This window comes from Dromiciops gliroides, chromosome 1, assembly GCF_019393635.1.
Source record: "Dromiciops gliroides isolate mDroGli1 chromosome 1, mDroGli1.pri, whole genome shotgun sequence".
Classification (NCBI taxonomy): domain Eukaryota; kingdom Metazoa; phylum Chordata; class Mammalia; order Microbiotheria; family Microbiotheriidae; genus Dromiciops; species Dromiciops gliroides.
The window spans coordinates 236,358,268-236,430,356 of NC_057861.1; the positions used below are offsets into that span (position 1 = coordinate 236,358,268).

The 72,089-nt window shown below is 39.8% G+C and overlaps 1 protein-coding gene across 3 annotated transcripts; it reads left to right on the forward strand.

Moving 5' to 3' along the window:
- The first annotated feature begins 6,943 nt into the window (after positions 1 to 6,943).
- On the forward strand, positions 6,944 to 49,898 carry GATA6 (GATA binding protein 6). 3 transcript variants are annotated; one of them, XM_043979874.1, is made up of 7 exons: positions 6,944 to 7,061; positions 8,896 to 10,056; positions 15,685 to 15,851; positions 20,334 to 20,459; positions 21,297 to 21,384; positions 21,486 to 21,589; positions 48,330 to 49,898. In XM_043979874.1, exons 2-7 carry the CDS (start codon positions 8,934 to 8,936, stop codon positions 48,495 to 48,497), a joined length of 1,776 nt encoding a protein of 591 aa, XP_043835809.1. In that variant the 5' UTR covers positions 6,944 to 7,061; positions 8,896 to 8,933; the 3' UTR covers positions 48,498 to 49,898. The 3 variants fall into 3 exon arrangements, with proteins under 3 accessions (XP_043835809.1, XP_043835799.1, XP_043835816.1); XM_043979864.1 differs by having other exon boundaries at positions 7,030 to 7,066; XM_043979881.1 differs by lacking the exon at positions 6,944 to 7,061 and adding an exon at positions 8,269 to 8,514.
- The last annotated feature ends 22,191 nt before the right edge of the window (positions 49,899 to 72,089 follow it).

Consider the following 72,089-nt stretch of genomic DNA (forward strand, 5'->3'; position numbering starts at 1 on the left):
CCATACAATGAGTGATCAATAAATATTAGAATCATTGTATCTTGGTTTGTTGGAAAGTCTTGTACAATTTCTCATCACATAATGTACTTGAGAAATGTACAGAGAGGAAACTTTGGTTAAAGAGATCTTTACAATTCCAATTTATGTATCTTTGCCCAATAGCGGGGTGTTAAATGTGACATTTCCAGTAAGCAATGGAATTAGTTGGTGCTTCTTTGAAAGCAAACGCAAAAACCCCTTCTTAGATTTAGGGCATCTTCGAGTCTGTTTTAATTTAAGTGGGTTGATTAGGCATTATTTGCTATCACTTTCCATTCCTCCCTCCTTCCTTGAAAATAAATTGTAATTTGTGCTGAGATGGCCTTTGGGGAGCCAATATTCATCCCCCCACAAAAAGATGAGTATGCCAAGGAATACCTGAGACTGGTCAATGGTGGCAACAGTACTTTGTGGGCACAGGTTGCCTTTATTTGGGGTTGAAGGATTTGCCCCATTATTCTCAATCATTTGTCCCGTGTTGGGAACCGTTCTTCTTCCAAAGATACTTTAATTCTGTGGGGGATGGGGGGACAGGGAGTGGGGCGTGGGCAGGCGAGAGGGCTGTAATGTTGGGACTAGGTAGAATAGAGTTGTGAGGATTAAGATATGTCAGTGGGAATGAAGCTGTCTCAGCCTTTTTTTTTTTTTTTTTTTTTTGGTGGGATGGGAAGAGATTTCGATAATTTCTAGGGTACAGTAAAGCCCCATCAGCACATGATTGTAGGGAATGGGATCCTAGCTGTTGTAGGTAGAGAGGCAGTAAGGAGGGAGATTAAGGTTGCCAGCTGGGGTCAGAACAACATTGTGTTCACTGTTGCTGAGTCTTTTCCTATCTATTAAACCTTTGTTTAAAAGCAGTAAACTAAAGCACTTCTTTCTTGGTCTGGAGTCTAGGAGAGAGGGGTGGTGGCAGGAGAAAAGGAAATTAAATTCAGGGAGTCTTCTGTTTCTTTCCCTCCACTGTCCTCAGTTTCCTCTTGATTTTTCTTCCTACTCTCAATCTTCTTTTCATTCTCTTTTCTTTTTCTATCCCCTCTTTTCTAGGGGCAGAGCAGCATCCTCAGGAACCTCAAGAGCTCCCAAACATCTCATTCCCCAACATGGGGACAGGAAATAGGATGGGAAATGTATATTTCTTTTGACCCCACTTTGGATCAGTGGTAAGGTAAGGTACTGAATTAAGGTCCTTGTGGATTTTCATGCTGTCATTGAGTATTGTAGGAGATTTAGAGCTAGAAAGGACCTCAGAAACATCCTGTAGTAAGTAAAAATGGATGGTAATTAATTAGGAAAACAAGTAGTATTTATTACATTCATCTCAGTTGTTATGAGAGTTGGACCCTTCCCTGTCTTGATGACCTCAACATTAATTCCTTTATCTAGTCCCATCTAGAGGAGGCCTTATGATTCTGGGTCCTATTCACCACCATCTTAAATGGGGATCTGCCTTCCACATCTGGTGTGGATAGATCTTACACTTCAGGTGGAAGGAGCAAGGAGGGGAAACGGAAATGCTATTATATTTGTATGGTTTATTTTCACAAAATAATAGAGCATGATTTTGACTTAGTTCACCTCCAACTCCAACTACCCAGTAAGTGGAATGGTTAGATGTACCTCATCTTAGAAAAGGACTATTTAGCAAACAATTAGTGGGAAAGATTGAAAACTTTCTGCCCCACATGGGCTCCATTAATCTCTACCTAAAATCGTTCCACCTGAGCTTTGAAATATTTCTGAAAGCACAGGACTTTCAGGCCTTCATGAAATTTTCTTGGCTCGCCACATTCTTCTCTGGCCTCTAGGCCTGTGGTCTTCAAAACTAGGCTGGGTCCTCATAGTCTAACTGTGGCCAAGCAAACTGAAGATGATGGGAGATCAACCCGACTAAAACCAGCTCCATGTGTCTGGTGAAAGACTATGTTCCACGAGTTACTAGGGATCATGGTAGAGGGGGAAGAAGGAGAATCTATTTATTAGGAATGGGAATTTTGATTCCTTTCTTTGTTATTGTTAGGAAGGGAAGAGAAATTTTCTATAAAAGCCAACCTTTTGTCATCACTGATGTTCTGATCATATCCACTTAATGGCAAAATTAATTTGATTTAAAGTGGCTATGGTTGGGAGAGGCAGGAAGTGAAAAAAATTTAATTTTGTACTGGGTAGCTTGTATAACATGATTTAAGAAGGGAAAAAAGATGGAAGGAAGGCAAGAAAAAAAGAAGGGAGAGAAAGGAAGAAGGAAAAAAGATTGAAAGAAGGAAGGAAGGAAGGAAGGCAAAAAGGAAGAAAAATAATGAATGGATAAGGATTGAATTTTAGGTTCCTCCAGAAAGTTTTTCACTATTACCCTCCCCCACCCAAGCCTGCTTATCTCGACTGCCATAGCTTACCAGCCGGGTATGAAGTACATTTAGCTATATAAACACGGTGAGGAGAAGAATGCTACCAGTGACCTTTCGTACTGTATATCCCACCTCCCGGCAGCAGCAGCGGCCAGGCCCAACCCAGCCCCGCCCTCCAGGGGACTGTAGACTGCATCCCCAGCAGGATTCCAAGCCTAGGCACCTAAAGTCTCTCCACTCCAGGAGCCGTGGTGCCTCGTTTATTCCCGAAGGATTGTGTTTTTATATGTGCTGAAAAGATCAACATTCACAGTTTTTCTTACCTGGGGTAGGGGGATTGGGTTTGGGGAGGTGGATGGATGGGGTGAGGAGGACACCTGGGCAGAGTTAGCTTTCACCATTCGGTGACCTTTCCTTTAAATGAAAAACAAACAATTTTGGATTTTAAACCATTTGTATTGTTGTTTTTAAAGACAAAAATACACCGAGGGATCTTTGATGATCCACATTTTCTTAAAGCCAGAGATTTACCTTTGGTAGACTAGAATTTGGTAGGCTAGACTAGAATTACTGAGGCTCTGTCATTAGAGTTGAAATAAGGGTAGGAGTAAGATTGGAAGGGGGGGGGGGTAACATTTAGCTGGACCCAAGTCTTTAAGCAGGAGATCTTCAGGTGAGAAAAAAATATAGTGTATGAGGGGAGGTATCACAAATTTGGACTTAAAAAATACACCCTCAAATTGAAAAACTATTCTATTGAAGATTTGTTTTATTTCAAGTTGTTTTTTTTTCCCGAAAGAAAAATCATCATCTTTGTCAAATGACATTATAATAGGCTTGAATTTGTAGGGTTAAGGGTAAATTATGACGCTAATCCGCTTTTGAGCTAGGTCTCACAGCCTACAGAACTGAAGTAATGACGGAGGTAAGAACACAATCTTGCCAGTTTTGCAAACCGCGTCCCCCCCCCCCCCAATTAACTGTCGTATTATGGTTGAATTAAAACTAAGAATAATGCATACAACGCTGCCAAAATAAATCACACCTCTTGACAGAGGAGAAAACCCCAGAGAAGCCAAATTCACTCGGTTCACTACTTTAATGAAATCATCACCAGGGACCAGACTTTTTTCCTGACTCCCTGGTAATCAGATGGAGGACCCCTGTCTTTTTTATGTTTCAAATTTGACCCCGTGAAATGGTTTAAGATGAACAACTCTTTAAAAAGAGAGAGAAAGGGGAAAAAAACGAAAGAGGAAGAGCAGTTCCTAAGAAACGAGGGCTGTTTACTTTGGAAAAAAATTTTTTTAGCTCTCTCAAACTCTTGAATTGTTTCCCTCTTCTTTCAAAGAGATCTTCCTTTCCAGACCTCTTCGTCCCACTCTTATTTCGAAAAATGATTTTAGTGAGAGAAAGAAAGGAAGCCAGTCCAGAGGTGCTCCAAGCCAGGGAGTCGCTTAGTAGATGACCCAAGTTTGATTTGTTGTTGTTTTTTTAAATAGTATTGCTTTTTGCCATCGAAATAATCCCCTAAAAGCTGGAAAAGGGTAAGTTAAAAGGAGCAAATATGAGCGCTCCTTCGACCTAATGGAATTAAATCTTTGAATTAAAACTTTTTGCTGTTGTTATATCTCACTTTTTTTCTGACATTTATAACTAGGGCAGCCCTACAGTTCCCAATACCACCTCCGGTTGGAAACCAAAGCAGGAGGAAAAAAAAAAAGAAAGAAAGAAACGCGTTGCTCAGCAGGGACTTGTACAAATACGTTTTCTTCTCTTTTAGAAAAAAAATTGTTTTAAAAATAAAAAAGTTTGGGAGTCTGGAGCGTAAAACCAGGTCATCTCAGAGCCATAAGGAACTGAAATTTGTTGGGCCAGTGTCTCTCTCCCTCTCACTTCTAGCCTTGGCAGTTTGGTAGAGGTTTCTCTTAGACGGTGAAAGATACGGTAAAGAGCTGGTCAAAGACATTCAGTTACTTTGTAGAAAAAGTAGCCCGACCCTTCGAACCTCCCCCACCCCCTCCTCACCGCCCCACCTTCATAATTGCAAATTTCTAGATGGTATCCTTAGGCTAGGTAACAAACATAAGTAAAAGCCCTCAGGAACTTTGATGGATGTGTGCGTTCCGACTCCGAAGTCAATTAGTAGCTCGTAGGCAAACCTCGGTGAAATAGCTATTTCTTTTAAAAAATCACTAATTTTATGGGGTGGGGGCTGTTAGTATTTTTAATGGAAAAAATTAACAAAATAGTTTAATTCAACAGGAAAACACGTCCAAAGCAGCAACAGTTCTGACAATGAACCATCTTAAAAAAAAACAACAAACCTGATTTTAATTTAATTGCTACTTGCTAAAGAATTCTAAGGCAACGAAGGGCTCAAAACCCATTAATTTTAGCAACTGAACAAGACTTGCTTTCTCTTCACAATTATACTCGATCAAAAGTGTATTAATTTTAAAAGCTACTCAATCGTTTATATTTAGAGTCTTCTCCATTTAACTTCCTTTCCAAACGCGATTGTGGTGAAATTGGGATACATGGCTTTAACTGGGGAGGAAAGCAAGCAAAACTAGGGAAATTCACAGTAAGGATTTTAAAATCCCTAAGTGTTTAACAGAAATTTACAACGAAGAACTGGCGGAAGGGGGAAGGGGAAAGGGTAAATTCTCTCTAGCTCATTCCCTTCCTTTCCAATCACCCTCACTCCCCACCAGTGAACCACAGTGCTCACAATCCAGTTTTGTTAGAAAGGAAACAAATTTTCTGGTTAGATTTGACATTGATCATTTAGCCCCCAATACTATTTGAAAATTACCTGCCCCCGCTAAGTTCTCTCTACCAAGAAGCCTAAGGAGAAATCCCAGAGAAACCGACTAGCGCGTATTAGAAATGTTTTTACTTCGTTTTACCTGGGAGAAAAAAAATGGAAAGGGGGGGGGAGAACTACTCTTAAAACACAGTACTTCCTACCCCAGTTAAATTCTCTGTCCCCAGTCTTTGGGTCACGTCCATCGGAAGGAATGATGTTTGTTAGCTCGGGGAGCGAGACAGACTTCACACAGCTCCCGCCAGATGAGACTCTCTCTGTACAAACTGATGCGGACTGATATCCAGCTGATAACCCCTGGGGAACGAGTTATTTTAATTCCCAGTCACTTTTCCTGCTAAGAACCGTGTTGATTTGTGCCCAATTGTGATAACCATTTGGAGAGAGAAAAGAAAGGAGAAAATATGAATACTCAGTTCTCACCACAACCTGCTTGAAATGACTTACCTGAATTTTGAATGGGGCGGGGATGGGCGTGGAAAGGGATATTTAGAAGACCAAATTGAGTATATAAAACCTGATAAATTTTGTGGTTATTACAGACGTTTAAATATGGGAGCATTTTCGCCTACCTGATCTCCCACACTTACTTGTTCACCACTAGTCCGAATTGGAATAACAAGGGAGTGGCGGACGTGAACTTCACGGAACTAGATGAAAGATTGAGACAGACAGTCGGAGGAGAGAGACAGAGAGAGAGAGAGAGAGAGACAGAGACAGAGAGGGAGAGACAGAGACAAAGAGAGACAGAGAGGCAGAGACAAAGACAGACAGACCGACAGACAGACAAAGAGAAAGACTAAGATGAGACAGTGAGAAAGAAAGAGCAAGTTAACTCAGCGGTGGAATTATCCTTTAGCTGTTTTAGAAAATAAATTCCCCACTAGCAGCAAAACTAGCAATCTCGGGATCCCGGGAAAGCGGGTCCTAAAGGTCTAAGGTCGGAAACAAACAGACCAACCGCAGCCCCCACTCTGCAGTCCCCAAGACCACCCCCCCCCGTAGTATTTAATTTGTGGGGGTGGAAGGAGTTAATAGAGAGGGGAGCTGAGACCAATCGAATTTTCTTTTTTAGTTGAAATATCTTATTTGGGATAGTTCTCTCCCTCTTTCAATACGTGAGGTGTTTGTTTTTGCGCGATCGGGTTGGAAAGAACCCAAGGGGAACATTTTTTAGGGACCGTGTGAGTATGGGGTGTCTCTTATGGAGTACGGTTGGGATGGGTCTTGTGGGACACTTAGGACATAGAGACTTTAATAGTGGATCTCAGTCCTCCCACCTGTGCCCCTTAGGCGCTTGGGACCCACGCTCCTCCCCATCCAGCCCAGCTCCGAGTCCCTTGGACTCGGCCTAGTGGAACTAGCCTTAATTCTGGGACTGGGCTTCGCGGGTTGCTCTACTTACTCACCCCACGCTCTACAGACTCTGCCGGGCTCAGCCTCTTTCTCTGGAACACGCACAGCCTCCCCTGCCCCCATGTCCCCTCCCCCTCCTTCTCCTCCCTCCTTCCTCGTCCCCTCCCCTCCTCTTTGGTTCCCTCCCCTCCCTCTCTCCCTCCTCTTCACCTCCAGAGCCTAGCAGCTCAGAGTGAGCCGAGAGGGCCCGCTGACTGGCACCCTTCTGGCGAGCGCTGTTTGTTTAGGACTCAGTGAATCCAATCAGGAGCAGCAGGCTGCAATTTTCCGGCAGGGCTGTGAGAGGCGCCTCCTCTCTCCTTTTTATACTTGAGCAGCTCATCGCCGCACACCCGGGACTCTCGCCTTCGCTTGCTTTCCTCGGCTCCAGCTCCTTGCTCCTGGGATTAAACACCACTGCAACCAGCCTCGATGCAAATCGACCACACTAGGTTTGGTTCGTTTTTCTCCTCCCGTACCCCTTTCCCTCCCCTTTTCTGCCCTTTGCCATCTTCCCCATCCCCCCCCTCCCATCCCCTTTCCTTTTCAGTCCCTCGCTTCTGGCCTTTCCCGTTCTCTCATCCCCTTGGGGGGCAGGAAGGGGGGGGGGAAGAGAAGCAAACACACTCCGGACACCAGAAAGCTACGTCCAGGATTCCGGGTGGGTCCTCTCTTCCTTCTTCCTCGATGTCTGTATTTGCTGCCGGATTTTCTCGGGACAGAGCCTCTCTCCGGCAAACTTCGACTCTTTTTCTGAGCCTGAAAGACTTATCAGCTCAGAGCCTTATCTGCGAGTTATCTCAAAGGGAGAACTGGGGTGGGGGGAGACCTGGAAGGGGGAGCAGATGGGCGGGCAGGCAGACTCATTTTATACTATCCGAGCGGCGATTGTGGGTGCTGCTATTATTTTGACTGTGGTTATCTTCCACCGTCCGAAGAGATTTCGGAAAGCAGCCTCCGAGGAGGTGGGACTTGCTGGTTTCTTCCGTGGCGCGCTGTCACTTCTTCCTTCTCCCTTCTTTTGGGCGGACTTGATTCTGGGGCGAATTTCTCCCCGTCCCCCCTTTTCCTCCCTCTTTCTCTTCTCCCCTCTCTCCCCTCTGTCCCAGTTGTGCGATTTTTCTCTTGCGTGTGGGGATGGTGTTGGTGTGGAATAGATGGGGCAGGGTGCTAGGGCTACAAATCATGTATATGTCTCTGCTAGTGTTCGCGTTTGAGTGTGTATGTGTGTGCGCGCGTGTGAGTGCGGTCAGCCCCAGAGGGCTTGTTGATCGTGGAACCGTGCCATTTCTAAGGTGTGCAATGGCAGCTGCAGCGGCGACTGATGAACAAGGTTTGGGCTTGGGTCTCGATCCTTGTAACTCTTGGGTCCCGCAGCTGATGGCGTGGCCTGGCACAGCCTCTCACCAGAAGGTAGTTGGCTCCACTTCGGCTCCCCTTCGCCCCCGCCTCCCAGCCTCCTACGTCTTCTCACCACTGGTGCTCATCTCGGGATCTCTCTCTGTTCTTTCCCCCTCAACCCCTCCCTCTTCCCCACCCTCCTCCTTCCCTCCAAGGCAGCTAGGAAAACTCTAGGAGAGATCCAGTGGGGGAGAAAGTCGCGGTTTCGTTTTCAGGGACAGGTTGCTTTTCTAGGGCTCCTCCTAGTTTTTACCAGGGGAAACCTTAGAAACAGTCACCCAGGAGAAGATAGAGGGAAATAAAAGGGGATAGGGACCCCGAGTGTACGCACTCATAACTCATTCTCTTAAAAAAAAGGCCTTTTGTTTTCCTGGTCCCCTTCCCCAAGAGTAATTAACTCTCAGTCAGAAAAGTCGCCCAAACGAGACTTCACTAGATTATCTTGAGACAGTGCCAGGGACCCTCTAGGGCTGCTATTGGACCCAGCAAAGGATGCTGAAGAGGGTGAGGGAAAGAGGCTCTGTGGGGGCGTCTGGGGGTGCGGTGGGGAAGAGGAAATAGGTATCTCTGGGTGCGAGTGTTCAGTGGATTACTGCTGCTCCAGTCCAAGCTTCTCAGTTACTCCCCTGTCCTCCCCCTACACCCGCCCTCCCCAGGAGAGGAAAGGGGGCTTTTCAAATGACTGTTTAAGAAAGTGGAGAGTGAGGTTTGGAGCGCTCCCTCATTTTCTTATTTGGTAATATTTCTCTCGGTGTCTCTCTCTCTCTCTCTCTCTCTCTCTCTCTCTCTCTCTCTCTCTCTCTCTCTCTCTCTCTCTCTCTCTCTCTCTCTCTCTCTCTCTCTCTCTCTCTCCCTGGTTTCCATCCCGGCCCTCCCTTCCTCCAGGAGCTAGCGGAGCTGCTAGGTGCGGCGCGGGACCTTGGATGGCCTTGACTGACGGTAGTTGGTGCCTGTTGAAGCGGTGCGGGGCCGGGGCTTCGGACGCCAGCGACTCTTGTCCCTTCCCAGCGCGGGAACCTTCTTCCCCACCCTCCCCCCTCTCCTCTTCTTCCTCCTCTTGCTGCTCCCGGGGGGGCGAGCGGGGCTCCGGCGGCGCCGGCTCCTGCAGGACGCCCCAGCTAGACCCGGACGGGGCCGGGACTCCGGCTCGATCATTGTTGCTCAGCTCTTACGCGCCACACCACTTCGGCCCCCCCCACGGCCCCTCTGCAACCGGGGTCGGGGGCCAGGGGAGCGCCCTGTCGGGCTGGGAGGATCTACTGCTCTTCACTGATCTCGACCAGGCCGCGACCGCTAGCAAGCTGCTCTGGTCCAGTCGCGGCACCAAACTGAGCCCTTTCGCTGCTGCGGAGCAGCCGGAGGAGATGTACCAGACCCTCGCGGCCCTCTCCTCCCAGGGACCAGCAGCTTACGACGGCGCGGCCGGTGGCTTCGTGCACTCTGCGGCCGCGGCCGCAGCGGCAGCTGCAGCCGCCGCCAGCTCTCCAGTGTACGTCCCAACCACCCGCGTGAGCTCCATGCTTCCCGGCTTGCCTTACTTACAAGGCGCTGCTAGCGGGCCTCCTAATCACCCCGGCGGCGGGCACCCTGGCTGGCCCCAGCCTTCAGCCGATAGCCCCCCGTATGGCAGCGGAGGCGGCGGCAGCAGCGGCGGAGGCAACGCGAGCACCGGGGCTTCCCATACTTCTGCCCGCTTCCCTTATTCGCCTAGTCCTCCGATGCCCAACGGCGCGCCCCGGGAATCCAGCGGCTACGGGGCCAGTGGGAGCAGCGCAGGGAGCAGCAGCGGCGGTGGAAGTAGCAGCGGGAGCCTCGGGGCCATGGGCAGTCGGGAGCACCAGTACAGTCCGCTGACCGGGCCTCGGTCGCTGAATGGATCTTACCACCATCACCACCACCACCACCACCACCCTGGCCCCTACTCGCCTTACGTGGGAGCTCCGCTGACGCCCGCCTGGCCCACTGGCCACTTCGAGAACTCCGTTCTGCACAGCCTTCAGAGCCGGTCTGGGCCCCCGCTTACGGTGCCCCGGGGCCCGAGCGCAGGTAATGTCGACGATGTGCCCCAAAAGCGGGGGTGAGGGTAGGAAGGAAGCTAACAATGAAGAGAGAATAGGGAGAGAAGGGAGAGGAAGCCAGCATACGGAGACGAACGGGAGCAGTCGGTCAGGGTGGTAGAGATTTTCAGAAACTGGGAAGTCACAAGTTGGACTTGGTAACGTTAGGTTAGAGACTGGGTCTGTCTGTGTCTGCGTGTGCCCAGCTAAGTTACGTTAGTCTGGGGGCATTGATATATTGAATTGAAAAGGGCCGCTTTCATTTTGCTATGTATTCAAATGTGTAGGATTTTATACATATATGGGAAGGGGTGTTGTGTGTGACTTATGAAAAAGGGGGGGAGGGAGAGCATTAATTTATTTTGCTACTTCGAAGGAACAGGCCTTGCGGGACAAACCCTTTCCTTAGAATCCTCTTTCCTACCTTCAAAAAATTTTCTTACTCTCTTACCAACATTTAGGGGTTTGCTATGAAAATTGGAGTTCTACAGTGGGGATGAGATTTTTGATTGACTGGACCTTGAGGGATTTAGGAGAGCTTGGGAATTTTAGTTATCCTCTCCTCCTTCCAATTCCCACAAACACCTCAATTTTCTATCCTGCCTAAGGGGTTTTGTTTTATTTTATTTAAAAATTATATATTTTAAAGAATCACACAGCAGTAAGGGATTGAGTATAACTTGTCTTTTTCCTGAGTTTCGCCAGTCCTGTCTTGGCTTATGGGTGCCGTTTTCATTTGATAGATACTACTGAGTTGGTAACTTGCGTGATTATTCCCTGAAATTCTGTATAAATTAGTTACCATTTTTGAGGGAGACTGTCCTGCTGGCATAGGGGAGGACTCCTGGGCCTTGGTAGCTGAAATCTGCCAGGTCTGGTATGGTTTCCAATGTTCATACTCACCAACAGGACTGAGTTTGTGTGCCTGGAGTGTCATTTGGGCAAATCTATCCCACTTAAGCATAGGTAATGAAGGGCACCTCCTATTTCAGTCCAAACTGGACAAGTCCTTCCTAAACATGTAGGGCAATGGATCCAAACAGTAATTACCAGGATACCTAAACTGAACCTCTCATTTATTTTTCATCTCCATCTAGGCCTTTCTCAGCTCTCCCAGGAGCTCCACTCATCTTATTTCTGACCTAATGTTTGCTAATCTGACAAATCCAATGGAATATATTTTCACTTTTGGGGAAGGCACAGCAGTATTGATACCATAGAAGATACAAACTAGTGTCAGACTCTTGTTCGTCTATACAGCTTTTTAGTCTTCTCCACATACTTTCTTGGGCTCAGGTATTAAAAGTTGAAGTGTAAAAGCATAAGAGACAAATTCTGGCATTACTAAGCCTCCAGCCCTTTGGAGGCCACTGCAGTCATGGGTTGAGGTACTCAGTGGGTGGTGTGACTATGAAGTAAAAACATGAGTTCCACAAGCCACAGGCCAAAGTCAGTTTTCTTACTTTATTGGGAGCAGGTAAATATGGAGACAATTAACACTGCCTTGCTCCTTGCCACCTTTTCATGCTTTAATTTGCCCTTTTGCCCCTTTCCCCCCCAAGCTATCATTTGATGTTAATTTTTGAAAATCACCTGCATAAAAGTGTATGTGTGCATGCCATCAACTAGGTGCACAATTTTGCCATTACCCCCGGTCCCCCCCCCCCATACACTTAAGATGACATCTGTAAGGTAACAAATCCTATTTGCTTCCAGAAATTGAGGATGTGGGGCTTTAGAAAAAAGAAAAAAGATGGTGGGACCTATTGTTGGGGTATGCTTGTATTAGAGGAAGACCAGAAAACAGTGAATAGAATATGTTTGTAGATCAACATTTAGGAGCTAGGGCTATTTCTTAAAACAGAGTGCCCCTTTACCTCTCCTTCAAATTACTCTGATATTTGATAGGATAGTGTGAGAGAAGATGTTTTTCTAAAGAACACTAAAGAATAATCTTTGAATAAGCAAATTATTTTAAATCAAAGGATTCCTACAATATCTGTAGTAGAGGTATAGTGGCTTCTGATTTTAAATATTTTAAGTAATATATCTGTTTCAAACTTAGTCTTCTCACCTATCCACACTCTTATCTTTCTTCTCTTTAGGTCTTATTGTAATTAATTCAAATGTGACCAAATAACATGAGCGGGCAAAATAATTTTTTCTTTTTTTTTCAATTTTTTTTTCTTGTAAAAAATTGAGTGTTGAAAGAGTAGGATTATTAAGAATAGGGCTTGGGGAAGTTTTCCAAGATTCGGAGAAGGAAAGCAGAGAGAACTCCCTGGATAGAAGGAAGGAGAAACTAAATATCAATAGCATTCTTTGCTCCCCGAATTGCAGGTGTCTTGATGACAAATGTCTTTAAGGGACCAGTGCCAGGGAATGTCAGTGTTACACTGGTCTTAACCGTCTTTCCACATCTCTTCTTCTCACCATCCATCCCCTCCTTCCACCTTTTAAAGCACCGACGAAAATCTTTCTTTCAATCTGTCCAATTTAGAGTTTTCGGAATCTAACCCAGGTTCCTCATCCCTGGCTCACCGGTTCCCTGCGAAGTAATAAGTAGAGATCTCCGTGCACATCCCTCATTCTTTCAATTTGTCGACTTCGAGGCGGCGACTCAGTATAATCTCAGGTCCTTTTACATAGTGATTTTTCGTGTAGTGAACACTATGTAGTTAGTGATCACATCTTAATGAATACATCCTGAAAGAAACCGAAGGGACCCGTGGTTTCTGCAGCTTTGTCTTAAGTCATTATTGTGTGGACTATAAGCTTGGGGAAGAGGAAGGATGAGTGATAGAGACTGATTTATGCAAAGGTTGGGCTCCAAAACCAATGAACAGAAAAACTATCTATGCAACCAGGAGTCCTCCCTCCCATTTTCAATGAAAAGTAGGGTTCAGATTTGTAGATACATGTAAGCCAGATAATAAAAGGGAGTGGGGTGGGAGGGAGAAACGACAATCAACCAAACATGTAAAACGATGCTTGGTTTTCCTTTTGAATTAAAAAAAATGGTGAAATTCAAATTAATTTCACAACCAGATTTGGGGCATTAATGTTTATATTCACTTTAGGAGGCTGCATACTTTCTGAACTTTCAAAATGACATGTAATAGGAACGGTGCAAAAAAAAAATAGGGAGAGGAGAGAGAATTTTGAAGGCAAAGCGAAATACTCCCTCTAATAGGTACTCTGAAAGGTAACATTTTAAAGTCAACAACCAAGACAAATAACTGTTTAACTTCAGTGTCCTTGAAGTACTAAGCATTTTTACTGATTACCGAATTCAATGGTAGCTTTTAGCGGGAGAACAAAACCTCACGTGTATTGTGTTTGTTGGTTTGCCAGGAAAAACCTTAAACTGTATTCTCGATTCTACAGAATATTCAGTTAATTTCTGAAAGATGGAAAGGTTTGCTTTGTAGAGGAAATATTGCAATTGTTAGTCGAAAACCTTAAGCTCTTTTAAGTAATCTTACAATGAGCAGTCAGTAAGTCGACGTTTCCAGAAAGAGGGATAAATGTAGAAAATGTGTCACCTGTAATTTAAAGAATCTTCATGATAAAAATAGTTACAAATATTGGGTTACATCTTCTTGGTAAAGTCTTCCTCTAAGAAGAATCTGTTTATCCATTTACTCACATTCAGTTGTTTGTGTGTGGGGGAGAGTAATAAAATGTTACAACTATTTGCTCTTAATTAGTGATTTTTATTAGCAGGTTTATTTTAACTATGGGTCAACAAAATGGGCAAATCTGTAAATCAGGATTCCAAGCACATTTTTAATACAACAGAATTTTAGTCTGGATGAGGTTAGACTTACCTTACAAATTAAAATGAAAGAAAGGCACAGAATATGGGTTGGGGGGTGGTGGTGTTATTAAGGGGGGGGTAAAGTGTTAATGTTACAATGACAAAAGAGGTTAGAGGCAGCTGTACATACCTCCCACTCTGGCCACTCTTTAAAATATCATTGTTTTATAGGAAAAAGAAATGTTTTAAAATAAGGTGTTTTTTCTTAAGCAGATCTTTTAGACACTCTGCCCCATGAATGTTTATTTGACTGATACATTTTTCCTAAAGGAAATTGATCATTTTTCTGATTAATTGATACAGTTCCAAAAAGAATGACCACAGTTTAGAAAGAATTCCACTTGATAAAGAAAAAAAAAGCCAACCCTACAAATCAGTCTCATTTCAGCAGTCTTTTACTGAATTGGTGAAAGAGGAGGCGATAGTAGAAAAAAAAATTTTAAACATCGTGTTAGGCTTTAAAAATATTTAAGGGAAATTTAGGAAAAGGATAGAATACCACCATTCCTCTATTTAATTAATGCACTTTCCCCAGGTTTTGGGAGTGGAGGTGAACAGAACTGTGTTAATGTTTAATGACCTCTTCTGGCTTGGCAAATAATCTTATTGTAACTGTGCAGGCTTCATTCCTGAAAGTATTCAGTCTAAACTTGGGGAGAACTAGAGTGGGATTAGGAGGAGGGCGAATAGCAGAATCGATAATATAAGAACTATACACATAACAAGTTCTCCAACCAGAGAACCACATTTTCTTTGAAATTTCCTTTTCTCACCCCCCCCCCCTTTAAATTGAAAGCTATATAACAATATCAACCTCCCTTTGTACAGTTTCCAGTGGAACTGCTGGACAAAAAAATTCAAATAATTTAGGCAAATGTCAGAATGGTGTGACTCCACCAAACTTGTGGAATAAAATAGATTCCCGAGAATAGATAGCTTTGGGCAGTAGGGATGGGGACCAGACCTTAAATTTCACTTGTTTAGGGAAATCCCAGGTGAGGAAAGTCACTCTTTTAGTGAAGATTGATACCTTCTTTGGCATCTAATAGTCTCTGAGAGTTAACTAGAGCAGAGGAGTCAAACTCGAATAGAAGTGGGGCTGTGCCTAAGGATCCGTGCCTGGGGGGTAATATTAGATTGCACTTATTTATTTTGTTAAATATTTCCCAATTGCATTTTAGTCTTGGTTCAAGCCACACTGGGAGGTAGGCCAGGTGTTTTGAGGCCCCTGGCCTTAAATTCTGAGAGGTTATGACTACTTAGGTTCACAGTCAAAATTTGTCAGAATTGAGACTTAAACCTAGGTCTTCCTGGCTTTGAGGCTGCTCTCTGTCCCCCACTGGAGTGGGGGAGTACAAGAAAAATGGGATGATTCTAGAAGGTCTTTGGAGTAAACCCTGAATCATTGATAATCTGAGATACCACCTTGGGTTCTTAAGTGTGGGGAGGGGGGGGAGTGGAGTGAAAGACTGCAGTCGAATTTTGGAGGGAGCAAGGTAATTTCATTACAATTCCATTGGTTTAGTAGGGAGAGCCATTTCACTTCCAGATTATTTGGAGGAAAGCAGATAAGAGCAGGGTCTGGCACCCTAGGCCTTTAATAGCCCCCATTATAGGGTCAGGGATGTAGAGGTCCCTATTAGTTCATCCCCCTTCATTTACAGAAGAGCAATTTGAAGCCTAGGGAGGTGAAATTTTCACTCAAGTTCTTCATCAAGTCAGTGTCAGCTTCTCAGTCTCTAGATATTTGTATCAATCATTGTCTCCTTTCTTGTTCCCTTATGGGTCCCCCTCCAGAACTGCTGGAGGATCTGTCGGACAGTCGAGAATGTGTGAATTGCGGTTCTATCCAGACACCCCTGTGGAGAAGGGATGGGACAGGCCACTACCTATGCAATGCCTGCGGGCTCTACAGCAAAATGAACGGACTGAGTCGACCCCTCATCAAACCCCAGAAAAGAGTGGTAAGTGTGAGAATGCCCAGAGCAGCCTATGACTGAATCCATATGGGGCTGAATCAACCTTTTCCCTTTGGCTGTGGATGTCCCAGAATTCAGGGCCCCCTGGGTGGCATCATGAGATGAGATAGAGGGGAGTCCTGTGGCTGGGACATAGCCAGACAGTTCTCATAGACTTGTTAACAAGTGGGGGAGATAGGACAGACCCAGAAAGCTGTTTAATTCCACCTGGGGTTGTGTGGGGGTTTGGGGCTCCTGTGTAGTCCTGGGTTCAAGCAGGAAGGAAAGAAGTTTGAAGTGATTCTCCATGTAGATTCTTATTCACTCCTGGATTCTGTTGTGAGTTATTTCTGAGGCCAGCTTGTTTTTTGGGCCCAAGAGACAGATCTTTTCTAGGTTCCTAATTCCACTTAAAATTAAACATCTTCAGCTTTGATGGGTAGAATACTATGTATTCTTTAACTTTTTTTAGAAGGGGGAAGGTGTTGGTTTTTGGTAAATCTGGGTTAGTTTGCTACTGTTTTTGAATTGATATTATCTGAGGTCTTTGAAAGCTAGAAATTACAACAAGTCTTTTAAGTTTATGATGTTGGAAAGCTTCGATTTTTCTTGGGGGATCAATTTCACCTCCGTGTGTTTTTAGTCTCTCCCTGAGAGCCGGTTATTATTGCTGCATTTACTGCATAAAACACATTACAGACAGTCCTAGTAAAACTAAGGGACAACATTTATTTTAGAGAAATACCCTAGTCCCTAATGCATTTTAAAGTAAGACATTTTGCTGTAGGATGCTAGATTTCTTAAGTGTGTAGCTAATTTATTTGTTATATTCTAATTAGCAGGAGCAAATGCAACACTTTATTGTGCTAAATAGATTAGATTGAAATTGCATCACAATGGAAGTCTGTCACCTTATAGGAGGCAATTAGTTTTATGGGTTTGTTTCTAGTGTATTTAAAATAAAGTGGCTAGGGTGAATTTAATGAGTGTGAATGTATACAGTTAAACTTAATTATAACCTACAATTTATCAGCTTCCCCCAAAAGGCCCTGTTTTAAGAACTCAATAAATAAGTTCTAGGATATGGGATGGGAGGCATGGATGTTGCAGTAATTTATGTTATATATACCTACATATAAAATAAATTTATATCTCCCTGGAAAATGTCAGAAGGAAGTTTCAATGTTTCCAGGTTTTTAGTTAATGGATGAAAACAATGAAACCACATTTACGGTTCTTAAAAGCCACATTGAGTTAAGTACTTGCTGAAGGTAACATTTTCTCTAATTTAGGTGCCATACTTGACTGCCAAGTAAATTTGATCTATTTAAAAGGCAGATTCAGGTTTGAATAATACCATTTGTTTTACAAGTTTTGTGTACGTGTGCCTATAAGTAAAATTTCTTTCAGCTAAGTAAATATGATGAAGAAATGCAGGGGGCAAGAATTAAGAAAAAATAGAAACAAAAAAAAAATCCCAGAATTGACTTGTTCCCGTCAATGTAACAGGTGTCTTAGTGGAAACCAAGGTCAGCCAATATAGCTAGCAAATAGGCAATAAATGGAACCAATAAGAGGGTGTGTCATGAACAATTAGTAGTCAGTGTAGACTTCTTATTTATGGTCACAGTGGAGAGGATACTTCTCAGAAACTCAGTGTTATACTTAAGTTTGTTTAGCCTGCAGTACATAACCAATCACAGCAAATTTGACATTGCAAAATAACAGATTTATGGTGTAACTTGAATTCCTTGTCAGGGATGAATGTAACAGAGATCACTTGTTACAAGGGACTTTTATAACCCATTCACCTTCATTTCACATGTTTATGAGGATTGGCTTGACTTATGATATATGGTTGACAGCCATAAAGTTCTTTGTAATAGTGCAATTTCTGATACAGGATTGTTTCACATTGACTTCAAATTCCACTGAAAACTCATAAACGGCTTGTGTACAGAATGGACCTTGATGTCACTAATTTACTGACTTCATATATTCCTAAAGAGGAAGCAATTATCACTTTTAACCCCTTCTCCCTCATTTTTTGGAGGTAGGAGGAAGACAAAAAGTAGTGAGTTGCTCCCATCTTAGCTCCCTCAGTTTCTCTCACATGCTTATTTTTGTCATCATACTTGATTTGATGATTGCTCCAAAAATATATCAGATCAGACAGGCTCATAAATTTAAACCTGTGGAAGTTAAGCTAATTTTTTTAAAGATAATTCTTAATGTGGAATTTAATTTTCAGTTTAAGGCACTGCTTGAAAGGTGCACCAGTGGAATGATTTTATTTGGTTTTATTTAATTTTTCTTTTATATCAAGTCTTAAACTCTAGTAAAGGCAGAACACACACACACACACATATGATAATAAGCTTTGTTTTTTATTTTGGAGTCTTTCAAAAACTTACTCTAGTGACTGGTTCACAGAATTGTTCTGTTCTTGTTTGTGCCTGCATTCTCGGTGTACATAAAGAGATGAAATCCTTTGTTGCAGTCCCTCTGAATTAAATGTTTATGTCTAGTAACGATGATTATAATATCATTTATAGAGCTTCAACTGCGTTCATCACAATAACCATATGAGATTGATAGTCCCTCTTTTTTTTTTTTTTGGGTGCTGGGCAATGAGGATTAAGTGACTTGCCCAGGGTCACACAGCTAGTAAGTGTCATGTGTCTGAGGTTGAATTTGAACTCAGGTCCTCCTGAATCCAGAGCTGGTGCTTTATCCACTGCACCACCTACCTCCCCCCCCCCCCCAGTACCTCTATTATTTAACATTTCTCATTTTATAAATGAGCAAACTGAAGTTCAGAGAGGCAAGTGACCTGTCCAGGTTCACAGAGCTACTGGTATGCAGCAGAGATGGGATAGGGAACCAGATCTCCTAACTACAGGTTATTCTTCCCACCACCTCAGGCAGTCTCTGAAGAGTTAGGCTTTCATGTTCTGAGGACCTTTCAAGCAGTTTTTGCCATTTTGCAGGCAGATTTGTTGCATACTATGAAGTACTCTCCAGGTATTCACAATGACTTTTAGTTTGCATAGCTAAGTTTTCTAAATATATTTCCTTAATTGCACATAGTTTTTTTGGGATATTAAAATGCTTCTATCCTTTAGTTTCCAACCACCTTTTGGACAGCTAGATAGACTCCACTTGGAAGATAATTTGAAACCAAATTTCTAGTTTTAAGGATCGAATTATTTTAAAATAATTTTAAATTAAATTAACTCATAATATTAATTTTTAATATCTTTGAGGCTCATCCATTTTAATTTTATAATTAAACAACTGAGAACCTGCATAAAACAAGTTCCTTTTAATGATATCATGAACAGAGGGGAGGCTAGTTTTGAAGTCTTAGTGACACCCTATCTAGGTGAATCTATATAATATCTTTAATCGAAGTGCATTTATTGCTTTATCTCCACAGTAAATGTGAATACAAATCAGGATGAGTGATCTTCATTTCTATCAGTGTAAATAAGACAATGTTAGCCACTATTGTTAAAACAATGAAAAATTTATATTCTTTCTCTAATCATCAGATGGGTAATAATTAAGATAACAGTTAAGTATAAGGTATAAAGCATACTCTTTCTCATGTTTTGCTCTATATTGTAGAAATTTCCAAGGTCAATTAAGACATGTGTGTATGTGTGTGTGTGTGTGTGTGTGTGTGTGTGTGTGTGTGTGTACACATATAAAATATAGCTCTCTCCTCATCCCTTCCCTCCCTGCTCCCACATTCCTTTTGGCTATTATTAGTTTGCTCCTTTCTGAAAAATTGGATAATTACCTTGATTCTGCATGTGAGAAAATGGAGATAAAAAGTTCAAAGGGGCTTCAGCCTAAAGCAATCCAGCAAACAGTGACTTCTTGTAGACTGGGTTTCCCAACATCTCACCTAGATATAATGATTGACTATTGACTATAACAATAGGAAGGATGTTCACATTGTGCCTTAACTAGTTATAGCCAGTTCTAAGTTTTGAATATAAAATGTACTTTGTAATTTTTTAAACGGTAGTCCTGATTGTTACACTTGAATAAAAACAAAAAGCAAACCCCTCCAATATCAACATCTAGGAAGTGCTTCCAAGTTCTGATGAGAAGAAACTGTTTCAAACATGTTCTCAAGGTGATGGTGCTGCTAATAGCTCTGAGCCAGAACCGATTACCTCAATATTGCATGGATACTTGTCAAGGGCTATTTTTAAGACAGAGTAATACACCATAGCAAATCTGCTTATCAGCTTTGTGAGATAAATCATACTATATAAGCCTTTAGCATGTAGTCTTGATCCAGGAAGAATTATAACTGATTAATTTTATTTCTTGCTTTCACATTTCTTTTTCCAGGTATTTTAGTTCTCACAAAACTCAAATGATATGACTTGACAGTATCAGGGACACCAAACATTAAAGGACGCAAGCAGATGGATATTTCCCAAAGTTTGATTTATTTGTTCTTGTTTCTAGCCTTCAACACGGCGGCTCGGTTTATCCTGTGCCAACTGTCATACCACAACCACCACCCTGTGGCGTAGAAATGCAGAGGGTGAACCTGTTTGCAATGCATGTGGGCTCTACATGAAACTTCATGGGGTATGCCATTTAATGTGGTTTTACATCATTGATGCAATTGAATGTGGTTTTACATCATCAAACATGTGTGGTTCTGGTAGGATTAGTATATGCCTAGTGAAATGGTGTCAAAAAAAGAAAAGAAAAGAAAAATATGGGAAGCATTCAGGATTTTATGTTCAACAAAACAATCAGATCTCTCACAAATGTAAAGAAAAGCAGGAATAAGTAAGCAAGGAAGCAAACAAACAAAAAAGCGCTAACAAAAATCACAGACTGAGTTATTATGAATGTGAGAAAATCAGTATAGTTTTTAATCTTTGTGTGTGTGCTAAACAGGTACAAGGTATCTGTTTTTGTTAACAATTCCAGATATTTTCATTTCAAAATATGGCGTAAAATACCATCAATATGTAGAACTTCTTTATTTTAAAGGGGGAAAAAGGTGTGGGATATAGTAATAAATAAAAGTATGTAAATGTTTTTAAAATTGTAAATTGGCTTTACAATTTTTTGCTAGAATGAAAAATTTAATCTGTTTTTCTCTACAATAAGTGGGCTGATTGAAAAAATATACATACATACATACATATATGTGATGTAGTAGAGGTGTTCTGTTTAGCAGTTCATTACTTTTTTAATGAAAGGACTCTCTATAATATTGAGCTGGAAAGGGCAAGCAATGCTAGTTTTGCACACATGAAATTCTATTGCAAAACTGATAGGACTGAGCTATTATAGGTGTTCTTTTACCTGATAGACTTGTCTGTAAAAGTCAGTTGCAGCTACAGTTTGATTTCTGCTCAATGAAGTATTTACTAAACTTTATGGTCTGTGTGGCCAATTTTTTTTTTTCAGGTCCCCAGGCCACTTGCTATGAAGAAAGAGGGAATTCAAACCAGGAAGCGAAAACCAAAGAACATAAATAAGTCAAAGGCATGCTCTGGTAAATATAAGAAAATAGTGTATTTGGTTGCAAAGTCTTTGCCAAAGTTTAGAAAAGGAGCAATATATATATAGTTATGGTGTTAATTATGTTTGTTTCAGGTAACAGTAACAATGCAGTTCCTATGACTCCAACATCCACATCTTCTAACTCCGATGATTGCAGCAAAAACACTTCTCCTACCACACACACCACAGGCTCAGGGGTGAGTGATAAAAAGACTACAGTACCTTTCCTTCTAAAGTAGAGTTCTCTATAGTATGTTATCTCAGCTTTTATCTTATCTAGTAGTTACAATAATCTAAAGCAACAGTTTAGTTTAGTTAGCTGATACTCCAATAGGTTTTTTTTTTTGAGGAAATTACATTTAAATGTAAACATATGACAAACTTAAGTACTTTACAAACCTCTTAATTAAGATCCATATCATTTTTTTATGGTTAAATTAACCCATGTAAAACTAAGAAGTTTTGGTTTGAAGAGCCTTAAATTGTTTTATTTCCAAGTTTTTATCTTGAGTTTAGTCATATGCACCACAAATATAGATCAGAAAAAATACCAGGTCAACAGTGGATTGGAATCCTGGACTGCTGGTACTTAAAAAGTCAGTTACCTTGGCTTATCAACTCTTGCTTTTATTATCTATTCAAAGCAAAGCTTATTCTAATTTATTATGTGTTGTATATACAGAGCTCTATTTCTGCCTTTGCCCTAGACTTTTATCCTCAGCTGTATAATATCTTGCTTTCTTATACGACTTTTTTTAAACCATGTTAGGGATGTCACCTGACTTTAGCCTTAGAGAAAGATTATGAGGGTGGGTGGGTGGTAGTAGGTAGGCAGCTAGTCAGCTGGGGAAGCTGTGTCATTGTGGAAAAACCAAGCCACACAGGTTTAAGTGAGTAGAACCCAAGTTCTCTCTTAACTGTTCTTTCTTTTAGATGCCAACTTGTCTTTAAGATTCTATTTTATGTACTTAATATATAATTTATTGTTAGAATATTAGAAAAATCTCAAAGCTATGATAATGTAGCTTAAGCTTATCCTTTATTAGAAAACAAAACTCAAAACAAAAATTGTTGCTTAAAATGATTTTTTTTTTGGTATGTCTCAGTGTTCTCTAACCCAAATTCCTTCCAGCTGTTTCATTACTGAAATATGCAGTTTCACTGTAAAAGTTTCAAAAAAGGGAAAAAAGGGAACCCTTTTCATTTGCTTTTGTTGTTTATAGATGCATCTTAAAGAATGCCTTTTGACTTTAGAGAAGATAGACTTGAGGGTGTGAGATGATGATTTTACAGGGAAGACAACACATTAATTTTTGAGGATCTTGAGTGGAACACATTAAACATGGAAAAAGTAAATACTAAAAAAGACACTGAAAAATGTTTAGTCTTCTTACTCTAGGCTTATAGAGTTATGATTATCTTGACAAATTGAGTAATACAAACCCAGTTACCTTTAAACTTTATTGATAGTTGAACACACTTTTTTTTGCCTTGGCGTTCTTATATCAGTAGGCTATATTGCCCAAAGTCATTAGATAATTGCCAAGTTTATTTTGTGTTTTTATTTTGTAAACTTCCCTCCCCCATACCCAGTTTGTATCTCCCAGTATTATAATAACAGGCACATTTGCCCAACAATGGGTGTTGGGGAATAGAAACCATTCAGGTGGAGAGTGGTTTATTCCTTTGTGGTTCCTATTTTAAAATGTCAAAAATAGCTACCAGTGATTGAAATCTATTGGCCTCAAGGGGAAAAAAGCATACTCAGTAAACATATCTGAAGTGGAATGTTGACTCAAGTTGCTTCTGTTTGGTGCCCTTGAATTTGGATACGCAGGTCTGCCCCAAGGGTGGGGTTTGCTTGTTGCAGATCTGGTGAGTGGTTGTTGTTATTAATATTATTTTCAGTAAGTCATGTTGTTGGTATCAGCTCAGAGAGGGGAGAATGTGGCCCACCTGGTAGGGAGCAAACTTTGGAAGACTGCAGAGTATTTTGGCTACTTAGTCATCTTTTCTATCCAGAGCAAAGGTCAGTTCCCTGTTTAAGGGCCAGGAAAGGCAAAACAACGCATGGACTTTTTGGAGAATGACAGATAAGCTTGCTCTTCTGTTGCAAACCACATGTCCACCATGCTGGGCTGGGTTTTCACTCCACCATTAGGCCCATTAGAGCCTGTAGCCTTTAGCCTTAGGCTGGGTCCCATTACTGCATGACCTGCTTATGGAGCAAGCTTCAAGTATCTGTGAAGAGGAGCATGTCTAACCTCCCCTCACCACCCCCAAAAAGTTCTTTTTACCAGTATTTCACAAATAGAGGCACTGATATTCCCAGTTAGTGTAGTCTTGGTTATCATCTCATCTCTACCCACTGAGATTTGGAGAGATATTTGCTGAATTTCACATTATTTTGTATATATTTTTTTCTGTACGTATATATGAGATAACATATACTTGTTATCTCCCCTCTTAATGTGAAATTTCCTTGAAGGTAGGCTAATTTTTGTCTGTGCATCCCCAGGGCGTGGCATAATGCCTGGCATATAGTTGGAGCTTAAGTTCTTGTTGACTGATTGAAACACCTCTTCCTACTCCTTGCCTCCACTCCAAAAACACGTTCACAAATAAAGCTTTTGTGACTCATACGCTTCTGGAGTTCTCTTCCTCCCCCCTCCCCTCTGTCTTCAGTCAAACTTATCCCCCAACTATTACCCTTCTTGACATCACCTTTTCAGGAAGATTTTGGGCATTTTTCATCTTGGGGAACTTTGCTTACTCTTTGTGGGGTTTCCTTGAAGCTATTCTCTCCAACCTGAGTAGCAGCCACCACAGATGCAGAAGGAGACGAACCTTGAGGAATTCTTTAGGGTCTCAGTTACTGAGGGGAAGGAGGGAGGCTTGGTTCTCCTTGTGATTCATTGGCCATCATACCATTGTTACTGGTGCTCTAGTTGGAACTGCTGGAGATGAGTTGGCAATCAATAGCAGTACTCCTACATGTCGTTTTCCCAAGTGACCCTGGTAGGCAGCATTATAGGGTTGATTATAATTTCGTGGCTAGTTTATGGATTTTGAAATTGTCCCATCATTATTCAAGGAAGGGACCTTATACCTACTCATGTTGCAGATGAGGAAACTAAGACCAAGAAGGCTAAAGGCCTGAGGAAAGGCCACAGAAAGCTGAAATTCAAGGCCAGATCTCCTGATTTCTGGTACAATATCCTATTTTCACTGTGCCACAGAAAGCCAAGTTTCATTGGGGTAGTAGAAAGGATCACTGTATCAGAGGCAGTAGAATACTGGGTTAAATCCTGCCTCAGACCCTTACTTAGTTGTGTTACCTTGTGGAAATTATATAATTCCACAGCTGGAAGGGATTACAAGGGGCCATTTTGTCCCACTTGTCTATGAATAGGAATCCGCTCTTTAATATGCTCAAGAAATGGTCATCTGACTTAGCCTTGAGGATCTCTAGTGAGGGAAAACTCACTCCCTCTGAGCCCATTCTATTTTCAGATGGCTCTTATTGTTAGGCATTTTATTCTTATGTTCTGCTGAAATTTACCTCTTTGCAATTGCCAACCATTTCCCCATAGAATAAGTTGACTTCCTAGCTGTGTGACCCTGGGCAAGTCACTTAACCCTTATTGCTCCACCAAAAAAAATCCAAACCAATAATAAGTTGACTTCCTTTGCTATATGAAAACCTTTCAAACACTGGAGGGGAGAGACAAAGATAGAGACAGAGATAAACAATAAACAGAGAGACAGAGACACAGAACAAAGGTAGAGAGACTTGTCATCTGTGCTCCTCATCTTTTTCATCTTTTTTTTTTCCAGGTGATTTGTAATGTGTTCTAGTGACCACATTAGTCATTAGATGACAGTATTAGTCACAATAATAGACCATTAAAAAGGTCTAATGACCATATTATTTCTGATTCTGCCTCATATGATCTTCACCGAAATGTTCTCTAGCAATATTTCTTCACTTATTGTTTCTAGATTTCCTCACATGGTTTTACTTTCTAATATTCAGTGCCATTCCACTCCCCATCCCCAACATTTTTATTTAACCCATCCTCTTCCACCTGCATAAAGTGTATTCATGGTTTTCATTTCAGCAAGTCTGTAAGGTCAAATTTGCTTCTCTGCATTAGCATCTCTGGTTTACTCTGCTTGTTACCTGTAGTTTTTATATTAGTTCATACCTATCTTGAGTCATAGGTTTTATTATCTCTTCTGGAGAGACAGTTTGTACTGTTATTGTCCTTCCTAAATTATAGTTACTTTCCATGGCGCCCATCTATGTAAGATACATGTAGATGTTCTGTTTCCTTTTCAGTTTAAAGTGTTTTTAAAAAAGTAAGATTCGTGAGGGACCAGGCAAATTACCTTATCCCTTAAGGAGGAGCTTGTCATGGTTACCTTTTAATGCATTTCCCAGAATTTCAGATCCTTATCTTAGTATATACTATATTCCTTTTTTAATTATAAAAGTATTTTATTATTTCCTAGTTACATGTAGAGATAGTTTTCAGCATTTGTTTTTATAAGATTTCTAGTCTCAAAATTTTCTCCCTCCTTCCCCCCTCCCCAAGACAGCAAGTAATATGATGTAGGTTATATATATATATATATATATAATCACATTAAATATATTTCTGCATTAGTCATGCTGTCAAAGAAGAATCAGAGCAAAAAGGAAAAACCTCAAAAAAGAAAAACAACAGAACCAAAACCAAGAAATAGTATGGTTCAATCTGCATCCATATCCCACAGTTCTTTTTTTTCTTCTGGATTTGGAGAGAATTTTACATCATGAGTCCTTTGGAACTATTGCTGAGAAGAATCAAGTCTATCACAGTTGATCAACACATAATGTTGATACTGTGTACAATGTTCTCCTGGTTCTGCTCATCTCACTCATCATCAGTTCATGCAAGTCCTTCCAGGTTTCTCTGAAATCTGCTCATCGTTTCTTACAGCACAATAGTATTCCATTACATTCATAGTATATACTATATTCTTAACCAATTCCCTAAATCTGCTTTTCTCTTCCAAAGGCCTTGCCTACAGTAGACAGCAGTGAGGAAAAGCCTATGTATGCCCCTATAATTCTCAATTTCTTGCTCAAAACTTTATAATTCTCAGCAATGCTTTCTTTCTAAACCATTTAACCTCTCAGAGCCTCCGCTTTCCTAATCTGTAAAATAGAGATGGTTATGGGCATATTCCACAACTCATTGGGTTATTGTAAGGATCAGATGAAAAGCTCTTTGTAAGCTATAAATGTCAGTGATCTTCATAACTAACAGTAGTATTTTAATCTTAAGTTTAAGTGTCCTATGATAATTGGTCAATCTTGAGTTCATCTTATCGAGGTGAGGAAATAGAGAAGCATTGTTTTTGTTTTGAAGTGAGCAGCGATAGTTGCAAACCAAAAGAAATTCGTTAATTCTGATGGAACTAGTCTTCTTTTATTATTAATAATAATAACACCTGGGGCAGCTAGGTGGTGCAGTGGATAGAGCACTGGCCCTGGATTCAGGAGGACCTGAGTTCAAATCTTACCTCAGACACTTAACACTTACTAGCTGTGTGACCCTGGGCAAGTCACTTAACCCCAATTGCCTCACCAAAAAAACCCAACACCCCCCCCCCCAACATTTATACAGTGTTTTAAGGTTCCCAAATCACTTTAGACCTGTTGACACCTACATTTGGTCTTCACAACAACTCCGGGAGGTGGGTACTATTACTATTCCCACTTTACAGATGAGGAAACATACAGATAGAGGTTAGGTGGCTTGCTCAGAGTCACAAAACTAGTTGAGTGTCTGAGGCTGGGTTTGAACTCAGATCTTCCTCCATCCAGGCCCAGCACTATGTCCACTGTGCTACCTAGCTAAGTTATCAGCTACTCATAGAGCAACTGTTGGTGATGTTGTTGTTGTCTTTATGCATAAAAGACCTCAATCTCTAACAGGTAGAGAAATCAAATCTGACCCAAATGCAGGCACAGTTGTGTTCTAGTAGGAAAGACACTTGATTTGAAATCTAACAACCCAGATTCAGGTTTTGGCCTGGCTCTGTGCTCTTGGACAAATCACATCCTTTCTCTGGGATCCATTGTCTTTACCTGTAAAAGGAGGGAGTTAGACTAGGTTATCTATAAACTCCTTTGTATTCCTTAACATCCTATGATGCTATGAAACCTGTAATCAGAGGCTATATCTCTAGTGTATAGATAGAAATCTAGTTGGCATTCAAGTCACGTAGAGGCCAAGGACTGAAAATAGGTCATGGCATTAGCAAGGTATAGGTTTCACTTTCAGCTGGGAATCATAGGTTCATAGTTTACAGCTAGAAAGGATCTTGAGGGTTGTTAAGCTTAGCATAGCGCTTGGATCATGTTGTTCAGTAATTTTTCAGTTGTGTTTGACTTTTTGTGACCCCATTTGAGTTTTCTTGGCAAAGATCCTGGAGTAGTTTGCAATTTCCTTCTCCAGATCATTTTACAGATGAAGAAACTGAGGCAAAGAGGGTTGAGTGACTTGCCCAGGGTCACACAGCTAGTAAGTATCTGAGGCCATATTTGAATTCAGGAAGATGAGTCTTTCTGACTTAAGGACTGGCACTCTATGTACTGTGCTACCTAGCTGCCTCCTAAAAGGCTTACAGTTGAATAAAGAGATATATTAACCCTAATTAATATACTATATCCAGTTCTAGCCTCATTCCTTAGCTCGAGGTCCACATCAGTGACTGCCTACTGGGCATTTCTAACTGGATGTGCTATAGGTACCTCAAACTCAAACTCATTGTTTTTCCACCCCCTAAACTAACCTTTCTTCCTCACTTTTCTATTTCTATTGAAGGCAAAACCATCATTCCAATCACCTAGATCTGCAACATCAGAATCAGTCATCCTCAACTCTTCCCTCACTTTCACTCTACATCTCTAATCAATGGTTCAACTACATCTCATGAACCAGAATATGGCTGCCACCCTAGTTCAGATGTTCTTTACCCATAGCCCAGACTATTGTACTAGTTTCCTAATTGGTCTCCCTGACTCAAACATTTCCCTTCTCCAGCCTATTCTTCAGGGAGTCATCAAAGTCATATTCCTAAAACACAGGTCTGCTGTTTGCTGTTTAGTATGCAAAACCTATAAAATATGGCTCCAGACTACACTTAGAAACTTATTAGAATGTAAGCTTCTTGAGAGCAGGGAGTATCCTTTTTTGCTTGTATTTATATCCTCAACACTTAGCATAGTGTTTGACACATAGTAAGTGTTTAATAAATACCTTTTCTTTCATTTCATTTTCTTTTTTTTTTTTTTCAAAGTGAGGCAATTGGGGTTAAGTGACTTGCCCAGGGTCACACAGCTAGTAAGTGTTAAGTGTCTGAGGCTGGATTTGAACTCAGGTCCTCCTGACTCCAGGGCTGGTGCTCTATCCACTGCGCCATCTAGCTGCCCCTCTTTCATTTCATTTTCATTCATTCACTCATTCATTCATAGATCACTGACTTTCATAAACACTCTGTTTTGTTTTTGTTTTTGTTTTTTTTTTGCCAAACTGGCTTTTGTACCCAACCTTTTTTCTCTTGATTCAGAACTTTTGGCCCAGTCATTCATCTGGGATGAACTGTTAGCTTACCACTGCTTATTAGAATTTCCAGCCTTCTTGAAAGTCACATGCTATCTCTATATTTTTTTCCTTTCTTCCAGCTGTTAATGTGCACCACTGACATCACCTTATATTTGTTTTGTGCATATTTTGTTTTAATTAGTATTTGTATATATTATTTCCCCCATAGAACCTAAGCTACTTTGTTGGCGGGGACTGTTTTGTTTTTGTCTTTCTATCATGATTAATGGCTGCATAGCCAGCTTCAGAGCTAGGAACACCTGATTTCAAGTCCTGCCTTTTACATTTATCCTGGCTTTGTGACACTTGGCAAACCATTCCTCTCCTTAGTGCAACTCTTTAAGACTTTTGAGTGATAGGTTAGTTGCCAGTAAGTTGGCCATTTGCAGTTGGAGAGGGAGTTTTCCTAACTGGGAGTGATGTTGTTGTCATCATCACCATTACCACAATAATCCTTGTCATCATCACTAACTTTAAAGTTTCCAAAGTGCTCTTCATATACTATCTCATTTGGTTTTTACAATAACCTGGGGGGGGTGGGAGGGAGGTGCTGTTATTATCCCCAGTTTAAAGATGATGAAACTGAGTCATAGTGTTTGGCACATAATAAGTGCTTAATAAATATTTATTGATGCAGATGGAGGTTATGGCTGTCCTATACCAACTAAATCAAAAGGTTGGACATCTTCTCCCCAAACAAATTAAAAAACAAAAATAAGCCCAATGACAAAGCAAAATAAAAGCTTTTTTTTTTTTGGGAGGCAATTGGGGTTAAGTGACTTGCCCAGGGTCACACAGCTAGTAAGTGTTAAGTGTCTGAGTCCAGATTTGAACTCAGGTCCTCCTGAATCCAGGGCCTGTGCTCTATCCACTGTGCCATCTAGCTGCCCCTGGAAGTTTAGCTTTATCTCTCTATAGCTCTTGGAGGTGGGATGATCAGATCTATAACATGTATCTTGAGCAAAAGGACATGTACTTTATAGCTTTAAGCCTTAATAAAGCGGTTTCCTCACAAACATTGGGAGGTAGATCATGTGTTATTATTATCCCCATTTTACAAATGAGGAAACTGAGGCTCTTTGAGGTGAACTGACTTGCCCATAGTCACACTGCTAATAAGTTGTTTATTCAGCATTCAAATTCGGGTCTCTTTTTTAAAGTACAACCTGTAACAGTCATCCTATGAGGGGCAGCTAGGTGGCGCAGTGGATAAAGCATTGGCCCTGGATTCAGGAGTACCTGAGTTCAAATTCGGCCTCAGACACTTGACACTTACTAGCTGTGTGACCCTGGGCAAGTCACTTAACCCCGATTGCCCCGCAAAAAAACAAAAAACAAAAAACAGTCATCCTATGAAACACTTAGAGCATAGATCTTGATAAAAATGCATTACTTGTCATGTTTCCTTTCCTTGGCTTGCTTTTTTGAAAGTTTATCACAGCACTCTTTTAAAATTTTATTTTATTTTTTGCTTTTGATCTTTTCTTATTAACTTTTCTCAATTACATGTTAAGATATTTTTTGAGTTCCAAATTTTTCTCCCACCCTCCCTCCGCGTTTCCAAAGTCAGTAAACAATTTAATATAGGTTATATATTACAATCATGTTAAACATTTACATATTAATCAGAACAAAAGGAAAGAAAAATGCAAGAAAACAAACAATAACAAAAACAACAGCAAAAGTGAACATAGTATGTTTCAGTCTGCATTCAGACTCCATAGTTCTTTTACTGAATGTGGAGAGCATTTTCTACCATAAGTTTTTTGGCATTGTCTTGGATCATTGCATTGCTGAGAAGATTTAAGTCTATCACAGTTGATACTGTATCACAACACTTTTGATGTAAAATTGTATGCGGTTCATTGCAAAAATATATTTTTTTGGCAGAGGTATTGATATCAATACTCTAAATTTGGTTTAATTTCAGTAATTGATTTAAGTACTTTAAATCCAGATATGTTAAATTTAGTACCCTTAATGATAGTGTCTTCCCTCTGTTGATGATATGTAGAATTTATCCTGTATATATCTTGTTTGCATATGGTAGTAGTTTGCATGCTGTCTCCTTCACCAGACTGTGAGCTTCTCGAGAGCAGGGACTATCTTTTGCCTTTCTTTGTACACTCAGAGCTTAGCATGGTATCTGGAACACAGTAAGCACTCAAGAAAAGCTTGCTGATTGACTCTGTACTTAAAGATTTGGGGAGGGGGGGCAAGTTTCACCCAATATGGCTAACATTATCTTATCTGACCTCTACATGTAGGTATGTATCCAGTATAACGAATGACTGTTTACTTCAATAAAAGTTTTTTAAATTGTTGTTTGGGAGCACAAAAACGGAACAATAGTTTTTCTCATTTACAAAATTCCTAAATAGAATTGCCTTCATCATTGTAGAACTAATAATGCCATGGAATGATAGTGCTCTGGAAGGAACATTTGTGCTTATCTAGACCGCCCCATATTTTATTTATTTTCTTGGTTTTTTAAAAAAATACCATTTTATTCCTTTTGTTTTTATATCATTTAAATATTTGCCCCTTACCATCTCCTACTTATTGAGCCATTTAAAAAAATAATAGAGGGGCAGCTAGGTGGCGCAGTGGATAGAGCAACGGCCCTGGAGTCAGGAGTACCTGAGTTCAAATCCGGCCTCAGACACTTAACACTTACTAGCTGTGTGACCCTGGGCAAGTCACTTAACCCCAATTGCCTCACCAAAAAAAAAAAAATAGAACATAAAAAAGAAAGAGGAAAAATGTATTCAGAAAAATTAACCATGACACCAAGCATATTTGATGTTATATGACTTTATTTCAAATGCATAGCCCTCCATTTCTGTAAAGAAGGGAGGGAGGTACATTTTTTCCAATTTTTCAAAATCATCAAACTTAATTATAATTATGCCACTTTCTATTTTGCTTTTTGATTCTTCCTATTTACATTGTTATAGTCTTGGTATATATTGTTTTCCTGGTTCTGTCTGCTTCATTTTCTATGAGTTCATATATGTCATCTCAAGTTTCTCTGAGTTTTTCCTATTTGTCTCAACCCCTTATTTTAAAGATTAAAAAAACCCAATAGATCATTTTGGTGGAAAATTTATTAAAATGAAGTCAGAAATGAAATTAAAATTTTGAATAACAAAATGGGAGTGAAAATTTCTATTTTTATGTGTATTAGCTTCTATTCTATCATACCTTGGTGCAGGCATGGACTCTTGCCTGCTTGAGTCAATTGCTAAATGTTCATTGTGAACACTTACTCTTCAGAAATTGGCAAACTCTACAAATCAACACTTAATTTTAATTAACACTTAATCAACAATTAATTGTTTTGTTGATTATCTAGGCTTAAGAAAGCAATGGAGGAAATGTAATAATGCAGGTATACAATTCCCCCCCCCCCCCCCAGTTGATGTTTAGTATTTGCCAGTACACACTTGATGTGATTTAAGGTTTCCAAAGAGCCAGCACTTTTCCTCACATATAATCCGGTGAGGCTAAATACCATAAGTGTGTTATTCCTTATTCCTTGATGGATGAAAAAAAACAGGTCAGAGAGGCTATGGGACTACCTCAGTGTCATGTGGAATTAGGACTTAAACCTGAGTCTTGTGACTCACAAAGCTAATGTATTTTTTTTCCCCAACTATACCATGTTCTAGAAATATTTGGCTTCTTTAAAATACTTCTATTGTTAATGAAACCTCTCTGATAGTCCTATTAAAGCTACAAAGTTCAACTTGTAGTATTGAAATTATCGCCATAAAAAGTAACACAATATAATTAGGCTGGCATGTAGCTCTTGGTAATTGACTCTTATTTCAGGGCACATTGCTCCCTTGCTAAAGAAACCTGAGCTAGCTCTGGATCATTTCTCTTACCCAGTCAGCTGCTAAGCCAGACCCAAGCTAGTGGGGTCCTGAGCTCCCTTCTTTCTAAACGGTAGGAATTTACCTAGTTCTTACTTCTCTGTGAAGTATATTTTCTTCCTATTTTCTTAAGACTAATAACCTTTTTTTTTTGCCATTTAAGTATATTTGATATATTTTCTTTTAATGTCAACTATAATAGAATCTTCCCCCCTCCTAGAGAGCTTCCTTTTTTGACAAAGACTTAAAAAAGGAAAACAAAAATAGTTGAGCAAAACTAACCATGACACATTAGACAGATCCAAATATTTTTATTCTTTTATTTATTTTGTTTTTGTTTTTGATTTTTCAGGGCAATGAGGGTTAAGTGACTTGCCCAGGGTCACACAGCTAGTAAATGTCAAGTGGCTGAGGCTGGATTTGAACTCAGGTCCTCCTGAATCCAGGGCTGGTGCTTTATCTACTGTGCCACCTAGCTGCCCCTTTTATTTATTTTTTAAATTTAATTTTAAAATTCTAAATGTAAACATAAACAATTCCCAAACCAGGAACATTTCCATATGCAAAGTAGAACACAAGAGGATTGTGTATGAAACTGGGAATCTATTCAATATTGCTTGCTTTTGAAATGTAATCCAACTTGTTACTTTCAAAACTATCCTACTTGTCTGTACTTTCTTCTGATCTTCTCTCATATTTTTTCAAATGTTTCAATGATTTTCCTATTTTTTGGGGGGCTTATCATTTTCTGTTTTAAGCTATTCTAATTATTTCATTTTTCATCTTCCATTTCTTCTATATATTAGTACTTGTGGAGAATTCATTTTTTTCCTTTGTGTCTCTGCTTATAGTTGTTATAGACTTTTTTCCCCCTAGGTCGTGATCTTTGGTTACATCTGGATAGATAATGATTCTTCATAGATGTTGGTCTTGTTTATTTATTTTAGTTCCTGGATTGAGATTTTGTGCCTGGGGAAGGCTTTCCCTGCTGTTAAAATTTTGGGTGAGATGGTCTTAACTTGGGCCATCTGGGTCCCTTTACTGACCTAGAACTCCCTGAAGCTTTGAGGTTTTAGAGCTCTGTATTTTCAAGGCCTTCTATTATATCTCAGGATAAAATGCTAGGCCTGGAGCACTTCAGTCTTTGTGTTGCTGAACCTGGATTGTTTGCTTCCAAAGTCCGTGCCATGGGTTTCCAAGCACCCTGGGGCTTTCTCAGAGGGAGCTCTGCTCTTGTTTTTTCTGGATCAAAAACATTGCAGGCTGTTAGGATCTCTGGCTCTTCGCTGGTTGTGCTAGTGCTGGTAGGACCCCCTCCCCGCCTTCTATTGTCTGTGCGCTTTTTATGGCATTTTGTGAATTTCTGGGGTGGTTGAATTTTCTCATTGGATTTCTTGGTCATTCTTTTGTCTGGTGCTATTTTTAGGTCTTTGCTGGAGAAAGGTATGTGGAAACTTGGGCTGTCTGCCTCTGTTTGGGCAACCATCTTGACCAGAAGTCCCAAGTCCAAAATTATACGTAGTGTATCACATCCAGAGTCTCCAACTCTGCAAAGAAGGGGGGGGGATGGGCATTGTTTAATAGGCCAACAATTAAAAATCTCACTTTGCAGTTTTTGAAAATTGATTTGCATAGGAGCTAACTAACCTACAATTGTTTATGAACTAGTTAAACATATTTAAAATAAATTGCTTTTACTAATTAGTAGAGGTGGGGTCTTAGGGAGGCCTTAGTACCTTTTCTAGTTACCATGTAGTTCCTGGTTTTGACATTGTCTAAAACAAACATTTGAAGAAGATAAAGAGGGCTAGGTAGAATGTATTTAATGTAAACTGTAGTTTAACTTAAATCACCCAGGACCTTTTCTTTTGGAGAACAGTAAGGAAAAAAACCCCTTAGATTCTAACTATTCTAGTGGGAAGGTATGTATATGGGTGTGTATGTATATATAATATGCACATATACATACATATATACATATATGCAGATAGGTGGCATAGGGGATATAACACTAAGCTTGGAATTAGGAAGACTCATCTTCCTGAGTTCAAATCTGTCCTCAGATACTTATTAGCTGCATGACTCTGGATAAATCACTTGACCCTGTTTGCCTCAGTTTCCTCATCTATAAAATGAACTGGAGAAGGAAATGGTGGACCACTCTGGTATCTTTGCCAAGAAAATCCCAAATGGGATCATGAAGAGTCAGGACATGACTGAAATGATTGGACAGCAACAAATTGAAACTTATCTCTCTGATAGTAGCACATGAAATGGTCGGGTGGATTAATAATTGGCTGGATAGGGGCAGCTAGGTGGTGTAGTGGATAAAGCACTGGCCCTGGATTCAGGAGTACCTGAGATCAAATCTGGCCTCAGACATTTGACACTTACTAGCTGTGTGACCCTGGGCAAGTCACTTAACCCCCATTGCCCCGCAAAAAAAAAAAAAAAAAAAGGTTGGATAGCCAAAATCAAAGCGTAGTTGTTTTTGGTTTAGCATTGTTGTAGCAGGAAGTCTCCAGTGGATCTGTGCTGTTGAACCTTTTTGTCACTGATTTGGATAAAGGCATGGATGGTATGCTCATTAGATTTGCTCAGGCAGATTTCAGAAAAACCTTTGTAATAATCAGAATTGTCCCAAAGTGGCATGACTTGCCTCAAGAGGTGAGGGTTCCTTCTCCTTGGAGGTCTTTGAGCAGAGGTTGGATAATTACTTATTGGGTATGTTATGGTTGGGAGTCCTCTTGGGTATAGGTTGGGCTACATGGTTGATGAAGATTCTGTGATTCTAGAGCATTGTTCGTTGCTTCCACTTGGGAAGAAACCACTTCTCTTTTGCAACCACATGAATTAGGGAGCTTGATTAGGAAGAAAGGGGCTGACTAAAGGATCAGAAGTTTAGTAAAAGAGGTTGTTATTCCTTTTTACAAGTTGTTGGATTTTCTGAGGAAAGTTGTTCAGCAGACCCTAAAGCAAACTCTATTCTTGGCTTAACCATTTTACTTTGACCTATAGAAAACTACCTCCATCAAACCTAGTTTCTTTTATGTGTAAAACAGGTGGAAGTAATATGTCCCTACTTAATGCTGGCTCTTGTGGGGTGATAGAACCACAGACTCATAGTTTGTTAGATTCACTCCCTTCATTTTACAGGTGAGGAAACTGAGGCTATGAAGGTGTACAAGGTCACAGAGTTAGCTAGTGAGCATCAGAGCCAGAATTTAAACCCAGATTTTTTGATTCCCAAGTTCATGCCTTTTTCATATAACCTTAGGTCTGAAAAAGGGACCTTAGAGGCTGAGCTGTCCAGTGGTTTCTTTGCATAAATGAGGAAACTGAGTGAGGCCCAGAGGAGAGAGGTGACTTTCTCAGAGTCACACAGCTAGTACATGGAAAATGAAAGTCAAACCCAAGCCTCCTGACTCCAAGTTCCTTGCTCTTCCCTAAGACATCAGGGCTGGAAGGATCTTAGAAGTCATCTAGTTCCACCTCCTCATTTTACAGATGAAGAAATTAAGGTCCCTAGAGAAGAAGTGATTTTCCCAAGGTCAACACACAGTAAGTTGGTTGTGGAGCAGGGACTTGGAGAGCTCAGCTTTGCCCATAAAGTTTAGGGCTTTTTCCCACTAGCCAGCATTAAGAACTAAAACTTGGGGCAGTAACTCAGGGCATTAGAACACATGATGATTCGAGGCCACTCTCTATGTGTTATCCTTAGTTCTCTGAAAACATTTTAAATAAGAGATAAATGACTTTATAGTAACTGATAACTATGAAGGGAAGCTAGGTAGTGCAGTGGATATAGCACTGGGTCAGGGGTCAGGAAGACTGATATGGTCTCAGATACTTCCTAGCTATGTGACCCTGGGCAAGTTACTTAACCCTGTTTGCCTCAGTTTCTCATCTGTCAAATGGGCTGGAGAAGGACATGACAAACTACTACAGTATCTTTGCCAAGAAAACCCCAAACAGGGTCATGAAGGGTCAGACATGATTGAAATGAATCAACAACAAATAACTATTGAGTACTTTTCTTGTATATTACAGAACATAGTATTTGTATTCTTTTTATCATTCTTTTTGAGACAGGGTATTATGAAACAGTATTTATATATAGGAAAACCAAGGTCCCGAAGATGTTCCCAAATTCACATATGCAAGTCAGTTCCTATCCATTTTCAGACAAATATGATACCCATTTGTAAAAGTGCAGTATGATAAAGATAGCGGGACTAGGAGGTGATATTAGGCTGGAAGAATAATAATGGAGGACGATAACAATTTCTGTGGTTGTTGGTGCAGCTAATGTGATTATGATGAGGTTCTAGAAAATATTCAATATAAGACTGTGTGTGTTGTGGAAATCTTATTAAGGTTTTGCTTTAAATCCACGCACAGTTGAATGCCCAGTCTGTTAGTCAGTATGTAAAATCAGCTGTTTTGTGGTTAGAAACCATAGTCCCTTTGATAAGCGATGAATCAATCTATAGCCTTGGTAGTGTTATTTGTTGGTTTTAGAAGCCTTTTACTTGTTATCAATGCATTATAAAGATATCACCAATGTCTTTGAGGAAAGGGACTGCTTCTTTTTATTCTCTGTCTCCCTGATGTCTTACTTAATTAAGCCTGGCACATGAACTGAATTTAAAATTACCTTCATATAGATTGGCCTTCAAATTACTTCTTTGAAGCTACTCCAGAAAACATTTTGAAATGTTTTGGAAAAATATTTATTGAACACAATTTACTTGTCTCTGTGTGTAGATAGACACAGAAATATATGATGTCTCCTGTACCTACTTTTTGAGTCGTTAAAAGTTCAAAGCCCCTTTTCATACATTTAAAATAAAAAAAAAAATCACTATCTCTACAAGCCTGAGTGGTGAGGCCTTCAGATTAACTCCATTTGCAGATGAGGAAATTGAATGACTTCAGGAGGTCATATACTGAAGCTGGGACTGAAATGGATGTCTCCTGACTCCTAAAACTGTGTCTAACCATTCTAGGGAGTCAGCCAATCATCAGAGTTATTAATATCCTACTTACCACATGCTGCTGTAAAGTGTGAACATAAATATTTTGCTGGTATTTTATCTCCTTGTTCCCTATGTGCCAGGCTCCCTTTCATTCATTTCCCAGTGTTAACTGACTACATTGGCTGTGGCCACGCATGTTGTGGGTCACCTTTTCCAGGAGTTGGTGTTTGCGTGTGAATCTGCACGATTTCATGATGATCTGTGCACATGACCCCTCCATGCGCAGTGCATTCTCTAGTTACATGAGTTTTTTTCAAGACCTTATTTTCAACCTTTTTCTCTTGTTTGCTTTGGAAAAATGTGGCATGCCACAGCAATCATGGATATTAATAAGCAGTACCCATAAATTAATATTTAGTTTTCATTTAATCCACCCAGTTTATTACAGAATCATGGTTGATTAGGCAGGTGACTCATTGTTGTGATGTGAGAGGCAGAGCACTGGGTAAAGGAATGATTAGGGTTGCTTTTTAACTTGGCTACATGTTTTAAAATATTTTACAATAAGATTCGACCTTCCTTCTCTCCCCTAGCCCCTCATCAAGAACTTATAAAATTGTCACCAAAGATGAAAAAAAAATATGTTACAGGAAAACATAACCAAAGTTTTAGAAATCTGGCCTAGAATGCTGTGAAATGTTATTGCTAAATGAATCTTCGAAGAAAATGAATTCCTTTACTGGAACAAAAGTAATTTATTATTCCTTTCATGGATGTCTGCCAAGATTGTTCCTAGCAATATGAAGCTCTAATGGGTCTGAAATCAAACACAGTCTATGTTCACAATGTTGGTGTCCAGAAGGATCACCTTCTAGGGAAAAAGAAATATAGCAATAGCCTGGACCTTTAGCAAAACTGCCCAGGAGGGGCCATGATTCACCGATCTAGGTTACAGGGTTTCTCTATGAACTGATTGTATGGTCTAGAATTTAGAAGGGAACCCAGAGAAATTATATATGTGTGTGTGTGTGTGTGTGTGTGTGTATGTATGTACATATGTATGTATTTTTACTAAACACTGCTCTTAACAAATAGACAAGTTTTTTTTTTTAAAATAAACTAATGATTCTTGTGAGTAAACAAAATTCCAAGTAAATGTTTGGAAGATGTTTCAACCATGAAGAGCATGCACCCTACATTTGGCTGTTAATATGGGATAGAACCACAGAACTGTAGGCCCATATTCCTTGGTGCCAATTTTATTCTATTAAGGGCCAAGTATTTTCAACTCTAGGCTGCCTCTAATTGAATTATTAGAGTCATAAGGAAGCCTAAGTGTAGTTCAAAGTTTAAATTGAGAGATATCTTAGATTAGGAGTGAGGGGAAAGCAGAATCCGATAACTGGACTCCTGAAGGTCCCGGCTCTCCCTGACTGTGGCAAGTTACTGAGTCTTTTCTGTGCCTCCATTTTCCCTGCTCATTAAAGGAGGAAAATAATTCCTACCATCTGGTTTCCAGGGATGTTATACATAGTGAGTGGGAGATGCCCACAAAACCCTTTGAAGTTCTGGAAGAACAGTGCTATTTAAATGCATTATTGGAAGTTAGTAATGATAATTTTCAGTTTACATAGCATTTTTCATTCAGGGACCTGAAGGCACTTGCAAATATTATCCCCATTTTGCTAATGGGGGAATTTAGAGACTTAGAACTATTGTATTAACAATGTGACCTCCTTTTACAGAGGATTTTATTTCTCTGAGGGATGGCTATGTTTTTTTTTTCCATGTTGGCAATTTCTGGAGTTTTTACCATTTTGTATGTTGATTCGAGTGCATTACAAAAATTTGGCAGTTAATTTTTCAAATGTATTTTTAGCTGAATTCTCCTAATACACTTAAAATTTTTTTTTTTTTATTTAGTGAGGCAATTGGGGTTAAGTGACTTGCCCAGGGTCACACAGCAAGTGTCAAGTGTCTGAGGCCGGATTTGAACTCAGGTACTCCTGACTCCAGGTCCAGTGCTCTATCCACTGCACCACCTAGCTGCCCCCTAATACACTTAAGAGACTTTATCCTGAAAAGTTTTAAATCCTCTTTATAACCATAGGGCACTAGACCATTTGCCTGGTAAATTGGAAGAGGAGAATTCACTTTAATATATCTCAGAAGTTAAGCTGGTTCTTTAGCATACTAATTAGCCCCAAGTTATAAGAACAAAAGAATTTTGTATTTGGATGCTTATTAAAATTTTGATTAGTGGTGAACACTTATATGAGTTAATGTATCTTCCATTTCCCTTAAAGGAGGTAAGTGGGTAGAGAATTTTTCTTAGCCCAAATACTTTGCTCAATGAATATCTAATTGAACAGATTATAACCCTGGTCCACACAAGTGTAGCACCGTGAACCTATGACGACTTGGGGTTTTATTTCTTGGTCCATTGGCTACCAGGATGTTTCCAAGGGAGAGTCTTATTTTTATTGGCTTGTATAGATTATATAGGCATCGAGGTAGTGCAGTGGATGGAGTGCTGGTCCAGGAATCAAGAAGACATCTTCCTGAGTTCAAATCTGGTCTCAGACACTTACTAGCTGTGTGACCCTGGGCAAGTCACTTAAACCTGCTTGCCTCAGTTTCCTCAACTGTCAAATGAGCCGGAGAAGGAAATGGCAGACTACTCCAGGATCTCTGCTGAGAAAACCCCAAAAGGGGCCATGAAGAGTAGGACACAACTGAAAAACTCAACAAAACCAAATTTAAAAGACATACTTATGTGGGATTCATTGTATAATTTTAATCTCAAAGACAATCTACTTAGAGAAGCAGTTTTTACCTAAACTTTGTGTGTTCCCACATAAATTACTGACACAAATATGAAATATTTTCCATACTGTGATTAGTGCCATTTAGTATTCTGTAGAGAATAGTTAGTATGAGTTTTTTTTTTTTCCTGTGGCAGGTGGGGAGGTTTTTTTTTTTTAACCTCCTTAGAATTTAAACATAAACCATCCTTTTTTTGTGTGAATCTCCTTTGGAGGAAGGTTATATATAAAGCACTTAAAAGAGTCTAAGCTAGAGGCTACAAAAGCAGATAAAATAACTTCAGTAGCGAGGCCATTTTGGCTTCCCCTCACAAATGAAAAAGTCTTTACCACAGACTCATTGAGACATCATGAAGGAGAGACCAAAGTCAACATCAGCAGACAGATTTTGAGGTGAATGAAGCTAAGGGGGTCAGTCCATCTGATATCATCTGAATGCAGTGAGAATCATCCTGGGCTCCCTATACACATGAAGCTGATGAGCTGTGCTGTTTCTTTAAATCTAGACCATATTAAGAATAGATCCCTAGACAGATAACTGAGCTCCAAAATGGAGTTCTTGTATACAGTCCATAATGCAGAGAATCCCACTTTAGTTTCTGCAGAACCCCAATGCTCTTTCTAAAAGAAATATTCCCTATTCATTTGGTCTCATGAGAATATAATATCATTTGTAAAAAGATTTTCATATTTCATTAAAAAGTTGCCCTTCTGTGGAATTGTCATTCTGGGTATGTTATTCCTAGTCTGTCCTTTGTCCCAAAACTGTTATTCAGAATATGCAAAATCTTTGTTTTTTTCAAATGGAGAACTTAGAAAATTAATGAAAGCTATAGGAAGACTCCTTCCTACGTTCAAATGTGGCCTCAAGATACTTACTAGATGTATAACCCTAGGCAAGTCACTTAATCCTGTTTGCCTCAGTTTCCTCATCTGTCAAATGAGCTGGAGTATCTTTGCCAAGAAAACCCCAAAAGGGATCTTGAAGTCAGACAGTACTGAAATGATCCAACAACAGCAATAAAAATATTTATGCATAATAAAATCTGGGTAACTTTAAGATTAGCCCAAAGTCGTCCTTAGAGATTTTGCGTGCGTGTGTGGTATGTCTGTGAGAGAAACCCAGGATTTTCCTGGAGTCATCTTTCTTTTAAGAGGAGAGCTTTTTAGTCCAGCTATCCCATCTGTCTTCTACTTAACCTGCCCTGCTTTAGAAGCTAAGCCCAGGCTAGGTCTGGTGCTGACTGTGCAGTCTTTCAACAGGAAATGTCTCCATTTTTGGTGTGTTCTGTGGGAGGGTGGGGGCAGATAAGCCGTGAATGGAAACACAGAGCAGATTTCTGCCCCACCCTCATACCCTGACTGCACTTTGATCAGGGAAATAATGAGTTCCCCTTTCTGGCTAAGTAACAAACAGGTTACAGGGCTGTGCTAATATAGGAGGGCATTGACCTGCCCATAGAAAGGGGAAGGCCAGGCAAGTGGATTGAAGCTAGTTTGATGTTCTGAATCCTTTTCTGTGTTCCTCAGGAGCACTAAAAATTTGAACAATTTAGTGTTACTAATAAGTTGTTTGTTCACTTCTGGTTGGATGAGAAATATGTAATGTTGGATTAAGTCCATTTGAAAGGGCTATGCTGGTCTTGGAGAAATCCATGAATTAAATGTAGTCCAAGGCCACAAATTCCATGCTCCCCTGCGGGAAACTTCTTGATGCCACTGAAAGGAAAGAGTTGTTAATAAATACTTATTAAGAACCTAGTGTATGTCTGGCACCGTGCATCTTGTCTTGTGGAGTTGCCTTGGGAGGGAGAAAATACGTACCTATGTCAAGTTTATACAGAATAGATACATATTGGATAAATACAAGTTCATTTTGGAAGGAAGACTACTAACAGCTATGGTCTCGGGAAAGGTTTCATGGAGGAAGTCCAGGGTATTGTAGTTTAGCCTCGAAGGAAAATGAGGGAACCCAGGATATGGAAGTGAGGGGAAAGAGAACACTACAGGCATCCGAAATAGCCAGAGCAAAGGCAGGATTTGTAAAAAAGGAGTTGATCCTCTATGGGCATTTGCTAATTCCAGGCTCCCTATCTAAATGGATTCAAGGGTGCACTGATTCATATATTCGTGCTTTACTCTGGGAGCACTGTGGAACAGAACACAGTTGTCTGTTTCAGGGGAATACCAGGATCAGCAGCCAGGTGGCACTGAGAACATTTTGGGAGTACCCTTTCACATCCTTAGGGTCTTAGGGAAAAATCAAAAAGGAGCTGATTTGTCTTTGTGCCCTCCTGCCTTTCTCTCCATACCTTTTCCCCATCTCTTGGGCTGTTTGTTGTTCTAAGTAACACCTCCCCTAAAGAACAATTAGAAAAATGGTCATCGCATCATTTCACCTTGGATTTATTCCCATTTCTATTTTCTAAGCTCAATGATAGTGGTAATTTATCTTTACAGAGTGATAGAATTTGGACGGCTTATAGCTCTTTAGCTTGGTTTATGAGTTTTCTCACAACCCTGTCCCTAGCCTACCTCTTCTAACTTCATCTCCTATGATTTCCCTGCACAAACTCTAAATTTTGATAAAGTCAATCAATTAAGTGCTTCCCATTTCTACTTCCATTTGGAGAAGCTGCTCATATTATACATGATTCCTCTCCTTCCCCCTTTCTTACCTTGCTTTCCCCTCCTTATCGCCTCTCTTTCCTTCTTCCCCTCCCCTACTCTCTACCTCCAGTCACTTAGAATACCTTCTACCGTTCTTTCATCTTAATTTTTGTTCCACCTGTTCTTCAATCCCTCCCTTAAGTTCCACTTGCTCCGTGAAAATCTTTCCCAACTGCCCCAGCTCTCAGTGTGACCTGTTCTTCAGACCATTTATTGTTATTATTGGTAAATGACTGTCCTCAGAACTGAATCCTAAGCAACTTGAAGACATGGGCTATGCCTAATACCTTTTTTTTCCCCCCTAAGCCTGATATTCAAGCATAGCACCTTCTGCCTGAGGTATGACAAAAAATACTGGATTAGTCAGAAGACAGGTCACAGGTGAAAGAAAAAAAAAATCCTCTGTGGGCATATACTGAGAAAGAACACTGATTATAGTACCAAAGAGCAACTCTAGGACTTATAGAAGCCAAATTAGAGGGGGTAAATTACATGGTCTATGTTGGGACCAAAATAGGCAGGATTTGTTGTTGATGAAGGTGGTTGTGACAATTCCTTTGCTAAATGTAGCATTTTCTGGAAATAAAGAGAGTGCTAATGTCTTGTGGGTTTTAATGAGCCTGAAAACTGTTTCCCAATCTTAGGAGGGAACATCAGGTTAAATGGATCATTTGTACCTTTACTTATAGGTATATTCATAAAAAGTTTTCCATGTATTTATTTATTTATTTATTTTTGGTGAGGCAATTGGGGTTAAGTGACTTGCCCAGGGTCACACAGCTAGTAATTGTTAAGTGTCTGAGGCCGGATTTGAACTCAGGTCCCTCTGACTCCAGGGCCAGTGCTCTATTCACTGCCCCACCTAGCTGCACCATGTATTTAATTTTTATAACTAGAATGATTTGAAATACTCTCAAGGAGATTTCTAGTTCAATTAATACAATTGGTGGTTACATTTCAAACTGAAGAGTCTTTTTGTGGAATAAATATAAATTCTTAACTTGTTTGGGAGAAGAGGTGACAGTGAATTTTCCATAACTAGGGTTATATAATATTTAAGGAATTATATATTATGCAATGTAATAAAATGGTAATGTCAATAATAGCTAGCATTCATATAGTGCTTAGAAAGGGCTTTTATATACATTATCTCAAATGAAACTCAAAACACCTGTGAGATAGGTGCTGTTATCACCTCCAAGGGTATTATCAGGCTAAGTCAGGTTAATTGACTTGTCCAGAGTTCATACAGCTAATAAGCTGTTGGATATAATTCATAGAATTATTTCTGATACTTCATATTTATGAGAAGTATCTCTTTAAAATTTTAGATATCTCACTAATAGGATCATATTCCCCTCCTCCACCCCAAATCATTTAATTAAAGTCCTCAAGTCTATATTCCTTAAGAAGTAGGTGACATTTTGATGCTGGCCAGGATTTTGTATATTGTCAGAGATTCTGGTTTCTAGCTAAGAAGGAAATATTATTTAAGAGACAGAGAGACAAGGTGATAAATTTGGTTTGGAGTCAGAGGTTCTTGTCCCAATTCTACATCTTCTTCTCCTTTTTTTTTTTTTTGGTGAGGCAATTGGGGTTAAGTGACTTGCCCAGTGTCACACAGCTAGTAAGAGTTAAGTGTCTGAGGCCTGATTTGAACTCAGGTCCTCCTGACTCCAGGGCCGGTGCTCTATCCACTGTGCCACCTAGCTGCCTCAATTCTACATCTTCTTAATTTGACCTTGGGCAAGTCACTTAACTTCTTTGGGCTTCAGTCTCTTCATCTCTAAAATTGGAAGGTGTGAACTAGATGATCCAGAGCCTGGCCCAGTGCCTGATTAGATGTTTAATACAGGCTTGTTGATTTATGTATAGACTCTTGAAGATCCCTTGATGTTTTAAATCCTCTTATCTTTTTATCTACTTATTGAGGAGCTGAAAGGGCAGCTGGGTGGCACAGGGGATAGAGTTCCAGTCTTGGAGTTGGGAAGATTCATCTTCCTAAGTTCAAATCTGGCCTCGGATACTACTAGCTGTGTGACCCTGGGCAAGTCACTTAATTCTGCTTGCCTCAGTTTCCCAAGCTGTCAAATGAGTTGGAGAAAGAAATGGCAAACCACTTTAGCATCTTTGCCAAGAAACCTTAAAAATGGGGTCACCAAAAGTCAGACCTAAATATCGATGTTGTCTAGTCAGAAGACTTGGTGTCCTGGACCTGTCCTTGACACAGTCTGTGACAGCTTGCTGCACTGCTCCATGTGCTGGCCTTATAGTGGTACTTTGAGAAACATTGCTATTAAAAAACCAGGGGGCAGCTAGGTGGTGCAGTGGAGAAAGCACCTGCCCTGGATTCAGGAGGACCTGAATTCAAATCCGGCCTCAGACACTTGACACTTACTAGCAGTGTGACCCTGGGCAAGTCACTTAACCCTCATTGCCCTTTAAAAACAAAATAAAAAACCAAACAAATAAAAAAAAAAACAACAAAAAAACCCCACAACAGACCACAACCCAACCAACCATCCAACCAAACAACCAAACAACCAGTTACTCTTCTTTGTCCTCATCTTCGTCTTCTTCTTCTTCTTTTAGTGAGGTAATTGGGGTTAAGTGACTTGCCCAGGGTCACACAGCTAGTAAGTGTTAAGTGTCTGAGGCTGGATTTGAACTCAAGTACTCCTGACTCCAGGGCCGATGCTCTATCCACTGCGCCATCTAGCTGCCCCTACACTTCTTCTCTTAATAGGATAATAAGACTTAGAATGGCCCTTTGATTTTACCTAGCCTACCCCCTTCATTTTATTTTTAAAATGTTCAAAATTAAATTTTAATTATTTTAATTAGTGAAAACCCATCTTCTCTCCCCTCTTTCCCTCCCCCACATTAAAAAAAGAAGGGAAGTAAAACTATTGTGACAAATACATATAATCAAGCAAAACAAATTGTCACATTGGCCCTGACTTCCTTCTAAAATATATGTCTCAATCTGCACTGTGAGTCTGTCCTTTCTCTTTTGGGAAGCAGGTAGCATGTTTCATCATGAGTTCTTTGGAATTGTGGCTGGTCATTGCAATGATAAGAATATTTTAAGTCTTTCATCAACCCCTTTATTTTATAGTAGCCCAGAGCTGTTATTCAGCTTATCTTTACTTAATGCCACAAATACAGGAGCCTTGTCCCAGCAGCCAGTCTTTCTTAAAGTGGAGCAAAGAATGTGAGTCTGTTGTCCAAGTCCTTGATGGACACAATTGTACCTTAGTCTCTTCAGCTGTCCAAGGAGTGAACGAACACCTGCCCTGCCCCATCTCACATGATCCTTTTTTCTTTTTACCCAGATTAAAAGAGATCACATTTTCCACTGATACAATTGTATTATCCTCTTAACAACATTTCTTATTCACTGGTTTTCCAAAATTCACAATACAAGAAAACTTAGAAACAATAATAATATACACAATATCATGTATCTAGAACATGAAACAAAACTTACTACTAGTCAGATAACATCAGTTCAGTTGAATGCGTTTCCAAATTATCTTTCATATAAAAGCATCCATTTTTATCACCATTAGCATTTTCTCATGATTCTTTTTTCAGACTTTACAATGATATAACCACTTGGGAAAAAACGTTTTGGAAAAATATAGAGTATTCTAGAAATAGTAGGTGCTAAATTAGCTTGAAGAAGTTGACATACCTTCAAGATGTGATCCATTAATGCCTTTCCTCCTTGGATTATAGTCAACATTCGCAAAATTCTTTTAGTTCCTAGGGAGAAAAGCAGCTAGATAAATAAATAAGAGAAGAGAGTGTAGATCTCTAATACTCTCAATTTGCAGATGAAGAAACAGACCTAGGGAAGTTAAGTAAGGGAGTTCAAGGTCACACAAGAGGTCACTTCAGAAGTAGTATTTGAACCCTCTTCCCTCAAAGTTGTGTAGCCAAAGACATTTTGAGTTTTGTAATAGAACCTTTCCCTTCTTCAACCCCAGAAAATATACACAGTGAATTTTATTAATTGCATGTGATTCATTCTGCTTTATTATGGGAAGACATCTGTTTGACTTTTCACTTTTGTGCAGTATGAATAAATTGAGCAGGGAAAATGAACTTTGCCTGAAAGAAATAATGGTGGTACTCTAGTAGATAGAGGATGTGGAAATTCTTCAGAAAGAAATGAGGATCAATTGTTGCCAGTTCTCCTGAACAAATATTAAGTTATGAGAGAGAGATTAAATTTAGGATGGCTGTCTTACACTCAGAAATTTCATTTGTCAGGTAATATTGAACTGGGTGTTTTTCTGTTCAGTCTTTGATAGAACTACCAAGCCTCATGTAGATCTATTATATGTATTATATGGAGATCTATTATAGTTTTTTATGTTTTCGTGCACATGTGTGCATGTGTTTGCCCATGTGTATGCAACACTTTTGGCTGTTTATTTCTCTTTTTGGAATGGCTAATTTGGGAATGCAATCATTGAGGCTTTTGTACCCAACCCCATACGGGTTTATTCTTTGAACCAGGAGATCCTTTCTGCTTGGTCCTTTTTATAAGGAGGATTATTCCAGTTTCCTTTTTGTACCTTAGCCTAGCACATCTGTTTCTTTTCCTGGGAGGTTACTGCCATGAGTAATAAGGATAACAGGATAATGTTTCTAAAAGCTTAAATTGCCAGTGTTGGGTGAACATTGTGCAAGTAGCTTGGGCTGCCTGTTTCAGGTATAGCAGTACCCTTTTCCTAGCCCCCCGGTGGCTCTAGTTCTATATAAGGCCACAGTCCCTTCTTCCAGTCCTCCAGATACTTATGATCTATGCAGGTAATGAAACTGTGCTAAATAAACAGCAAATTCATCACTCTTTTTCTTTCTTTCTCTGTTTTGCTCTCTCTTCTCCCTCCTCCCCTTCCCCCCTTTTCCTCACTAGGCGGGATCCTCAGTGATGACTGGTCCAGGAGAGAACACTAGCCCTGAAAGCACCGCTCTCAAGTATTCAGGTCAAGATGGGCTGTACTCAGGAGTCAGCCTGACCTCCACGGCTGAAGTTACAGCATCTGTGAGACAGGATTCATGGTGTGCTTTAGCGCTTGCTTGATTCAGTGGAAAAAGGAAGTTGGGAGACCTCCATGGATGGGGTTGGGAGGGAGGGGCGCCTCGACCTCTAGACGCCCACACTTTCTGTAATGTTTTTTTTTCAAGCAGTCTATGCAGCAGTGAAGATGCTGCAGAACTTTCCTCTGATGTGTATTTTTTGTGCCTTTATTGTGATAGAGGTGTTTTTTCCAAAGAGGCTTTTCTGCCTTACCATCCAGCTCCTCATCTATGCAAGAGAAATGAGAGAAGATGGATCTCTTCCAGGGTTAAAGATATACAACCAAAGAGAATATCGTTCTTCCTCCTCTATTGTTAGGCCTGCTTCATGCATCTTCAACACAGCCAGCCACTCGGCCAGCCCATCCTGCCTGCCTGTCTCTGAGATGCAGGTTGCATGCTGATGTGACTTCCTCATCCTTGCTTCCACACGCCGGATAAAGGGACTTGTCTGGGGTTTTCATTCTGAAGGATGGCCAGGAGAGATTTAGGAAAACAAACAAAAAAAAAAGAGTTCTGAGCATTTATTGCCCCCAAATAACACACAGTTTGAGCTATCATTTTGATGTCCTTGAAACCAACAAACAATTCCTTCATGACCACAGACTTTCTCCCTAACTTTTCGTATCAGAGCTCCTGTGTACACTTACGGAGGAAAGCAAAACGAAGCTGTTTGGCACATGTCTCTCAAGGCTGAGCTGGTTCCTGAAGTCTCATGAAAACTATTCCTCAGTTTTAAGACTGCATTATAACTTCTTAACATACACTGTGACTGAGGTTTTTGAAAGTTCATCTTCTCTCTGACTGATCTGAAGTCAGTCTGAATTTGTAAACAGGGTAGTAAACAAGATATTTTTCTTCCATGTATACAATAATTTTTTAAGAAGTGCAATTTGCGTTGCAGCAATCAGTGTTAAATCATTTGCATAAGATTTAACAACATTTTTTATAATGAATGTAAACATTTTAACTTAATGGTACTTTAAATAATTTAAAAAAGTTAACTAGATATCTTTGTGCATTTTTTCTTTCTTCTTTTTTTTTTTTTTTACCAAGAACATCCCATCTCTCTATATTTCCTATTTGTTAGACAAAACATATTTCAAGAACAAATCTTCTCTCAGGAAAATCGCCTTTCTCCATTTGTTAATAAGTTTTATACAAAAATACAAATATAACCCCATTATTTTACTGTGGAATATGTGCTAGAAAGTTAGAAAAATTGCAATGAAACTTTACTACCTAACTGATACATTTGTAAATACTCCATGAAATGTTTAGGCATCTTTAAGTTAGGATGCAGTCTGTATAGTGTGACTAACCCAGTGGTAGGTTAGTTGACAATTTTTTAAAAAAATGGGATGTCGTTTGGAAGCTTATTCTTTCACCAGAGCTTTAAAAATAAAAGGGTATTGTTTGTTTGTTTGCTTTTCTGTACAATGTGTTCCTTCTTGGTTTTCCTTTGAGGCCTACAAACAGAATTTAATGCTCACCACAACCTTATCTGATTTTTGGGAAGACTCCTTCAAGTCTTTGGTTTTGAAAATTGGTGATTCTCTTTGTGACTTTGACACTTCATGCTGTTGGGAACTTGTCTTGGCATAGGATTTGTTATCTTTTGTACTCTGAAATTGGGACCACTTTGATAAATCAGAAAGATCGAATACTGTACCTAATTGCCAGAAAGGCTTGCCTTTCAGATGAGGACCAACTCAAAACATTTCAGAATCTTGAGTTTTTTTTAACTGAGTGAATGAAATGAAGGTGCATCCCTATCACCTGGAATCTAGTAAACCCGGCCCAGTGGGTCTTTAGGAGACATTTAAAAACTGCTTCTTTTTGTTTCCTTGAATATTTGGAGATAGAAGCAAGGGCTACCCTCAAAAGCTGAATCTGTGAGTCAGTTAAGTCTTACCCCTCTAATATCTTATGTTTTGCCTTTCTTTATATATCCATACTCCACATATTCCACCAGGGAATTACAACCGCAATATTCTCCTCAGGGTTCTTAAACTAGGGTTGGCGAATTTGTCTTTTAAAAAATATTTTGGGGCAGCTAGGTGGTGTAGTGGATAAAGCACCGGCCCTGGATTCAGGAGTACCTGAGTTCAAATCCAGCCTCAGACACTTGACACTTACTAGCTGTGTGACCCTGGGCAAGTCACTTAACCCTCATTTCCCCCACCAAGAAAAAAAATTGCTAATCATATTTCGGTATAATTGGTTCCCTTTGAAATTTTATGTATTTTATAACATGCATTTAAAAAACATTATTCTGAGGAAGGGTGTCTATTGGCTTTACTAGACATTGATAGACACACACACACACCCCAAAGATTAAGAACCCTGCTTTAGCAATATGGGGAGTATATCTCAATCAATCCATTGAGGAATTCCTTGAAGTACAGGTGTCTATAGTGGACTTGGTATGAGCTTCCTCATTCATTGTAGCACACATCATCTTTGAATCTGTGGGCATTATGGGGCCTGGTTCAGGAAAGGATTGAGCTATGGCCACCCACAGAGGGATGGGGTTTTTGAACAGTGCCTAGGCTTGGGTTTAGATTATCTGAAGTTTTGAAGAAATTTAATCCTAGATTGTATTTCTAGCTCACTTATCTTTTCTGTTCAAAGTGAAAGAAGTGCTGAGGATGGATAGTGGATCCAAGCTAAGCCACCCAGTGCAACATGTAGACCCGGGTCACTGGAGGACATATCTGGGGAACATTCATGAAGGAAATAGGCATGTGCCTGCTCAGGATTGGGAAGGGGGGTGGGGGGGGGAATGGGTTGACAGCTGAAGAAAATTATTTTTTCCCATGAACTGATGTCTCTCTTACGGTTTTCATTAGTTAGTCTGCCTTGCTTCCTGGTGGTTTGGGAATGTTACACTTAATGTGCTTTGATTGAAAAATGAACCTGCGTTGAAGGGGCTTCCAAATGACCCTTTTTCCTGTGAATGCTCTTGAGCCTTCCTTTTTCCCCTTCCAATTGTAGGACTGAGCTAGGTTTGCTGACCTTTCTTTTGACACAACTTGGAAGCCCAAGGATCACCAGGTATCTGGGAATGAGTTAAAAGAGAAAAGAAGGGATGGAGGGACCTGGGGGCTGCTTTTATCCTGTTTTTACTCTGAAAGTAAATTGCACGTAGGGAGACCTTTATATGATTACTTCCTTTATCTATGCTTATTTCAAGCAAGATTTCTTAGGATTGTTTCCCCCCAACAACTATTTTCCAATCAGTCTAAAACAAACATTATTAAAAAATCATTTCTTTAATATAATATTTTAAGATGCAAAATTATAGGTGCTAAAGTCTCCTCATTTGCAGCTGTCCATATACAGAGTTATGAAGTCTGTTCTTTTGGAATTTTTCTTAGCCTGAAGTCCAGCTTTATGAGATTTGTTGAGTTGTGTGTGGATTTTAAGCTTCAGAGGGCTCCCTTGGTCTCTTTTAGAGACACTTAGTTTTGCTTCCTGGTACCTGGGGAGGTGGGGAGGTAGTAGTGGTGGCGGTGGGGAGGATCAGCAAAGTAGTAGAAGCACAATTATTTTCCTCTGCAGATAAATTAGCTTCTGACTCCTGGGAATTGTTTTTCCCCAGGCTTGGAAATTTGATGTAATTTAACATCCTAGATAAGTGAGCAGTTTGGGAATACATTACAGGGGCCTTTAGCATCAATCCTGACCTTATAGTCTGCTTCCCAGTCCAGTTCAAGGTTAAGTGCTGTACCTTTGAGACTTAAAAGGGATCTGCTTCCTCTTCCCTTTCAGCCCTGAGCTCAGTGGGAACATCTTTTGCTATCCAAATTGATTTGGGAAAGAGAAGCTGGCACTTTCTCTTATTGTTCCTGTTCTTTTTCCTTCTGTGGTGTTCCAGTTTACTAAATTTAGTAATATTTAGGGTAAAAAAAGGACTTGGATAAGTGTATGTATATGTAAGTAATTCTACTTATATGACAAGGGCTGGATAATGTGAATTATGGTTCTGGACGAGCCAAGGCCCATGAAAGTCAAATGACTTGTCCAAGATCAACATTTTATATATTATATATAATTTACTAATATAATAAGCCATTCTAACGGCTCATTAAGTGGATCTGAAGTGAGAGGCATGTCGGCCCAAGTCTATTACAGAGAGCTTTGTGCTGGAAAAATGCCTGCGTATGACCCAGTGTGTCAACTCTGGGGTGTCATCTGTAAGGGCTTTGGTGAAGTAGTGAACTAAGGATCACATTTCTTTCGGAAAATCACAGGTCTTGAGCCTGATGGGACCTAAAGGACCATCTGTTGAAACCCTTTTATTTTAAAGATGAGGAAAACTAAGGTGCAGGTAATAAGTGAACACAGGTAAGTGGCAGAGATCCAGCTCCTTTGATTCCAAGTGAATCATTCACTGCTCTCGTCCACAGTATTCTCCTGTTCTTTAGGTGCAATTTTAGTTATGAAATACATCTTATCATCACCTACACTGTTTCTTTTAAAGCTAATTGCTGGGGCAGCTAGGTGGCGCAGTGGCTAGAGCACTGGCCCTGGATTCAGGAGGACCTGAGTTCAAATCCGGCCTCAGACACTTTAACACTTGACTAGCTGTGTGACCCTGGCAAGTCACTTAACCCCAATTGCCTCAAAAAAAAAAAGCTAATCGCTACATTTTATTTATTTATTTATTGTTCGTTTTTGCAGGACAATGAGGGTTAAGTGACTTGCCCAGGGTCACACAGCTAGTTAAGTGTCAACTGTCTGAGGCTGGATTTGAACTCAGGTCCTCCTGAATCCTAGGCCAGTGCTTTATCCACTGCACCACCTAGTTGCCCCCTAATTGTTACATTTTAAAACCTAGAAAATGATAAACTTAGGGGAGCTTTTTCTTTTTTTTTTTTGTGAGGCAATTGGGGTTAAGTGACTTGCCCAGGGTCACACAGCCAGTAAGTGTTAAGTGTCTGAGGATGGATTTGAACTCAGGTCCTCCTGAGTCCAGGACTGGTGCTCTATCCACTGCACCACCTAGTTGCCTCTAGGGGAGCTTTTAATGTTGAAATAATGGGAATGACATAGAAAGTAGATAACCATCTTTGGATAAGAATCCTTGATCTAGAATCAGAATCTTAAAGGCCATGTAGTCCAACCCTCTCATTGTACAGATGAAGAAATTGAATGAACAAATGAATGAATGAATGAAAAAAGCATTTATGAGTCACTTAATATACCAGACACTGCTCCTTAGATGGTGGTAATGCAACTATACAAATGAGGCAGTCCCTGGTTTCAAGGAGCTTACATTCTAATAAGGGAGAGGTGGAAACATATAGAGAGGAATGGTAATCAGAGAAGGGAATTTTGATTTAGGGACTTACAGGAATAGTAAGTAGAATCTTAAGTGAATTGTCACTTTATTTCCAAAGCAATTGATTTGATTGCTTTTTCTAGAGTTAAGAGGTGGGAAGGAGGTGAGCTGTGATATGTGTTACCAAAGGGCAGATGACAAGGGCTGGATGAATTAGAAGTATGTTCTGGACCAACCAAGGCCCATGAAAGTCAAATGACTTGTCCAAGATCAACATAGGGAGTAGTAAGCATCAGAAGCTGGGTTTCTGCTCAGGTCCTTTAACTACAGGATTAGATTCATAATTGAGATTCCTCAAATGTTCTTCTGGCTCTTTGACATTCTAGGGAGAGGTGCTTAACCTTTTTTGTGTCATGAAGCCCTTGGGAAGTCTGGTGAAGCCTACGGACCCTTCTCAGAATCATGTTTTTAAAGACATAAAATATGTAGAATTGTAAAGGAGACTGATGATATTAAAATAGTTATCTAAGTATTTAAAGAATTAAAACCTATGTTCTAGGGGAAGCTGGTGGAATCTCCCCATATCTGTCTATCCTCAGAAGAGTTTCCTTTGAAGCCCAAACCTCTGCAGATGTAGGCTACCATGAATCAGGGAGCTTTGGTCATTTGAGAGAAAGAAAAAGGCTGAGATCTGAGCCTTATGGCCGCTCATCTCAGATCCTCAATGTGTTGGAGTAACCCAGATGTAACTATATACAGAGATTAGGAACTGAGACCGGAAGATGGAAAAATCTGGCAGTAGGACCTTCCACGGAACAAGGAAAAAACAGCTTTGCTTTTGTTTGGCCCATAGCTAAAATATCTTACGGCTCGTTTTTTATTTCTTAGAAATAACTAACCTTTCATGATCCTAAGGTCTATCTCATTTTCAGTGTTGGCCTCTGTTCATTATTCTGCTAACAGCAATTTCTATTTCCTCAGTTTGTACACAGAGTAGAGGTATGTAGCACCTTTCGACAGCCCTCATTATTATCATTCATTATATTCATTATGTTTATATGTAATATGTTATGTGCAATATAGGATGTATATCACATATATTCATTATTCAGCTGCCTCAAATGTGAGAGAACCAGCCAGAGGCTCAGATGGGACAATAAACTACTCAGACTGAATTCTCGATTGTTGGGTTTAAGAAAGTGTACTATGGTGGGGAGAAACACAGGGAGACGTCAACAGGAGAATCCTAGTAAACTTCATAAGCTGTTTTGGCATGAATTAACATTGGTAGACCTCCAGGGAGGAGGCTTCTGCTATGGACTTATGTGCTATGAATTTAGGTAGTTGGGGAAGAAGTTTGCATCAGTGGCTAAGTCAGGGTAGCTTTGAATCAGGAAGAACCTGGGATCAATTCATGTTTCTTTGAGTAGCTGTGTGGTCTTAGGCAAATGACTAAAAACTCTCTGAGCATTCACCAGTCTTTTTTTTTTTTTAATTTAATTTTTTTTAGTGAGGCAATGGGGTTAAGTGATTGCCCAGGGTCACACAGCCAGCAAGTGTTAAGTGTCTGGGGCCGGATTTGAACTCAGGTCCTCCTGACTCCAGGGCCGGTGCTCTATCCGCTGCGCCACCTAGCTGCCCCGCATTCACCAGTCTTAAGAATGACAAGGTAAAGGCAGGTTGCTCTTTGCATTATGAGGCACTCCCAAACCAAGGGAAGCACACATCTTGATAGTGTGGAAGCAGCGTGTCATGACAGAACCAAATATGAAACCAGGTAGTTCTGACGGGACAATTGCTTTCTCTTTGTTTTCTCAGTCCATCCAAAATAGGATGCTAGCCTTGCAGGTGCTGTTGCAAATACATCTCAATGTTGTTTGCTTTGTTATTGTTTATGCTTGAAGAAGACCATGATGTCATGACTTGTGAATTGTATTTAAATGAGGGAGGGCTGTGCAAAGTCACCAACCTCATTCTCTCCCCCGGAGCCATCTGGATCCAATGACAAGATATATTCTAGGACAATTGGAGGTGATCCCAGATGTTTAGAGCAACTGGGGGTAAGTGACATGCCCAGGGTCACACAGCTAGTAAATGTCTGGGGTAAGATTTGAATTCAGGTTCTTCCAGCTTCAGGGCTAGTGCTCTATCCACTGCACCACCTAGGTGCCCCAAATAGCACACACAAATAAAAATAAAGCCCAGAGCCATAGAATATGCTGGTGAAATAATGCAGAGTGGCCAAAAAAGGAACAACAGAGAGACTGATGGATGAGTGTCAGCCTTGAAACCGTGTTGCATTGTGTAATCCCTTCACGGTTCACTGTGCCAAAGGGTTTTCCCCCTAAGATAACATGCACCAGATTTTGGCAATGATGTTTTGTCTTTATCATCCTCAACATGTGGTTATTATAGTTTGCATGATTATTTTTTCTTAAAAATAGTTATAATAATAAGAAAGATTTGTTGCCAGGGGTGCTTTTGATACACAGGGGTGCTGTGTAAATACAGAAAAATGGACCCTCATCAAAGCTGAATCCACTGCTTCACTTAAGTCAGCTGCATGTCACCCTTGGGGTTAAAATGACATAAATAAAATAATTAGCTTTTGGCACGCACGAGTCACTTTTGGTTATCTCAGACCTATGATTTCAAAGGCATAGGTAATTCCTGGTATGGGGACTTCTTTCACTGGGGCAGATTGGCAATTTATCTGTAATTTGTAGTTTTAGTTGCCTGGGGCAACCAGTGCCCAATCACACAGCTAGTCTGTGTCAAAAGTGGGATTTGAACCCATGTCTTCCTGACTCCAAGGTCAGCTCTTGAGTGGCAATGCCAGGTGGCCATCTTGTATTTTTCTGCCTCTGATGCTTAATACCTATTTGACCTTTACCAAGAGCCTTCATTTTTCTGAGGCCCCAATTTCTTCATCTTTAAAACAAAGCGGTTGGATGATATAGTTTCTGAGGCCCTTTCCGGCCCTGGGTCATGATCCTATGATCCATCTGACTTAAATATTGCTTCACTCCCCAGGGTTAGGATTTAGAATTCCCTGAGACTTAAGCAATGCGTGTGCATACAGCATTGGCCACAGGTTCCAAGGCTTCGGCTGGAGACTCCTTCAGAGAATAAGCATAAATGACACTTGGTCTCCAGGAAACTATCAGGCCCCTGTGTTGCTGGAATAAATGAAAGCTTTGTGAGAGCAGTAAATTCAGGGAAAACACCTACACTTGCAAACCAAAACAGCTTGTCTTTCTAAGTCCCTGGAGATCAGTTATCACTAAAAGGACAGAAATATTCTGTAAGTTTTCACAGGCTTCCCAGTTTGTAAACAAGAGACTACATTCTTCACGGTTCTTGTTGAATCAGGCTCAGGGAAAAACCTCTCGCTGATCAGCTTGGTTTAATCAGGGTCAGAACCTGTGATCATTATTCAACTGAATGATGTAAATTGATTACATTCTATTTATTGTTATTACTATATATATATATATTTTTTTTTGTGTGAGGCAATTGGGGTTAAGTGACTTGCCCAGGGTCACACAGCCAGCAAGTGTTATGTGTATGAGGCCGGATTTGAACTCAGGTACTCCTGACTCCAGGGCCGATGCTTTATCCACTTCACCACCTAGCTGCCCCAATTGTTATTACTATTAATAACACATTTATGTAGAACTTTGGAGGTTAAGAGATCCTATACTTAAAACAAACTTTTGAGACAGGCAATTCCACTAGTATAATGCCTATTTTAGAGATGAGGAAACGGAGGTTCAGAGGGATTAACTGATTTGCCAATGATCACATTGTTAATAAATACTGGGCTATGACTACAGGCTAGCTCTTCTGAATCCCAGAATCCGACGCTTTTCACATTGAGAAGAATAGAATTAGAACTTTAGATAGCCTAAAAAGTTCTTTGTTGTTGTTTAGTCATTTCTCAGTTGTGTCTGATTCTTTGTGATCCCTTTTCGGGTTTTCTTGCCATTTTCTTCTCCTGTTTATTTTACAGGGGAGGAAATTGAGGCAAATAGCGTTAAGGGACTTTCCCAGGGTCATACAGCTAGTAAATGCCTGAGGCCAGATTTGAACTCAATCTAGACGCATCATTCTATCTACTCAGCCACCTAGCTGTCCAAAAGTTCTTAGAGGTAACCTTACTTAACCCTCTTGATTTTGCAGAGAGAAACTGTTGGCCCAGAGACCAAGATAAATGACTTCCCTGAGGCGCAAAGCTAGTGATTGAACACTTTTTTGACGTGTTTCCTCTTCAAGTATGTGTGACGTTGAATTGTTTTGATTTCCCTCCTACCATTCTGAGGACTCTTCTGTACCTGTTGCTGCCTCATCTTTCCTGGCCCCTAAATGTAGGTGGTCTTAAGGCTCTCTTCTCACCCCTTTTGTTTGTTTTTTATATGAACTGTCCTTAAGCAACCTCATCTACTAGAATTTTAACTCCACAGGGATGACCCCCAAACCTATGTTTCCAGGAAAGAAACATGGAGAAGTCCTTGAGCCAACTTATCCTATACACTACTGTTATATCATTTTCCTACTAACTAAAAATTCTTCAACAATTCCCAATTTCTACCCAAAATAAATTGATTCAAAGTGCCCCACTTTATCTTACATTTCCTTCCTTCAAATTCACTCAACTTCTACCAATAATTCTGCAGATTCTTTCTACCTCCATACCTTTGCTCAGATAGTCTCCTGATGCCTATAAAGAGCCCTACTTTATTTATTTATTTATTTATTTTTTGCGGGGCTATGGGGGTTAAGTGACTTGCCCAGGGTTACACATCTAGTCAAGTGTCTGAGGCTGGATTTGAACTCAGGTCCTCCTGAATCCAGGGCTGGTGCTTTATTCACTGTGCCCCCTGATTACTTATAATAATGATAATAGCTGCCCCAAGAGCCCTACTTTTACCTGTTGTCATCCCACCCTGACATTCCAGGAAAAACTCAAGTCTACATTCTCCATGAAACCTTCTTAATCCCCTCCAGATAAAAAGTAATTTCTCCTTCTAGTCTCATAACACTAGGGACCTCACCTATGTTCTATAGTATTCTATTGAATAATAGTGATTTTGTCTTCCTAAGTATACTGTAAACTTCTTGGGAGCAAGAATTATATCTTTTTACAAAATCTAACTTTTATTTTTTACTATGAATTAGCCTTTATTTTCTGCCCCCCTTCACCCCATAAAAAAAGAAAAAAACCCAAACACTCATAACAAATTTAGCTATGTTCAAAGAATGTAAGCTTCATTCTGCCATCTTGAGGCTATTTCCTCATTATTAGAAGGTACATATTGTGCTAGCTGGTTTGGTGGAGAGAGTGTTGGGTCTGGAGTTGGGAAGATTCATCTTCCTGAGTTCAAATCTGACCTCAGACACTTACTAGCTAGTGTGACTCTAAGCAAGTAACTGAACCCTGTTTGCCTCAGTTTCCTCATCTGTAAAATGAGCTGGAAAAGGAAATGGCAAACCACTCCAGTATCTTTGCCAAGAAAACTTCAAATGGGGTCATGAAGAGTTAGGCATGAATGAATAATCATGACAACATCATACTTTATTATTGGTCCTCTGGAATTTAAAGTCTTATCTTTTCTGGCCTGGTAAGAACCATCTTATTGGCATTCCCACTTTTAATCCATCCTCTATGTCTGAGTAATCTTTTTTCCTCTTATTTAGAAAATTGATGCCTTTTTAGAAAAGTCAGTCATTTGCCCATATCTTCCTGTCTATCCTCATTCAATCCACTTACATAACAAAGAAAAACAATCACACAAAACTTACTGAACAGATATTCCATAATCTTGTGCCCATAGCCTGTCACCTCTACCACAAGAGGGATGTGTGTTTCATTAGCTCTTGAGGGATGTGTCTTCTTAATCTTTTTATCTCTCCCAGTGCCTTGATATGGTGCTTAATGAATGTTTAAAATTTTGTGGTTATTTAATCTAGACCTTTTAACTCTTCCCATGATGTTTTTTTCTACTACGTCTCTCTCTGGCCAATGAGGGTTAAGTGACTTGCCCAAGGTCATACAGCTAGTAAGTGTTAAGTGTCTGAGGCCAGATTTGAACTCAGGTTCTCCTGAATCCAGGGCCGGTGCTTTATCTACTGTGCCACATAGCCGCCCTGTCTACTATATCTCACCATGTCTGTACTATACTCTGTACTATACTATGTACTTGAGAATGCTTCTAGAAGTGTATGTTAGAAACTTCTGTAGAATAGTAAGCCATCAGATCATTTATAAAACGTGATGATATATACTTGTTGAGTGACGAATGTGACTATAAAGTAATGAGACTGGGCATGTGTCTTTGTAACTCCAAAGGATCCTTACTCAGGGCCCCTAGTGAGCTACCTTAGGTTCTAGGTCATTTGTGGAGCTGAATCCTCTCCAAAATGGCCCTCTGATATGTTTTCCTTTTTAATTACTTAGCCAGATGACATTTATTTAATGATAAAGGCATTTAAATTAAATAGCAATGCAAATAAAATAATAATATTACCCTTCTCCCATAAACTTATTTTACTCAGAAATATGTACACAGTCAGTGGAAAGAATGGGCCTTAATAGAAATATATTGTTGTTCAGCTCGTTTTTCAGCTGTCCCCAATGCTTTGTGACCCCATTTGGGTTTTCTTGCCCAAAGATACTGGAGTAGTTTGCCATTTCCTTCTCCCATTCATCTTACAAATGAGGAAACTGAGGCAAACAGGGTTAAGTGACTTGTCCAGGGTCACATAGCTAGTAAGTGTCCTGAGGGCCAGATTTGAACTTAGGAAGATGAGTCTTCCTGACTCTAGACCTGTCCTTTCTATCTCCTGCACTACCTAGTTGCTCTCAGAAATTATGTAAGCGGGACATAAAAAAAGGGAAACTCAAGTAGCCAGTGTACCTGTGTGAAAGGATGAGTATCTGAGGAATATTTGTGAGCAGTGGTACATGTGTGGAGGGGCAAGACCATGCTTCTTATGCTAAAAAGTTGGGGAACATCTTTTTTTTTTTTTTTTTTTTTGGCGGGGGCAATGGGGGTTAAGTGACTTGCCAAGGTCACACAGCTAGTAAGTGTCCTGAGGCTGGATTTGAACTCAGGTACTCTTGAATCCAGGGCCGGTACTTATCCACTGTGCTACCCTAGCTGTCCCAAAAGTTGGGAACATCTAGTGATGTCATTGTGTTTCTGTCAGTTTGACTAGTCTTGACCAAGTATTATTATTTGCTCCCATCTGGAAGAAGTGGCTTGTCAGCTGCCTCGTATTGCTTCTGTTCCAGCTTAGATTCAGCTTTTAGCTGCTTTAGCCAAGAGCCAGCTAGGTGGCACAGTGGATAACACACTGGCCCTAGAGTTAGGGGACCTGAGTTCAAAATCCCGCCTCAGACATTTATCAGCTGTGTCACCCTGGGTAAATCACTTAACTAGTGTGCCTCAGTTTTCTCAACTGAAAAATGAGACTCATAATAGCAATCTACCTCCCAGGGGTTGTTGTGAAAAAACAAATTGGATTATATTTATAAAGCATTTGATACAGTGTAGGCCCTTATTACATAAAGCTTGTTCCTTTCTCATATTCCCTCAGGGTTATTCAATACTATGAAAAATCCATCCATTTGGGATACTGTAGTCATGGCTTTTTCACCAACTCTTTAAACCACCTCCTTCCCTCTACTAGGGGCAGGGTAAGCTGTAATAAAGAGGAGCCCATAGTTCTCTTTCAATCTCCCCTGGGTGTCTCAGCTGTGAAGATAATCAAAAAGTACTTATAGAGTGCTTACTATGCACCAGGCCACGCATTAAGCTCTGGTCATACAAAGAAAGGCGAAAAATAGTCTCTGCTTTCAAGGAGCACGTGGTCTAGCGATGGAGAAACAATGTACAAACAACTGTATGCAAAAAATATATACACACAGAAGAAAAATGTAAAATAACCTCTTTTATTCACTGGCATTAGGGTGGATTGGAAAAGGCTTTTTTTCTTTTGGTGGCAATGAAGGTTAAGTGACTTACCCAGGGTCACACAGCTAGTAAGTGTAGTGCCTGAGCCTGGATTTAAACTCAGGTCCTCCTGGATCCAAAGGCTGGTGCCTTTATCCCCTTGTACCACCTAGCTGCCCCTAGGAAAAGGCTTCTTAGAGAAGGTGGGACTTGAAGGAAGCCAAGAGACCTAAGATGACGGAGAGAGAGAATTTTGGGCATGGGAAACAGCCGATCAAAATGTCACAAATGGGAAATGACTTGTGAGATGGGACCTCTGATGAAGGACTGTTTTCAGAGCCACGTCTAACTCAGTTCTCTATCTGCAAAAGGTGCATGCAGCCAGCCAGCCTTTTCCCTATGAAGAAGGCTGCTCCTAGCTTCAATCGACATTCTCTGCCAATGGCTATGAAGCTGACTTTTTAGCTCTCTGTAAGCAATCTTACTCAACAGCTTTGCTGTCTTCTCCTCAGGCTGCACTGGCCAGGTGCAGAGGCATAGACTGAGCTCAGGCTTGCCCTTTGGGCTCTCCTTAGAACTCTCCTGTGAACGGAATGTCTTTGAACTCTTCTTGAGCATCAGTTTTTCTCACCTTTTTCTAAACTTTATTGCGTTCTCCTGGGTCCCTCAATTCAATTGTCATCTACTTTAAGATTTATTGTACCCCCTGCCTGAGAGAAATCTCCCCAGACCTCCATTTTCTCCAAAAGAAAAGAAGTCAGGGCAGCTAGGTGGCACAGTGGATAAAGCTCCGGCTCTGGATTCAGGAGGACCTGAGTTCACATCCAGGCTCAGACATTTGACACTTACTAGCTGTGTGACCCTGGGCAAGTCACTTAACTTTTATTGCCCCACAGAAAAAAAAAAAAGGAGTCACTTGAAATCCACTGGCTTAGAGTAAATTTCCTTAATTCATTCTATTCTCTTCCAGTCCCTGCATTCTCTAGGGCTCCTTGAGAAGTTTCTTGGTTGGTAGAGGATGATCTCACTACTGGTTAAGGAAAACATCAGGCTATCTTTCACAAGGGGAGGGGTTCAGGCATTGTCCTATCACACAGGGGAAATTAACCTTTTTTGTGCCATGAATTCATTTCAGAGACTGCTGAAGCCTTTGGTCCCCTTCTCAGAATAATGTCTGCATCCTATAGTCATAAGTGAAGGAATGCTAAATTTCAATTAGAAATGAATGAAAATAATGATAAAATGTTTTCCTATCCAACTCACAGCCCCCTTGAAATCTATCCATAGACCTTCCTTGGGGAGGGAGGATGTGTCTTTAGAACTTGTATTAAGACCCCCCCTACCTTTCCTTATTTCTCTCACCAGTCCCATCCCCAAATTCTCGTTGTTTGATACCATTGGATTTAGTTTAAGATTCTTTATGTATATTATCTCATTTGGGGCCTCATAACAGCCCTGTAGGTAAGTATAGTCACCACTGTTCATTTACATATAAGGAAACTGAGGCAGAGAGTTGAAATGATTTGCTTATGGTTCTATAACTAGTGTCAGTAGTCTTGTCTACAAGTCCAGCACTCTATACATTATGCCTGTCTCCTCATGAGACATTTGTCCTTTGAGGCAGTGTGATACAATGGAAAAGGTTTTGGACTTGGCTTAAGCAGAGACCCCAAGTTTTAATTCTTCTGATACCTTTTAGCTTATGGAAAAGTCAGTCAAATTTTCTAAAGGTTTGGTGTAAAAATTAAATTTCTTTTGTAAAATCAGGATAATATTACCTACGTTACAGGGTAAAAGAATGGATATAAAGTATTCTGTTCACCTTGAATTGCTCCATCCATGCCATTGTAAGTTTTCAGAATAACTTGTAAGCTTGATGAGGCCAGTGACCAGGCCCTATGAAGTCATCCCTGAAGAAAACCTGCATGACATTCTGATATATGATGGCAGGCTCAGAGAAGAATTTCCCTCTTCAATGCAAATCAGCAGTGGGTCTGAGACTGACTTTTTTTTTTTTTTTTGCGGGCAATGGGGGTTTAAGTGACTTGCCCTAGGGTCACACAGCTAGTAAGTGTCAAGTGTCTGAGGGCCGATTTTGACTCAGTACTCCTGAATCCAGGGCCGGTTGCTTTTATCCACTGCGCCACCTTGCCGCCCCCTGAGACTGACTTTAAAGAGTCTGGGAGCACTTAAGAGGCTTCAGGATTTGTCTGGGCCCACCCCAGCTAGTGTATATTAGAAGTAGGAACGTTGATTCACAGCTCTTTACCCAGAGGTTGTCAGACTAGATGTCTGGAACTAGATTAAAATGTAATTGGGAAATATTTAACAAAATAAATACAAGCACAATAGAACATAGATAATGTTAATATGTGGTTTTCTTAAGTTAATTTGCTGCCTGCAGGGATCCTTATTTAGTGTCCCCTTGAGTTTGACACCAGGGCACTATGCCATGCTGACTCATGACCTTCTACCCTCTATCCTGCTGATTCATGCAAATGTCATTTCTTTCCATTAGATTGCAAACGCTTTAGAGTTCTTTGTATTATCTCTTATTCCTTAGTACAGTGCTTGGCATATAATAGATGTTCAATAAATATTTGTGAATTGATCAATTCCCACTTTCCTGTATAGGGTAGAGCCGTATGATTAATTAATTTTCCTTATGAGAAGTAGCTTGGTGTATGTATTGTAAAAAGATCCCTAGGAAAGGTCCTAGGAGATGTGGACTTGTATTCCTTTTTTCCCCTTTCCCTCATTAATTGGTTGAAGATGAAGCCTTGCAAAACAGATGGAAGGACCAACTTGGAGTTGTGATGAATTGGGTTCAAATCCTGCTATTGACATGTGGTAGCTGCTATCTGATACTGGGCAAGATATATAATATAATATGGGCAAGATAGAGAATATAATACAATACTATATATACATACACACATATATATATGTGTGTATATATAAATAAATATATTATATATATATATAAATATATATATATATATAAAAACCAATATATAATTGGTGCCTCACATAACTCAGTAAGTCTAAAAGTCACAGATTAGTTGCTGATCTTTATTAGTAGATGGAGTTTCCTCACTGGGAGCTCTGCAAACCTAAGAAACCACAGCCCAACTCCATTTTCCCACACCAAATAAACAAAAATAAAATGGATCAATCTTGGGTATCATTGAATCTCGGAGTTGGGAGAAACTTCAAATGTCCTGTAAGCCAACCAATATTTCTATCCTCTGTAAAACACTCCCTGACAAATGATTATTCAGCTTGTGCTTGAATTCCTCCATGTAGGAGAATTCACTTCTGGAGAGAGTCCATCTCCCTTTGGGACAGCTCTAATTGTTGGAAAGTTTTTTTCTTGTGTTGTTACACATGACATTTTGTGTCATCTACATTGTAATGCTGCATATCTCTCACACAGGACATGTAGATATCTATTCACTCCGCTAGGCTGGCTCACTCTAACTTGCCCTCAATACACAAAGGTAAGGTTCCCAAAGAAGGTTTAGGTTAACCACATAGTTACACTCAACTCTTAGAGTCCTAGGGAACAATTGTTTTTGGGGAATGAACTTTCACTCCTCATCGATTTAACTTTCAAATCCCCACCAGTGTACTCCCATTTAAACAAAACCAAGTTACTCACAATGATGATACATTTAAATCTTAAACATTTTGCTTAACCAATAAATAATATCATAAGTACTTATGTATTAAAGCAAATGCATGAATAATATATCTATATATCTATATATATATATCACAATCACCTCAAATCTAGGTGACATCCTCCAACAATTCATTCAGTGTCTCTGGGAGAAAAGTGAGCACAGACTCATCCAACCCAGATAGGAGGACATGAACGAAGAAAACACATGCTGGAGTTAGCAGACAATTCTGTAAGCCATAATCTTTAGTAAATTCCTGTCTCTTTCAGGAACTGTCCATAAAAGTTTCTTGATGATACATTCTCTGCATTGAACAAATGCTTTCTCTACTAAATTAAGGTGATTCATGTTTGTTAACTAATACCTTAACCAAACTAGCTAATATGTTGGGTGAATTCTCGGCTTTCAAGATATTCTTTTGCTTGACTTAACTTACATCCTGTCAGCAACAGGAAACAATTCAGAGAAATGGTCCTTTCATTAACACAGTTTTGAAATCTGTCCTTTCCTTTTTTTTTTCTTTCAGGAAATGAAGGTTAAGTGACTGTGGGGCCAGTAAATGTCAAGTGCCTGATGCTGGATTTGACTCAGGTCCCTCATGAATTTAGGAACCCGGTGCTTTATAAACCTGTGCCACCTAGCTGCTTCCTTTTATATCTTTTTAGACAAACTCTGGGTCCCTCTCTGCAAACAACTCTCCATAGCTTAAAATTAACTAAATTCTCAACTTTTATTTATGATCAGGTAAATTACATTTGGGCAATCCAGTGGCACAGTGGATAGTGTCTGGAATCAGGAGTCAGGGAGACTCATCTTTTTGAGTTTAGATCTGGCCTCAGACACTTACTAAGCTGTGTGACCCTGGGCAAGTCACTTAACTCTGTTTGTTTTAGTTTCCTCATCTGTAAAATTGAGCTAGAGAAGGAAAATGGCAAGCCTCTCTAGGTATCTTTGTTAAGAAAACCCCCAAATGGAGTGCACAAAGATGGCAGCTAGACATGACTAAAAATGACTGAACAACAACAAAAACAAAATTACATTTGTTCCTAATCATCGAATAGATTCTGGTGGTCCATGATTCACCATTTGTTAATCTCAAAATTTCTACAATTCTTCAATACTTCATATACATATCACTGGAGCATATTATGTTCCCACTTTGATCCAACATACTTGACATATTCAAAATGAGCAACTACTGTTTTAGAACTTTGAATCAGAACACTGTAACTGTTTATCTTAGAACTCTGAACAGACTTTTTTGTGGTGGTTAAGACTTGGAAATCAAAGGAATGCCTATCAATTAGGTAATGGTTAAACAAGCTGTGGTATATGATGGTGATGGAATATTATTGTGCTATAAGAAATGACAAGCAAGATGACTTCAGAAAGGCCTGGAAAGATTTGTATGAACTGATGTATAGTGAAGTGAGAAGAAGCAGGAGAACCTTGTGCACAGGGACAGCAATATGTTTGATGAACTGTGAATGACTTGACTATTCTCAGGAATACAATGATCCAAGACAATCCCAAAGGACTAATGATGAAGCATACTATCCACTTCCAGAGAAAGGATTGATCTTGATGGAACACAGACTGAAGATGCTATTTTTTACTTTCTTTCATTTGAGTTTTTCTTACACAAAATGACTAATATGGCAACATTTCACATAATTGTACATGTATAACCTATATTATGATTGCTTATGGCCTCAGGGAGAGGGGACAGGAAGGAGGGAAGGAGGGAATAGAATTTGGAACTCAAAACTTTTAAATAAAAATGTTTATTATAAAAAAAAAAAGAATTCTGAGCAAGACCTAAGGCCAAGACAAGTGAATAAAAAGGCCAACAATTTAGCAACTGCTTTTCTTAGAAGAAACATGCCCCCAGAAAAGTGAACTGCCCACTTCCTTATTTTGTGAAGGGAGAGTGTCAAGGAAAACAGAAGATTCCTCCTACCTGAGTTGACTAATAAGGTTAAGGTTCCCCAAAAGGACTTTTTTCGCATGAATATTTGTTTGGTCATTTTCTTCCTCTTATTGCATTTTTTGTCAGTTGATTTTTTGAAGCAGGTTTATTAGACTTTACATGGATCCACATTAAGTTTCACCTTATTCAATTTGTCTCATTTTTCTAGCTTGTCAAGATCATTTTGGAATCCTGCTCCTGCCACCTGGCATAGTATCTACCCCTTCAAGCTTACTATTTCCTGCAAATAATTTTTTTTTGAGGGACAATGAGGGTTAAGTGACTTGCCCAGGGTCACACAGCTAGTAAGCATCAAGTATCTGAGGCCAGATTTGAACTCAGGTCCTCCTAAATCCAGGGCCAGTGCTTTATTCACTATGCCACCTAGCTGCCCCCTCTTTTTTTTTTTTAGTTTACAGAATAAAACAAGTATTTCCATAACATAGTACAATAAAAAACATGATTGCACATGAAACTGCAACTCTACTATACACAACTTTCTATCTCTTTCAAATATACAACAAAATTATTATGTAGATTTCTTTTTTTTCCCTTTCCCCCCCTGTTCTTCCTCCTTGCCTTGGAGATAGTTACAATTAGGCACAAATTATATTTATATACATACACACACACACACACATACATGTGTATATATATGTAAAATTATTCTATTTATACTACTATTTATTAGTTCTTTCTCAGGCTGCAAATAGCATCTTCACTGATCATTTTTAGTTAATTTGGGTATTTATAATAGTCAAAATAACTTGTTTCATTGTTCTTAAAACAATATTGCTGTTACTATACAATGTTCTCTTGTTTCTGCTCATTTTGCAATTAATTATTTTATACAAGTCTTTCCATGTTTTTCTAAAATCATTAAGCCCATTCTTTCTTTTTCTTTTTTTTTTTTTAAGTGAGCCAATTGGGGTTAAGTGACTTGCCCAGGGTCACACAGCTAGTGAGGGTTAAGTGTCTGAGGCTGGATTTGAACTCAGGTACTCCTGACTCCAGGGCTGGTGCTCTATCCACTGCGCCATCTAGCTGCCCCCTAAGCTCATTATTTCTTACAGTACAGTAGTATTTCATCGCAATCATATACCACAACTTGTTTAGCCATTCCTCAATTGATGGTCATCCCTGCAATTCCAAGTTCTTTGCCACCACAAAGGGAGCTGCTACATTCATTTTAGAACATATAGGTTCTTTTACTTTCCCCTGATCATCTTTGGAAGTAGACAAAGCAGTGGTATTGCTGGGTCAAAGGGTATAGGTCATTTAATAAATCTTTGGTCATAATTCCAGATTGCTCTCCAAAATGGTTAGATTAGTTCACAATTCTACCAACAATGAACTAGTGTCCCAGTTTTTCCACATCCCCTCTAACATTTGTCACTTTTCCTTTCTATCACTGAGCAGATCTGGTAGGTGTAAAATGATATCTCAAGGTTGTTTTAATCTGCATTTCTCTAATCAATGATTCAGAGCATTTTTTATTATCTGAATATCTGAGAAAAATGTACTTAGCTTGTCTTCCAAGCCATTGGTAAAAATGTAGAACAGAATGGAACCAAGGTCAGAACTCTGTGGCATTCCATTAGAAAGCCCCCTCCAAACTGATATTGATCCATTAACACTCCTCTTTGGGTCTAGTTGTTCAACCAGCTACAAATTCTTCTAATTATGCTATTATAGTCCCATATTTCTCCTTATTTTCCACATGAATATTAAGAGGAATTTTATCAGATGATTGTGAAATCTAGGCATACTATGTTTATAGCATTCCTCTGATCTAGCAGACTAGTAATCTTTAAGATGGTGTGACTTGTCCTTGATGAGCTTATGCTGGTTTGTAGTGATCACCAATTCCTTTTCTTACAGCTCACAAAACATTTCTTTACTACTTTGTCAGAGAATATTGCCAGGAATTGACATCAAACTTACTGGCTAATCAATGAAAGAACCTGCCTTCTCTTTTTTGAACATGGTGAGAACATTTGTCTGTCTCTAGTCTTGGGTAACTTTCCTAGCTCAACATTTATTTTTCTTTTGTTGATTTGTTTTGTTTTTATTTCACTATAAACTCTTACAATTTACCCACATTCCCTAAGAGGTTTCTTATAACCAAAGTAAAACAATTAACCAAATTAAGTAAAACGAATAATGATGCCCTCATCTGAAAATGCATGCAACATTCCTCTAATTTAAATTTTAAAAAATCCAACAGAAATTTCTCCCCTCCCCATAATTATGATAATTAATCAAATAGTTTCAGTTTTGGGTATTTTTTTTTCATTTTCAATATTTTTGTCATTCACATTATTCTTATGGTGCTATTTATTTCATTTTGCATCAATTCATGTAGGTCTTCCTGAGTTTCTCTGAATTCATTATGTTAATTATTTCTTATTACACAATAATATTCTATTATATCCATATACCACAGTTTATTGTGTCATTTACCCCAGTATGGCACTTTATTTCTAGTTTTTTGTTCTCACAAAAATGTCATCACGAAGAATATGACAAATATAAATCCTTTATTTCTACTCCAAGAAACAGAAATAAAGGATTTATATATATCAAATTATTCATGCTAGCATTTTAACCTCAGTTTCCTCATTTGTAAAATGAACTGGAGAAGGAAAGTCAAATCACTTCAGTATCTTTGTCAAGAAAACCCCAAAAAGAGTCATGAAGATTTGGTCACTATTGAAACAACAACAAACAACAACAACAAACAACCACCACCACCACCAACCATCTCTACCACTGCCTCCACCATGTAAGGGGCTAAAATTCTAGCTAGTCTGTCTAAAATATCTAATGAGTGGTCACCAATAAATTATAAGCTTTAGCAAGAGTTTAGACTTTTAAGCATTTATTAAGGAGAATAAGAATTTGGTGAAGAGAGAAAGGTCTAGATTCATCTGTCTATCAAAGGGAGAGTGCATTTTTAGCTCCACTCTCCACCAGAGTCCTGAGGAAAGAGAGGGAGAGAACCAGCCTCGCCCCTTCTTCCTCCCACAAGCAAATGTCACTTCCTGACGCCAAAGAAAAGCCACATGTTTTGCCCTCAGGAGCCTTCTCCTCATGGCGGAGCTTTCCTACAGTAAGTCTCCAGCAGGTGGCATCATTCCAATCATTCCAATCACCACCACCCAACCACCACCAAACAACGAACCACCAACAACCAATGACAACAACAGGTGACAGGGTAAAATGGCAAATGAGAGAAATTCAGAGTATGGCATTTCTGAATCTTTAAGAATATGGCCTATATGACCTGAGTTTAAATCCTGGTTCTACCACTTACTATCTGAGCAATATTGAGTGAATAGCTTAACCTCAATGGGCCTTAGTTTCCCCATGTGAAAAATAAGGGATTTGGACTAGGTCAAGGATCAATAAACTATGGCCCACAGGCCAAATCCAGTCTAATACCCATTTTTGTATAGCACCTTCCTCCCAGGGTTGTTGTGAGGATCAAATGGTATGATAATTTTGAAGCACTTAGCACAGTGCCTGAACATAGTAAATGCTACATTAATGCTAGCTATTATTATTATTTAGAATAGTTTTTACTCTTTACTTTTTATTTTTTGCCAGGCAATGAGGGATAAATGACTTGCCCAGGGTCACACAGCTAGTGTCAAGTGTCAGGCCAGATATGAACTCAAGCCTTCCTGAATCCAGGGCCGGTGCTTTATTGACTGTACCACCTAGCTGCCCCTACATTTTTTAAATACACTAAAACTTGACTTAAAAATAGAAAAATGATTTTTAGCTCACAGGCCACACATAACAGGCATTGGGCCAGATTTAGTCTGGGGGCCATAGTTTGCCTATCCCTGGACCCTGTGATCTCTGAGGTCTCTCTCTTCAGCTCCATATCTATATTCTTATTATACTATCATGGAAATGTGATTTGATTGATTAAAATTGAAGTAAGAAAAATGAAAAATATGAATAAACATGAAACTACTAGTTGTGTAGTAGGTCACCTGTGTTAGCTTGTGTTAGGATGCAAGTCCTTTCCAACCTTGAAATTCTGTGATTTGCTACACTCTGAGCATCCATAAATGCTTGGAGCTGAAGGAGGAAGAGGCAGCTTATTTTCTTCTTCATGCTGGAATGCACAGTGTGAGCCCTGCTGGGTGTGAAAAGGAGGGCCAGGCTGAGGAGTGTGATACTTGCTGGTGCTGGATTTAGTTTAAAAAATCCAGTCCATGGTATTCTAGGAACTGACAATATTCTACAAAAATAAAACAAAAATTACAGGACCCTTTAAAAAAAATGATGGGGGCAGCTAGGCAGCGCAGTGGATAAAGCACTGGCCCTGGATTCAGGAGGACCTGAGTTCAAATCCAGCCTCAGACACTTGACACTTACTAGCTGTGTGACCTTGGGCAAGTCACTTAATCTTCATTGCCTTGCAAAAAAAAAATGCTGCCAAAGAAAGCATTTAAAAAAGAAATTTCCTGTTAGAAACAGCTTCAGGAGAGAGGAACTGGACTGGCTCAGTGGGCTGTACCTTTATCATTCTCCATGTCTGCCATATTGGAGCTGCTGTTGTCCTATAGTAACTCCAGCCCTGACACCCAAGCTTTCTGGACCTCAGAAGATGTGGCTGAAAAGAAGAAAAAGAAAAAAAAAAAGAACTTATCTCCATGGACTGCCCATCTCTTCCCCATTCAAATGC

Bases quoted from the DNA above. Each gene is read 5' to 3' on its own strand.
- GATA6 (XM_043979864.1), top strand. From the start codon at position 7,042: ATGCAAATCGACCACACTAGGTTTG. The intron at 7,067-8,895 runs GTTCGTTTTTCT...CCCTTCCTCCAG, and splicing joins AATCGACCACACTAGGTTTG to GAGCTAGCGGAGCTGCTAGG. The intron at 21,385-21,485 runs GTAAATATAAGA...TGTTTGTTTCAG, and splicing joins TAAGTCAAAGGCATGCTCTG to GTAACAGTAACAATGCAGTT.